The 72,089-nt window shown below is 46.7% G+C and overlaps 2 protein-coding genes and 1 long non-coding RNA gene across 3 annotated transcripts in view; 1 reads left to right on the top strand and 2 right to left on the bottom strand.

The window, feature by feature from the left end:
- Window positions 1-16,249, top strand: part of LOC139550099 (vesicle-associated membrane protein-associated protein A-like) — a 24,638-nt gene extending 8,389 nt beyond the window's left edge. The window contains exons 2-6 of the mRNA XM_071360733.1: window positions 7,185-7,337; window positions 12,015-12,118; window positions 12,915-12,995; window positions 13,454-13,648; window positions 15,190-16,249. Coding sequence (XP_071216834.1) covers window positions 7,185-7,337; window positions 12,015-12,118; window positions 12,915-12,995; window positions 13,454-13,648; window positions 15,190-15,357 — 701 coding nt within the window. The 3' untranslated portion in view covers window positions 15,358-16,249. The remainder of the gene's footprint in view (window positions 1-7,184; window positions 7,338-12,014; window positions 12,119-12,914; window positions 12,996-13,453; window positions 13,649-15,189) is intronic.
- Window positions 15,193-16,862, bottom strand: LOC139550105 (uncharacterized). Its single transcript, XR_011669977.1, has 2 exons — window positions 16,770-16,862; window positions 15,193-16,461 (listed from the first exon to the last, which is right to left on the bottom strand). It is a non-coding gene; the product is annotated as an uncharacterized lncRNA (long non-coding RNA).
- A 5,948-nt stretch (window positions 16,863-22,810) lies between these two features.
- LOC139550106 (protein APCDD1-like) lies at window positions 22,811-59,127 on the bottom strand. The gene is made up of 7 exons (XM_071360738.1): window positions 58,828-59,127; window positions 38,776-38,962; window positions 37,131-37,341; window positions 36,330-36,503; window positions 35,917-36,060; window positions 24,999-25,320; window positions 22,811-24,680 (listed from the first exon to the last, which is right to left on the bottom strand). The coding sequence occupies exons 1-7, from the start codon at window positions 58,865-58,867 to the stop codon at window positions 24,220-24,222; spliced, it is 1,539 nt and encodes a 512-aa protein (XP_071216839.1). The 5' UTR covers window positions 58,868-59,127; the 3' UTR covers window positions 22,811-24,219.
- Window positions 59,128-72,089: the final 12,962 nt, after the last annotated feature.

Below are 72,089 nucleotides of genomic sequence, written 5' to 3' on the forward strand. Positions count from 1 at the left end.
AGCACCGGGGGCCCCCTCAGGGGTGTGTACTTAGTCCCCTCCTGTACTCCCTGTTCACCCACGATTGCGTAGCCAAGCACAGCTCCATCACCATCAAGTTTGCCGACGACACAACAGTGGTAGGCCTGATCACCGACAACGATGAGAGATTCTCCATTAGTCCTGAGCTAGGCTTAATCTGTGTCTGGGAAACTGCCCCTCGCTGACTGGAACAGATTGCTGGGCAAGAAGTTCAAACGCAAAATAAAATAACATTTTTAGGATGTTTAGTCCCCTCTACCCATGCTGCTGTTAAAAACGAATGGTTCTGTGACGTTCCTGTCCTTAACCCATTGGTCCCGTGGTGGGCTAACCCAGTGCCCGTGGTCCCGTGGTGGGCTAACCCAGTACCCGTGGTCCCGTGGTGGGCTAACCCAGCACGTCCAGGCCTAATCTCACTTCGCTGTGGTGATCAGTGTATTGAGTAGGTCATAGTAATCTAGAAAAACGTTGGTTATTGATTAATGTTAGAGGGTTGATGAATGGTCATTGATCCTGAAGCAAAAAAAAAACAGAATCCTATTTGCAATTCCTCAGCTTGTCTCTAAGCAAGAGGATGTGATCATAGGTTGAATTGGGTCTACCTGTGTTGTCATATAGGCCCCATCAGTATCAAACTAAACCCAAGCTTTCCGTGGGAGTATAACCAAACGCATGACTGAAATGCTGTTCCATGTTCCTCAGATCTTGTTGTTGATGTTGTTGTTTCTGATTTTGATGGAATAATTTCCTCCCTAGGTGTGGATGGAACAGCAGTGACGACTGTGAGGAGCGTAGTGGCACTAGAGGTGGAAAACGAGCGTAGAACCATAGTAGGTTACTTGAGTGAGTCAGAATGCTGTTTGGTGCAATGACAGACATAGACCCTGTCTTTCAGTATATCATCTGATCTGAAACAGTGTTATGGTCAAGCCAGGTCATGGCAAAACATGCCCTAATGAACCTATCAGCTGGGAAAATGGATACACAACAACCTCCATTCAGCTCTGCAGGGCTAACTAATCACAAATTCATCTGAGATTGGTGTAATTTGACTTGGCATCCAGCTGTGTTGACAACATGATGGAACATCACCCCATCAAGGACTGTGTTGGCACGATACTGGCTGGTTAAAGCTGGACCGTGTTGGCACCATGCTGGCTGGTTAAAGCTGGACCGTGTTGGCACCATGCTGGCTGGTTAAAGCTGGACCGTGTTGGCACCGTGCTGGCTGGTTAAAGCTGGACCGTGTTGGCACCGTGCTGGCTGGTTAAAGCTGGACCGTGTTGGCACCGTGCTGGCTGGTTAAAGCTGGACCGTGTTGGCACCGTGCTGGCTGGTTAAAGCTGGACCGTGTTGGCACCATGCTGGCTGGTTAAAGCTGGACCGTGTTGGCACCTTGCTGGCTGGTTAAAGCTGGACCGTGTTGGCACCGTGCTGGCTGGTTAAAGCTGGACCGTGTTGGCACCGTGCTGGCTGGTTAAAGCTGGACCGTGTTGGCACCGTGCTGGCTGGTTAAAGCTGGACCGTGTTGGCACCATACTGGCTGGTTAAAGCTGGACCATGTTGGCACCATGCTGGCTGGTTAAAGCTGGACCGTGTTGGCACCATGCTGGCTGGTTAAAGCTGGACCGTGTTGGCACCATGCTGGCTGGTTAAAGCTGGACCGTGTTGGCACCATGCTGGCTGGTTAAAGCTGGACCGTGTTGGTACCGTGCTGGCTGGTTAAAGCTGGACCGTGTTGGCACCGTGCTGGCTGGTTAAAGCTGGACCGTGTTGGCACCATGCTGGCTGGTTAAAGCTGGACCGTGTTGGCACCGTGCTGGCTGGTTAAAGCTGGACCGTGTTGGCACCATGCTGGCTGGTTAAAGCTGGACCGTGTTGGCACCATGCTGGCTGGTTAAAGCTGGACCGTGTTGGCACCATGCTGGCTGGTTAAAGCTGGACCGTGTTGGCACCATGCTGGCTGGTTAAAGCTGGACCGTGTTGGTACCGTGCTGGCTGGTTAAAGCTGGACCGTGTTGGCACCGTGCTGGCTGGTTAAAGCTGGACCGTGTTGGCACCATGCTGGCTGGTTAAAGCTGGACCGTGTTGGCACGTGCTGGCTGGTTAAAGCTGGACCGTGTTGGCACCATGCTGGCTGGTTAAAGCTGGACCGTGTTGGCACCATGCTGGCTGGTTAAAGCTGGACCGTGTTGGCACCATGCTGGCTGGTTAAAGCTGGACCGTGTTGGCACCGTGCTGGCTGGTTAAAGCTGGACCGTGTTGGCACCGTGCTGGCTGGTTAAAGCTGGACCGTGTTGGCACCGTGCTGGCTGGTTAAAGCTGGACCGTGTTGGCACCGTGCTGGCTGGTTAAAGCTGGACCGTGTTGGCACCGTGCTGGCTGGTTAAAGCTGGACCGTGTTGGCACCGTGCTGGCTGGTTAAAGCTGGACCGTGTTGGCACCGTGCTGGCTGGTTAAAGCTGGACCGTGTTGGCACCGTGCTGGCTGGTTAAAGCTGGACCGTGTTGGCACCGTGCTGGCTGGTTAAAGCTGGACCGTGTTGGCACCGTGCTGGCTGGTTAAAGCTGGACCGTGTTGGCACCATGCTGGCTGGTTAAAGCTGGACCGTGTTGGCACCATGCTGGCTGGTTAAAGCTGGACCGTGTTGGCACCATGCTGGCTGGTTAAAGCTGGACCGTGTTGGTACCGTGCTGGCTGGTTAAAGCTGGACCGTGTTGGCACCGTGCTGGCTGGTTAAAGCTGGACCGTGTTGGCACCATGCTGGCTGGTTAAAGCTGGACCGTGTTGGCACCGTGCTGGCTGGTTAAAGCTGGACCGTGTTGGCACCATGCTGGCTGGTTAAAGCTGGACCGTGTTGGCACCATGCTGGCTGGTTAAAGCTGGACCGTGTTGGCACCGTGCTGGTTGGTTAAAGCTGGATCATGCTGGCTGTTAATGTCCTTATAGGAAACAGCAGACCAGCTGTCACAAGATGGACAGAGAGCAGCAGTGGCCTAATGATGGTAGCTAATGTCTCCCCGTGGATTTTACTCTAGTCAGTCAACCTGAGTCAACAAATCAGGTCACAAAGGCTGCATTTACACAGGAAACCCAATTATTCGGCAAAAGATCTGATCTGATTGATCAAAAGACAAATTAGTGTCAAAAGTTCATAATTCAGTTGACTGTGTCCAACGCAACCATAGTTCTTCCATCTCCAATATGGAGAGCATGGGATCTCCTCTCCATATGATATTACCTGAGCTAAGGGAACCTTAAATTGGTTTAATCGATTAGGATTTGGCTCATAGCCTCGGAAAGCGTTACGTAGTGCAATGGCCTGTTTATGTACTGTTGGTGTATCGAATGACTCTGACAAGTCTTGATCCTAGGTGTTGCATCCATTTACACCTTTTTAAAGGGGCAATCCGCAGTTGAAACAATAACAAAGTGTTATTTTCCCCCTCCCAACACCAACAAATGGGCTATAAATACTAGAGGTCGACCTCTAATAAATACACAGCGTTACCACTTTGTTTGCCTTGGCCAGAGGGACAGTGTGTAGTAGACTGTATACAACGGTTGTTACTATTAGTAGCCTACAGTTGATCAGACTGTGAAAAAATGGTCTTGTTTTCATCCCGTAAAAGCATGTCAAATCGCTAATGTTTTGCTGTAGGCTTCAACAACGTTTATGTAAAGACTTTTTGCTTGTCGGAGAGTGTCTTATCACCAGGGTTGGGTAGGTTACTTTAATTTCTAAATGTAATCTGTTACTAGTTACTTGTCCAAAATTGTAATCGACAACGTAACGTTTGGATTATCTAAACTCAGTAACTTAATCTGATTACTTTCCCCTTAAGAGACATTGGAAGACAGAAAATGTTCCTTCAAACACATTTGGAGTCATAGTGGTCTCTGACTGCTGGTCAGACTCGCTCGGCTGAACAAACTTAAAATTGCGCCTTTTTTTCAATGCTGAATTAACTGTAATTTGAGAAAACAAAGGTGTCGGTGTAAACTCGGCAAAAAAAGAAATATCCCTTTTTCAGGACCCTGTCTTTCAAAGATAATTTGTAAAAATCCAAATAACTTCACAGATCGTAAAGGTTTAAACACTGTTTCCCATGCTTGTTCAATGACCCATAAACAATTAATGAACATGCACCTGTGGAACGATCGTTAAGACACTAACAGCTTACAGACGGTAGGCAATTAAGGTCACAGTTATGAAAACTTAGGACACTAAAGGGGCCTTTCTACTGACTCTGGAAAAACTCCAAAAGAAAGATGCCTAGTATCTGTAGTATTTCTTATTAAACTAAATCAAAAGTGGTGAGGTGCTGCCACACCTAATTGGAAAAGGCGGGGGGGATACCCAGTCAGTTGTACTTGAACTGAAATGTGTCTTCCGCATTTAACCCAACCCCTCTGAATCAGAGAGGTGCAGGGAGCTGCCTTAACCCCACTGTTCCCCGGGGCGCTGAAGACGTGGACGTCGGGGAACAGTGGGGTTAACTTCCTTGTTCAGGGGAAGAACAACAGATTTTTTTTACCTTGTCAGCTCGGGGATTCGATCCAGCAACCTTTCGGTTACTGGCCCAATGTTCTAACCACTAGGCTACCTGCTGCCCCAAAAGTGCTGAGGTAAATGCCAGACGTTTTCTGGGCGGCCATGCTGACGATCCAGGATCTCAATAGGATCATTTTAACCACGTTTTCAGGCTTTATAGTGTTTGTTTACATTTACTTTGTTTAGAGACGTTGGATTAAATAGCTAATATTTGGTTTGTGATTGGGTATAACAGAACTAAGCTAATGAGGCATTAAAGTGGACGTGTACCTATTAACCAAAATCTAAATTTTAGAAACGTTTTACGTATACAGTCCTATTAGGAAACTTACTATTAAGGAACTTACACAACTGTCCATAACTTAAATCTGCAATATGTGCCTTTTTTGAGCGACCTGGCAAAATTCACACAGAAATGCAAGTTATAGATCTGTCATTCTCATTGAAAGCAAGTCTAAGAAGCAGTAGATCTATTCTATGTGCACTATTTCTATGTTTTCTTTGCCCTAGCATTAAACAGCTGGTTGAGTTTGTGAAACACTGCTCTAGGCTATAGTTGCTTTGTTTTGTCACATGAACTGACATTAGGCCAATTTATTTGAATTTTAGCAACCAGGAAATGGCGGTGTGATTTCTGCATAGTGCATGTTAAATAATCAAACATCTGATTTGGTTTAGAATTAAAACGGGTATGGATACAACGACATGAACCGATTTGAAACAACAAACAAAAAAATAGCAGAAATCTTTTGTTTATTTGAATACAAAGTTTGAATTTGGCTAAATAGATACACTTACCCTATTCTTCAAGAATCAATAGGTGTGTATATATATGATTAATTTATAAGCCCAAAAATGGATGTAACAAATCCAGAAAAAAAAAGTGATAAATTACAACCTCGTATTATACAGTGAGCTGTCTTGTTAACCCAGAGTAATTGTAGCAGAAGCACAGGTAGTGTGAGCCCTATTCCCTTCCCTAAGCAATATGAATGGCCCTGTTAGGACAGTTCCAAGGCTAATGGGTGCCTTTCACAGTTATATCGTTACTCATTGAGGCTATTCATAGCTGCATGAGTTGCGTGACAGCGTTTAACCTTTGTTACGTTGCTTCTCACTGCTTCAAAGTAGTTTACTGAACAAACATATAAGCGTAGCATGTTAAGTGTTGGTCCCGTGTTTCATGAGCTGAAATAAAATATTCCAGAAATGTTCCGTACACACACAAAAAGCTTATTCCTCTCAAATGTTGTGAACAAATTAGTTTACTTCCTTGTTAGTGAACATTTCTCCCTTTGCCAAGGTAATCCATCCACCTGACAGGTGTTTCATATCAAGAAGCTGATTTAAACAGCATGATCATTACACAGGTGCACCTTGTGCTGGGGACAATAAAAGGCCATTCTAAAAATGTGCAGTTTTGTCAAACAACACAATGCCACATGTCAATTGCACTCTCCCTCAAAACTTGAGACATTGGCATGCTGAACTGTTGCCAGAGAATTGATTGCTAATTTCTCTGCCTAAGCAGCTTCCAATGTCGTTTTACAGAATTTGGCAGTAAGTCCAACTGGCCTCACAATCACATGGCGTCGTGTGGGCGAGTGGTTTGCTGATGTCAACGTTGGGAACAGAGTGCCCCTTTGGATTATGGTATGGGCAGGCATAAACTCCAAACAATGGATGGCAATTTGAATGCGCAAATATACTGTGACGAGATCCTGAGGTCCATTATCGTGCCATTCATCCGCCGCCATCACATGTTTTCAGCGTGATAATGCACAGCCCCCGTGTCACAAGGATCTGGACACAATTCCTGGAAGCTGAAAATGTCCCAGTTCTTCCATGAAACCTCACCCGTTGGACGACAGCGTGTTCCAGGTCCCGCCAATATCCAGCGACTTCACACAGCCATTGAAGAGGAGTGGGACAACGTTCCACAGGCCACAATCAACAGCCTGATCAACTCTATGTGAAGGAGATGTGTTGTGCTGCATGAGGCAAATGGTGGTCAGATACTGACTGGTTTTCTGATCCACTTTTCTACCTTTTTTCTTAAGGTATCTGTTACCAACAGATGCATATCTGTATTCCCAGTTATGTGAAATCCAGAGATTAGGACCTTTTGAATGTATTTCAATTGACTGATTTCCTTCTATGAACTGTAACTCAGTTAAATGGTTTAAATGGTTGTATGTGTTCAGCTCCCCTCTGTGCTGCACTGGAATCACATGTTCTCTCATCTCTCTCTCTCTCCCCCCCCATCCCTCTCTCTCCCCCCCTCCCTCTCTCTCTCCCCCCCTCCCTCTCTCTCTCCCCCCCTCCCTCTCTCTCTCCCCCCTCCCTCTCTCTCCCCCCCTCCCTCTCTCCCCCCCTCCCTCTCTCTCCCCCCTCCCTCTCTCTCCCCCCTCCCTCTCTCTCCCCCCCTCCCTCTCTCTCCCCCCCTCCCTCTCTCTCCCCCCCTCCCTCTCTCTCTCCCCCTCCCTCTCTCTCTCCCCCCCTCCCTCTCTCTCCCCCCTCCCTCTCTCTCCCCCCTCCCTCTCTCTCCCCCTCCCTCTCTCTCCCCCCCTCCCTCTCTCCTCCCCCCCTCTCTCTCCCCCTCCGCCAGGTCCCTTCACTGACGTCGTCACCACCAACCTGAAGCTGAAGAACCCGTCTGATAGAAGAGTGTGTTTCAAAGTGAAGACCACGGCTCCCAAGAGGTACTGCGTACGGCCCAACAGCGGCATCATCGACGTAGGCGCTACCGTCACCATCTCTGGTAGGTCCAGTAACTAGGGGTGGGAACATTTTTTTTAAATTGGTATCCTTAACGTTTAGATAAATTCCTGACGGGAAAAACATATTATTATTATTATTATTATTATTATATTACATGTTTTACCCTCCACAAAATGTACATTTAAAATCCCAGTGCAGCTCACCTGTTCTTTTTCTTTGCTCATGAGTCAGTCTTCGGTCTGTTGCGTGTAGAATGTAAAAGCTTATTCATTACTGATTGGCCATACTTTACTGAAAAAATAGGCTATAGTAGTATACATTTGTTTTCACTAGGACTTGGTAGAATTACATTAAACACATATCAGTGACTATAAACAAATAACTGTTATATGTTTACATGGATATATTTCGTCAGGGGAGATCTTGACTGCATAGGAGTCACTTGTCAGTTAAGATATTTTGATAAATATATATTTCTTGGTAATTTTGTCAGAATTACATGGCCAGTATTGAATAGAGGAGAATCCAATGTAGAGACTGTTTTTAACTACAGGGATATGCAGGATTGATTCCATCACACTCGTATCAACCGCTTGTTGGCCGTTTGCGGTTAGACACGTGTCCAGTGGAACGTTTATTTTAAAACATCGGACATGATTTGTGACATTAATACATACTAATAGTTAACTAGAGAGAGAAGCAGCCCAAACGACACAATGGTTTTTAATTAGTCTTCTAGTTTGTCTGTATCATTGGATCGGCAGGGAGCCTAGTGGTTAGAGTGTAGAGGTGGCAGGTAGCCTAGTGGTTAGAGTGTAGGGGCGGCAGGTAGACTAGTGGTTAGAGTGTAGGGGCGGCAGGTAGACTAGTGGTTAGAGTGTAGGGGCGGCAGGTAGACTAGTGGTTAGAGTGTAGGGGCGGCAGGTAGCCTAGTGGTTAGAGTGTAGGGGCGGCAGGTAGACTAGTGGTTAGAGTGTAGGGGCGGCAGGTAGACTAGTGGTTAGAGTGTAGGGGCGGCAGGTAGACTAGTGGTTAGAGTGTAGGGGCGGCAGGTAGACTAGCGGTTAGAGTGTAGGGGCGGCAGGTAGCCTAGCGGTTAGAGTGTAGGGGCGGCAGGTAGCCTAGCGGTTAGAGTGTAGGGGCGGCAGGTAGCCTAGCGGTTAGAGTGTAGGGGCGGCAGGTAGCCTAGCGGTTAGAGTGTAGGGGCGGCAGGTAGCCTAGCGGTTAGAGTGTAGGGGCGGCAGGTAGCCTAGCGGTTAGAGTGTAGGGGCGGCAGGTAGCCTAGCGGTTAGAGTGTAGGGGCGGCAGGTAGCCTAGCGGTTAGAGTGTAGGGGCGGCAGGTAGCCTAGCGGTTAGAGTGTAGGGGCGGCAGGTAGCCTAGCGGTTAGAGTGTAGGGGCGGCAGGTAGCCTAGCGGTTAGAGTGTAGGGGCGGCAGGTAGCCTAGCGGTTAGAGTGTAGGGGCGGCAGGTAGCCTAGCGGTTAGAGTGTAGGGGCGGCAGGTAGCCTAGCGGTTAGAGTGTAGGGGCGGCAGGTAGCCTAGCGGTTAGAGTGTAGGGGCGGCAGGTAGCCTAGCGGTTAGAGTGTAGGGGCGGCAGGTAGCCTAGGGGTTAGAGTGTAGGGGCGGCAGGTAGTCTAGTGGTTAGAGTGTAGGGGCGGCAGGTAGCCTACTGGTTAGAGTGTAGGGGCGGCAGGTAGCCTACTGGTTAGAGTGTAGGGGCGGCAGGTAGCCTACTGGTTAGAGTGTAGGGGGGGGCAGGTAGCCCAGTGGTTGGAGTGTAGGGGGGGGCAGGTAGCCCAGTGGTTGGAGTGTAGGGGGGGGCAGGTAGCCCAGTGGTTGGAGTGTAGGGGGGGGGCAGGTAGCCCAGTGGTTGGAGTGTAGGGGGGGGCAGGTAGCCCAGTGGTTGGAGTGTAGGGGGGGGGCAGGTAGCCCAGTGGTTGGAGTGTAGGGGGGGGGCAGGTAGCCCAGTGGTTGGAGGGGAGGGGGGGGGCAGGTAGCCCAGTGGTTGGAGTGTAGGGGGGGGCAGGTAGCCCAGTGGTTGGAGGGGAGGGGGGGGCAGGTAGCCTAGTGGTTAGAGGGGCGGCAGGTAGCCCAGTGGTTAGAGGGGCGGCGGCAGGTAGCCCAGTGGTTAGAGGGGCGGCGGCAGGTAGCCCAGTGGTTAGAGGGGCGGCGGCAGGTAGCCCAGTGGTTAGAGGGGCGGCGGCAGGTAGCCCAGTGGTTAGAGGGGCGGCGGCAGGTAGCCCAGTGGTTAGAGGGGCGGCGGCAGGTAGCCCAGTGGTTAGAGGGGAGGGGCGGCGGCAGGTAGCCCAGTGGTTAGAGGGTTGGGCCAGTAACTGAAAGGTTGCTGGATCGAATCCCCGAGCTGACAAGATAAAAATATGTCGTTCTGCCCCTGAACAAGACAGATAAACAGCTGTTCCCCGGTATTTGTAAATAATAATTTGTTCTTAACTGACTTGCATAGTTGAAAAACAAAAAAATATACTGTTATTAGTGGCCCTAAATTGGTGATTTTAAAAAACAATTTTGAAAAATTATCCACCTCGAACTTGCAATTCAGACTGTTTCAAAAATACTTGCTATTTCCTCAGAGGAACAGGCACAGACACACATGTTCATGTGGATGTTGTATAACTGCTTCCTTGGCAGGAACTAATGGGGATCCATAATAAACCCCAGGAAGAGTAGCTGCTGCCTTGGCAGGAACTAATGGGGATCCATAATAAACACCAGGAAGAGTAGCTGCTGCCTCGGCAGGAACTAATGGGGATCCATAATAAACCCCAGGAAGAGTAGCTGCTGCCTTGGCAGGAACTAATGGAGATCCATAATAAACCCCAGGTAGAGTAGCTGCTGCCTTGGCAGGAACTAATGGGGATCCATAATAAACCCCAGGTAGAGTAGCTGCTGCCTTGGCAGGAACTACTGGGGATCCATAATAAACACCAGGAAGAGTAGCTGCTGCCTTGGCAGGAACTAATGGGGATCCATAATAAACCCCAGGTAGAGTAGCTGCTGCTTTGGCAGGAACTAATGGAGATCCATAATAAACCCCAGGAAGAGTAGCTGCTGCCTTGGCAGGAACTAATGGAGATCCATAATAAACCCCAGGAAGAGTAGCTGCTGCCTTGGCAGGAACTAATGGGGATCCATAATAAACCCCAGGAAGAGTAGCTGCTGCCTTGGCAGGAACTAACGGAGATCCATAATAAACACCAGGAAGAGTAGCTGCTGCCTCGGCAGGAACTAATGGGGATCCATAATAAACCCCAGGAAGAGTAGCTGCTGCCTTGGCAGGAACTAATGGGGATCCATAATAAACCCCAGGAAGAGTAGCTGCTGCTTTGGCAGGAACTAATGGTGATCCATTATATCCCCCAGGAAGAGTAGCTGCTGCCTTGGCAGGAACTAATGGGGATCCATAATAAACACCAGGAAGAGTAGCTGCTGCCTTGGCAGGAACTAATGGGGATCCATAATAAACCCCAGGAAGAGTAGCTGTTGCCTCGGCAGGAACTAATGGGGATCCATAATAAACCCCAGGAAGAGTAGCTGCTGCCTTGGCAGGAACTAATGGGGATCCATAATAAACCCCAGGAAGAGTAGCTGCTGCTTTGGCAGGAACTAATGGAGATCCATAATAAACCCCAGGAAGAGTAGCTACTGCCTTGGCAGGAACTAATGGGGATCCATAATAAACCCCAGGAAGAGTAGCTGCTGCCTTGACAGGAACTAATGGGGATCTATTATATCCCCCAGGAAGAGTAGCTGCTGCCTTGGCAGGAACTAATGGGGATCCATAATAAACACCAGGAAGAGTAGCTGCTGCCTTGGCAGGAACTAATGGGGATCCATAATAAATTCCAGGAAGAGTAGCTGCTGTCTTGGCAGGAACTAATGGGGATCCATAATAAACCCCAGGAAGAGTAGCTGCTGCCTTGACAGGAACTAATGGGGATCCATTATATCCCCCAGGAAGAGTAGCTGCTGCCTTGGCAGGAACTAATGGGAATCCATAATAAACACCAGGAAGAGTAGCTGCTGCCTTGGCAGGAACTAATGGGGATCCATAATAAACACCAGGAAGAGTAGCTGCTGCCTTGGTAGGAACTAATGGGGATCCATAATAAACCCCAGGAAGAGTAGCTGCTGCTTTGGCAGGAACTAATGGGGATCCATAATAAACCCCAGGAAGAGTAGCTGCTGCTTTGGCAGGAACTAGGGGGGGTCCATAATAAACCCCAGGAAGAGTAGCTGCTGCCTTGGCAGGAACTAATGGGGATCCATAATAAACCCCAGGAAGAGTAGCTGCTGCCTTGGCAGGAACTAATGGGGATTCATAATAAACCCCAGGAAGAGTAGCTGCTGCCTTGGCAGGAACTAATGGGGATCCATAATAAACCCCAGGAAGAGTAGCTGCTGCCTTGGCAGGAACTAATGGGGATACATAATAAACCCCATGAAGAGTAGCCGCTGCCTTGGCAGGAACTAATGGGGATCCATAATAAAGACAAATACAGATCGTAGTAGCCTTTGTTTTATAATTTTTTTACTTGTCCATTCGGACAACTTCAGTCTATAGCTTTTATGTCGATCCCTGTTACAGTTGTTGGAAAAAAAAAAAAAAACTAAATGTAAGACTTATTGCGTAAATCAAGAACTCTTTTGATTTGTTTTTGCTGACACGTTTGTGACAGTTTGTTCTGAATCTATTCCAGTAATGCTCCAGCCCTTTGACTACGACCCCAATGAGAAAAGTAAACACAAATTCATGGTCCAGAGTATCTTTGCTACACCTGATGTGGCTGAGATGGATGCAATGGTGAGTAATTCTACCTTACTGTCATGATCTGTTATATCTACATCTACGTGTGACCCTACGAGGTCTGGTCTACTGCTGCTTTCCTGGTGGTCTAAATCTGTCCCTGATTACAAGGGAAGAAGGAAAAATAGAAGAAGGTATTGGAACTGGTTTTGATGTCGCACCCCGTTGTATTATCTGTGACTTAACCCAGTCATGGTAGTTTTCCCCTCTAGTCCAGTAGAGGGCAGCAGCAGAGTCATGATAGTTTTCCCCTCTAGTCCAGTAGAGGGCAGCAGCAGTCATGGTAGTTTTCCCCTCTAGTCCAGTAGAGGGCAGCAACAGTCATGGTAGTTTTCCCCTCTAGTCCAGTAGAGGGCAGCAACAGTCATGATAGTTTTCCCCTCTAGTCCAGTAGAGGGCAGCAACAGTCATGATAGTTTTCCCCTCTAGTCCAGTAGAGGGCAGCAACAGTCATGGTAGTTTTCCCCTCTAGTCCAGTAGAGGGCAGCAACAGAGTCATGGTAGTTTTCCCCCCTGTCAAAACCAAGCCCATTCTCTGAATCTCTCTACTACTACAGTTAGAGCTGCAGTTGATCTCCTCACAGAACATCACAGGGACAACAAGTACAGGGAAGATATGTACAGAGCTTTAGAGTTTGGCTAAAAGCTGAATAGTTGAATAATGATGTGATAGTTGGTTGCCAGATTTCTCCTCCACCCACTGTGGTATGTGTCTGTGTGTGAGTGTATATGGAGTCCAGCTGCTAGTAGTTTAGTCTGATGAATAACATGCTGATGTATTCCTCTCTTCCAGTGGAAAGATGTGAAACCTCATGATCTCATGGACTCCAAGCTGAGATGTGTATTCGACCTGCCTTCTGAAAACGATCAAGTGGTAAGTCCTGCTGATGCTCCTCCAACTTATGCGGGGAGGGGGAGTGGCCCGCGGGGAGGGGGACCGGTCCGCGGGAGGGTGAGTGGCCTGCGGGGAGGGGGAGGGTGAGTGGCCCGCGGGGAGGGGGAGCGGTCCGCGGAGAGAGGGAGGGTGAGTGGCCCGCGGGGAGGGGAGCGGGCGCGGCTTGTGGGGAGGGGAGGGTGAACCCTACTCTCTAAGCATCAGATAAACACGTCCTGTTTGAACCCTGGACAGTCTGCTAACCTCCAGCCCCAAACTGATCTGGGCTAAGGACACACTCCTGCTGGGGTTTCTGTTAGGTGCTTTTTCTTAAACGTCTGCAAATGACACCCTATTCCCAATAATAGTGCACTACTTGTGACTAGAGCTCTTTGAAGTCCTGGTCAGTAGTGCACTTAATATATAAAGGTGCCATTTTTGATATTCCTTTCCTCCAGATTGACGTGGATTTGAACAGCAAAGCGACGGCTCCTGTGCAGAACTCGTCCAAGGTGGCGGACGGTCCCGTGCTAACAACGGCGAAGACCGTCAGCGCCTCGATGAACGACTCTGAGATGAAGAAACTAACAGAAGAGTGCAAGAGACTGCAGGCCGAGATGGATAAGCTGACTGGAGAGAACCGACAACTCAAGGTTAGTCCTCGAGGTTCTCTCTGCTGTAGAGACGGCTAGACGGTGTGCGGTTTCATGCACACAATAATACGATTATTAGTCAGATTGATGTATAGTAGTTCAATTAAAATAATGCTTTGTAAGAAGAAGAATTTCCCCAGTAATCCAGTTTACATGGACACATCTGAAATCAGGCTGCCTGATGGGACTTGAATAAAAGCAGAAAATCAACGTTGTCCCACAGCGACCATGTTATTTTTGCGTAGCCTATTTGATTTGGAGTTCGGACATACTTTTTCACGGCTCTGTGTGTATATATAGAGCCCTTTGATATATACTGAATATAATATACTGAATATAATCAGCTCTCCAACCAAGATCTAATATTAGATGAAGGGAACCTGAGTGAACAAATAACACATGTATACTTATTTGATTGAATTAACAAAGTTATGCAATACACAATTCCTCTGTGTGAAAAAGTAATTTGCCCCCTTACACTCAATAACTGTTTTTACCACCTGTAGCTGTACTGACTGCAACCAAACACTTCCTGTAGTTGTTGATCAGTCTCTCACGTCGCTGTGGAGGAATTTTGTCCCACTCATCCATGCAGAACTGTTTTAACTCAACAACATGTGTGGGTTTTTAAGCATGACCTGCTCGTTTCAAGTCCTGCCACAACATCTTAATTGGGATTAGGCCTGCACGTTGACTAGGCTCATCGCGCTCTAGCGACTCCTTGTGGCGTGCCTGGCGCCTTGACTCCGGTAATCAGTTGAACGGGTGCGGCTGGCGTCCAGGTTAAGTGGGCGGGTGTTAAGGAGAGTGGTTTGGTGGGGTCATGTTTCGGAGGACGCGTGACTTGACCGTCTCTGTTAGCAACGAAGGGTTAGTCAGATGAACAAGAGTATGAGAAGTGCCAACTACACAGGAGAACCAGCAGCTTAAGGTTTTCTGTAGAGAACTATATTGTTTGATTCGTTTTTTCTTGTTTTGTTTCCCTTTGATATGTGCACCCCTCTTTCTCTCTCCCCTCTCTCCTTTCTCTCCTCCTTTCTCTCTCCCCTCTCTCTCTCCCCTCTTTCCTTTCTCGCTTCCTTTCTCTCTCCCCTCTTTCCTTTCTCTCCCCTCTTTCCTTTCTCTCTCCCCTCTTTCCTTTCTCTCTCCCCTCTTTCCTTTCTCTCTCCCCTCTTTCCTTTCTCTCTCCCCTCTTTCCTTTCTCTCCCCTCTCTCCTTTCTCTCCCCTCTCCTCCTTTCTCTCCTCCTTTCTCTCCTCCTTTCTCTCCTCCTTTCTCTCCTCCTTTCTCTCCCCTCCTTTCTCTCCCCTCCTTTCTCTCCCCTCCTTTCTCTCCCCTCCTTTCTCTCCTCTCCCCTCCTTTCTCTCCTCTCCCCTCTCTCTCTCCTCTCCCCTCTCTCTCTCCTCTCCCCTCTCTCTCTCCTCTCCCCTCTCTCTCTCCTCTCCCCTCTCTCTCTCCTCTCCCCTCTCTCTCTCTCTCCCCCTCCTTTCTCTCTCCCCCCCCCTTTCTCTCTCTCCCTTCTCCTCTTCCTCTCCATCCAAGGACGACGGTGTTAGAATGAGAAGGGCTGCCCAGCGTTCTGACCACATGACATCGAACCAGACGGGCTCCTCCATGATGCAACAGACGACCGCCGCCTCCCTCCCCTCTCTCCTCGTTGTCATAGCAGCCATCTTCATCGGATTCTTCATCGGGAAGTTCATCTTGTAAACTGGAGCTGGCTCTGAAATGGCACCCTATTCCCTATTTTGTGCACTACTTTTGAGCAGAACCGATAGGGAGTCCCCATAGGGCTCTGGTTCAAAGTAGGGCACTACATAGGGAATAGGGTGCCATTTCGGACAGCGCGCCCTGGGAGACGAAAGACGCCTGCCGTATCCCACGACGACCCCTCGGCTCCGGAATCAAAAGGCCTGGATGGACCTGACTAACCAAGAAGAGAAGTCTTTCTGTTGACTTTGCCATATCAGAAGTAGTGCTCTGTCTGCTGTGGCCATGTTGTCTGTCTGTACAGTACGAGGGCCCCACTGCCTTTTTACAAGCGTTTACACATGGTTAGTGTACACACAGAGGAGAAAGGAAAGGAAGGAAGGAAGGATGAGAGTGAAAAAGATGGCTCCATTTTGTTTTTCTGCTTTTTTGATGGATGGACAGACAGCCTAAGTGCAGGTATGAGATGTACGTACAAAATATCACCTTAATCCCTGTATATTACACTACTACTAATGGTCCTGGTTAACAGTAGTGCACTATACAAGGAATAGGGTGCTTTTTTGGGACGCACAGGAAGTGGTACACTATCAATCAACATGGAGGACAGTTGAGACGTGCCTAGGCCCTGTTAGAATACTTTAACGCACCGTTCCTACCTTATTTGAGGAAAGCTCTACAAGTGGTTAGATCAGTGGAAAGCAAGCTTCCCCCCTCCCCTACCCTCTATTACTTTACCCAATTCAGATCTGGGATTCCTTCAAGGAAGATGGGTAGGAAGGGAACTATGCATGATGGGTAGGAAGGGAACTATGCATTTCTTAAGTATTGGAACAAGGTTCTAGTCACCATGGGGGCATGAAGCAGTTGAATAAACCAATCGTCTTCTCTCGCTCTCTCCCTCTGTTTTTTTTATTTATTTATTAAAGTAGGACTTGAATGAAATGTTAAGTGTAAATGTTATTTTAATCCTTTTCATTAAGCTAAAAAGGAGAGAACTACTTCTTCCGTTGTCCAACACTGACCACCTCACTGCTTAATGCAGGATCGCCTCTGATTCGACCACCTCGATACTTAATGCAGGATCGCCTCTGATTTGACCACCTCACTGCTTTAATGCAGGATCGCCTCTGATTTGACCACCTCGATACTTAATGCAGGATCGCCTCTGATTTGACCACCTCGATACTTAATGCAGGATCGCCTCTGATTTGACCACCTCGCTGCTTTAATGCAGGATCGCCTCTGATTTGACCACCTCGATACTTAATGCAGGATCGCCTCTGATTTGACCACCTCGATACTTAATGCAGGATCGCCTCTGATTTGACCACCTCGCTGCTTTAATGCAGGATTGCCTCTGATTTGACCACCTCGCTGCTTTAATGCAGGATCGCCTCTGATTTGACCACCTCGCTACTTAATGCAGGATCGCCTCTGATTTAGTCTGTACAAAATGGTACTCATCTTCCCTGTATAAGGTCCTGCTTTTGACCAGGGCCCGTAGGGCGATCTGGTGTAAAGTAGTGCACTATATGGCTGGATGGCTATATGGACGTACGTATAGATGGGGTGCCATTTGGGACGGAGACATCGACTACTTGATTTGTTCAGTTTAGTCATTTCTCTACTTTTTCTCTGGGAAATGTTTCTAGTCCATCTGGGACATAGGTCCTTCCCTACTTCCTGTCCAATCCTGTCCCTACTTCCTGTCCAATCCTGTCCCTACTTCCTGTCCAATCCTGTCCCTACTTCCTGTCCAATCCTGTCCCTACTTCCTGTCCAATCCTGTCCCTACTTCCTGTCCAATCCTGTCCCTACTTCCTGTCCAATCCTGTCCCTACTTCCTGTCCAATCCTGTCCCTACTTCCTGTCCAATCCTGTCCCTACTTCCTGTCCAATCCTGTCCCTACGTTCTGTCCAATCCTGTCCCTACGTTCTGTCCAATCCTGTCCCTACTTTTTGTCCAATCCTGTCCCTACTTTCTGTCCAATCCTGTCCCTACTTTCTGTCCAATCCTGTCCAATCCTATCCCTACTTTGTCTAATCCTATCCCTACTTCCTGTCCAATCCTGTCCCTGCTTCCTGTCCAATCCTGTCCCTACTTCCTGTCCCTACTTCCTGTCCAATCCTGTCCCTAGCGATACGAATGCAGACTTTATTATTATTGTTGTTTTTCTCTCAAACCATATTATACCCCTCCTTACCTTCCGAGGCAAATGTTCTTAACCCCGTCCCTCCCATGGTATTAAACATTGGAGAAATGAAACTGAAAACAATGTGGGTTTTTGATGGCCATCTTCTTGCGGAGTCTCTTCAAATGTACAAATCATCACAATGTGGCAGACATCTTTGTTTGCTGACGACATATCTAGATAAATATTGTTAATTGTTTGCTAATACAAACATCTATTCACTGGACCTAGCTCGGCCTTGTCCCCCCAGGCTAATTCACCGGACCTAGCTCGGCCTTGTCCCCCCAGGCTAATTCACCGGACCTAGCTCGGCCTTGTCCCCCAGGCTAATTCACCGGACCTAGCTCGGCCTTGTCCCCAGGCTAATTCACCGGACCTAGCTCGGCCTTATCCCCAGGCTAATTCACCGGACCTAGCTCGGCCTTGTCCCCCAGGCTAATTCACTAGACCTAGCTCGGCCTTGTCCCCCAGGCTAATTCACCGGACCTAGCTCGGCCTTGTCCCCAGGCTAATTCACCGGACCTAGCTCGGCCTTGTCCCCCAGGCTAATTCACCGGACCTAGCTCGGCCTTGTCCCCCAGGCTAATTCACCGGACCTAGCTCGGCCTTGTCCCCCAGGCTAATTCACCGGACCTAGCTCGGCCTTGTCCCCAGGCTAATTCACCGGACCTAGCTCGGCCTTGTCCCCCAGGCTAATTCACCGGACCTAGCTCGGCCTTGTCCCCCAGGCTAATTCACCAGACCTAGCTCGGCCTTGTCCCCCAGGCTAATTCACTAGACCTAGCTCGGCCTTGTCCCCAGGCTAATTCACCGGACCTAGCTCGGCCTTGTCCCCAGGCTAATTCACCGGACCTAGCTCGGCCTTGTCCCCCAGGCTAATTCACCGGACCTAGCTCGGCCTTGTCCCCAGGCTAATTCACCGGACCTAGCTCGGCCTTGTCCCCCAGGCTAATTCACCGGACCTAGCTCGGCCTTGTCCCCAGGCTAATTCACCGGACCTAGCTCGGCCTTGTCCCCAGGCTAATTCACCGGACCTAGCTCGGCCTTGTCCCCAGGCTAATTCACCGGACCTAGCTCGGCCTTGTCCCCAGGCTAATTCACCAGACCTAGCTCGGCCTTGTCCCCATGGAAAGTTTTCAGACCTTTTGACTTTTTCCACATTTTTTTATGTTAAAGCCTTATTCTAAAATGTATATATTTTTTCATCAATCTACACACAATACCCCATCCTGATGTTTGGCTGGGGTAGGCCGTCATTTGTAAATGAGAATTTGTTCTTAACGGACTTGCCTAGTTAAATAAAATATAAAATAAAAGTTGAAATCCCACTGTGGATGTATTACTGTATAATTGCGTAGGGGCGTACTCCAACTTTAAGGACACCTCTTTCCATGACAGACTGACCAGGTGAATCCAGGTGAAAGCTATGATCACTTATTGATGTCACTTTCAAATCAGTGTAGATGAAGGGGAGGAGACAGGTAAAAGAAGGATGTTTAAGCCTTGAGACAACGATTGTGTATGTGTGTCATTCAGAGGGTGAATGAGCGAGACAAAATATTTAAGTGCCTTTGAACGAGGTATGGTAGTAGGTGCCAGGCGCACCGGTTTGTGTCAAGAACTGCAACGCTGCTGGGTTTTTCACCCTCAACAGTTTCCTGTGTGTATCAAGAATGGTCCACCAGCCAAAGGACATCCAGCCAACTGGACGCAACTGTGGGAAGCATTGGAGTCGACATGGACCAGCATCCCTGTGGAAACGCTTTCAACACCTTGTAGAGTCCATGACCTGATGAAGTGAGGCTGTTCTGAGTGCAAAAGGGGGGATTCATCTCAATGCTAGGAAGGTGTTCCTAATGTTTTGTCCACTCAGTGTATATACACAGTACAGCCTTACCCCATTTAACGGGTGTACACTCCATAGGTATCGGCCTTCTCCGTGACACCCACAGATTACAATTCCAAAAGAGTTTACTCATGAGTGTTTTAGCTATTAAAGCGGGACTCTGAAACCACTGAGCCACATTCTATTAAGGTTTCCAGGTTACCAGGTAACTTATTCTGTGGAAGCCCGTTCATCAATCGAGGATCACCATTTTTATCAACCAAATATCTTGTTGGTTTTCAGGTCCGTTGTTAGGGTGAGATCAGGGCCTGTGTTCATAAAATGTCTGGGTAGGAGTACTGATCTAGGACCAGTTTGGTCTTTTACATCTTAACACAAGCTGGGCCTAATACATTACATGGCATGGGGCAGTGGTGGGGGAAAAGTACTCAATTGTCATACTTGAGTAAAATTAAAGATACCTTTTAATAGAAAATGACTCGTAAAATACTACTTGAGTAAAAGTCTAAAAGTATTTAGGTTTTAAATAGGCACGTGCTCGAGCAGGTATATTTCACTGGTCACCATAGCAACACCCACCCGTAGCACGCGCTCCAGCAGGTATATTTCACTGGTCATCCCCCAAAGCCAACACTTTCTTTGGCCGCCTTTCCTTCCAGTTCTCTGCTGCCAATGACAGGAACTAATTGCAAAAATCACTGAAGCTGGAGTCTTATATCTCCCTCTCTATCTTTAAGCATCAGCTGTCAGAGCAGCTTAATGATCACTGTACCTGTACACAGCCCATCTGTAAATAGCACACCCGACTACCTCATCCCCATATTGGTATTTACCCTCTTGCTCCTTTGCACCCCAGTATCTCTACTTGCACATCATCATCTGCACATCTACCACTCCAGTGTTTAATTGCTAAATTGTAATTATTTTGACTCTATGGCCTATTTATTGCCTTACCTCCCTAATCTTCCACATTTGCACACACTGTACATAGATTTTTGTATTGTGTTATTGACTGTATGTTTGTTTATATGTAACATACATATTGGAGTTAAAACCTACAGGAGGGTATCTCTCCAGGAACAGGGTTGGAGTTAAAACCTACAGGAGGGTCTCTCTCCAGGAACAGGGTTGGAGTTAAAACCTACAGGAGGGTATCTCTCCAGGAACAGGATTGGAGTTAAAACCTACAGGAGGGTATCTCCAGGAACAGGGTTGGAGTTAAAACCTACAGGAGGGTCTCTCTCCAGGAACAGGGTTGGAGTTAACCTCCAGGACAATTTCTCTCCAGGAACAAAATCCTTCTATGGTATCACTTTTCTTTTTTGTCGTATAAATAAAAACTGTTATTTGAGTAGACATTTTAACCCCCGTCCGTACATGTCTTGGAAAAAACACACATTCCGTTCTCGTTTTTACTTGTTTTACTCAACTCTCCGCGCTTCAAAAAATCTCTTCAGAAAATCTCTTCAGCTAGTAGATCTTAAAACACACAATCATAACAAGAAAAACATTCTCAAAAGGTCCGCCCCACCCCAGGATTACATGACCCCCCCTCCACCCCAGTATGACATGACCCCCCCCAGGATTACATGACCCCCCTTCACCCCAGGACTACATGACCCCCCTCCACCCCAGGACTACATGACCCCCCCCCCCAGGATTACATGACCCCCCTTCACCCCAGGACTACATGACCCCCCTCCACCCCAGGATTACATGACCCCCCCTCCACCCCAGGATGACATGACCCCCCCCCAGGATTACATGACCCCCCCTCCACCCCAGGATTACATGACCCCTCCACCCCATAATTACATGACCCCCCCCCAGGATTACATGACCTCCCTCCACCCCAGGACTACATGACCCCCCTCCAACCCAGGATTACATGACTCCACCCCAGGATTACATGACCTCCCTCCACCCCAGAATTACATGACCCCCCCCAGGATTACATGACCCCCCCCCCCCCCCCCTCCACCCCAGGATTACATGACCCCCCTCCACCCCAGGATTACATGACCCCCACCCCAAAGGGGCTTTGAGGTTATAAGTAAACACTTTACACATGAAATTATATTTACCTCTGTGAAAGTGTTTTAAAACATTATGGAGAAAAAAAACTAAATTAATAATTCGAATTGTATGAAATTGTCTTTATTCTACAACAGAAGGCCAGGTACTATAAAAGGTTGTTACAATATATCCTTGGATATCCAGCAATACTTTGCTGTTGACTGTTTTATTTATTCTTTATGGGAATTCACTACAAAGTACTGGCCACAGCGTTATAAAATACTCCCTTCAATTTAAAAGCAATTCAAGCACTTATTCATGTTTCTTCATTACCGCTGTTCTATTGACAAGTCACTTCATTATCTCTGTTCTATTGACAAGTCACTTCATTATCTCTGTTCTATTGACGCGTCACTTCATTATCTCTGTTCTATTGACACGTCACTTCATTATCTCTGTTCTATTGACAGGCCCTCTCATTATCTCTGTTCTGTTGACACATCATTTCATTATCTCTGTTCTATTGTCACGTCATTATCTCTGTTCTGTTGTCACGTCATTATCTCTGTTCTGTTGACACGTCACTTCATTATCTCTGTTCTGTTGACAAGTCACTTCATTATCTCTGTTCTATTGACACGTCACTTCATTATCTCTGTTCTATTGACACGTCACCTCATTATCTCTGTTCTATTGACACGTCACCTCATTATCTCTGTTCTATTGACACGTCACCTCATTATCTCTGTTCTATTGACACGCCCTCTCATTATCTCTGTTCTGTTGACACATCATTTCATTATCTCTGTTCTATTGTCACGTCATTATCTCTGTTCTGTTGACACGTCGCTTCATTATCTCTGTTCTGTTGACAAGTCACTTCATTATCTCTGTTCTGTTGACAAGTCACTTCATTATCTCTGTTCTATTGACACGTCACCTCATTATCTCTGTTCTATTGACACGTCACTTCTTTCCAACTCTTTTCTCCTGGGTTTTGCATTAGATGTGCTTGAGTATAAACCAACAGCGGTTGAGAGCGTTGGGCCCGTAACAGAAATGTTGCTGGTTCGAATCCCCGAGCCGGCAAGGTGTGAAAATCTACAACCCTCAGCAACAACTTCTCCCCGGGCACTGATGATGTCGATAAAGGCCCCCCCCCCCCCCCCCCCTTATCACCTCTCTGATTCAGAGGGATTTGTGTTAAATGTGGAAGACACATTTCAGTTGAAGTACATTTCAGTTGAAGTACATTTCAGTTGAAGCACATTTCAGTTGAAGCACATTTCAGTTGGACAACTGACTAGGTATCTCCCTTCACCTCATTCCCTCACACCGTGTTTGCAACTAGTGCCGGTTTGGTCTTTACAAAATAAAGAGCCCATAATAACCAGGGTACAGTATCAAATCTTTAATTGTTATACAGATTGTTTCAGGGCACCTACATCCATTGCATATGAGATGGTTCTCGAGACTAGATCACAGCAGAGATCAAATGAGAGCACTGTACATCAAAGAAGATCACGGGTGGATTTATACATGTGCCACAACTCCTGACCTGTACAATGAAGTGTTTGGATGTTTTAGTTATGGGGTAGATTAGACAAAAGTGCCATTCAAATTTAGTTGGGTATCATATTAGTTGTGGTAATGTAGGTTATGTCATTTATCAGTAGTCCTATTGTATTTAAACCCTAAATCAGATTCTTTAGCATTTCTCCACCCAACACATTCTTTGCCATCTTTACATTTCATTGTAGAAAATAATGCTTTTAACATAATAATGTATCTTATTTAATCTACTTGTAGTACCAAGAAGAAACTTGATATTTGGTTATGGTATGGTGTATAAAAACAATCCCCTGTATTTGTGGATGCAGCCATAGATTAACATCTATAGTTCTATAGCCAAAGACTTCTATAGTTCTATAGCCAAAGACTTCTCTAGTTCTATAGCCAAAGACTTCTCTAGTTCTATAGCCAAAGACTTCTCTAGTTCTATAGCCAAAGACTTCTCTAGTTCTATAGCCAAAGACTTCTCTAGTTCTATAGCCAAAGACTTCTCTAGTTCTATAGCCAAAGACTTCTCTAGTTCTATAGCCAAAGACTTCTATAGTTCTATAGCCAAAGACTTCTCTAGTTCTCTAGCCAAAGACTTCTATAGTTCTATAGCCTAAGACTTCTATAGTTCTATAGCCTAAGACTTCTCTAGTTCTATAGCCAAAGACTTCTCTAGTTCTATAGCCAAAGACTTCTCTAGTTCTATAGCCAAAGACTTCTCTAGTTCTATAGCCAAAGACTTCTCTAGTTCTATAACCAAAGACTTTTCTAGTTCTCTAGCCAAAGACTTCTCTAGTTCTCTAGCCAAAGACTTCTCTAGTTCTCTAGCCAAAGACTTCTCTAGTTCTCTAGCCAAAGACTTCTCTAGTTCTCTAGCCAAAGACTTCTCTAGTTCTCCATTTCCACTCTAAAGTGCAGTTATTGTGATGCAGCGGTGTCACCTCTGGTAGGTGGAGTTCAAAGCAACAGCGGCATCAAAGGAACTAGTCTCCACTCGCTCTCCACTCTCTCCACTCGCTCTCCACCTTGCCTTTTAAACGCTTCCATCGCGTTTAAAGAGCCAAAAAGATATTTCAAAAGTTCAAGTGTGTCAAAGGCGAGTAGCAGTCTCCTTTCCCTCAGGGTAGACACTGAAGGAGAGTCAGATTAGAGTCCTCTCTCACGGTCCACAGTCCTACACACAGTCAGTGTCTCTATGTACAAAAACCAGTAGGTCTGTTCTATGAAAAACCAGACTGTCAGTTCTTAGCTGTAACACCGGAACAACAGAACCAGCGAGGTCAGAACCACAACAACATCCCTCCGGTTCTGGTTCCACGTCATTCTGGTTCCACCATTACTCAGCCTCAGGGGTCGGTCCTCGTCTTCCCCTCCCACGACCTCTGACCTCTGGCTGCTAGTTGAACACTGGACCAGGGGCATCTGGTACGAGGTTGCTCGTTTATCTGGCCGGTCGGGGCTGGACCCGTCTGAGGGTCTCTGTCCGTTGTAGAGGAGTAGGTGTCCGTCGGCGTTCTGCTCCATCCGGAACAGCTCGTACTCTGTGTGGGGCAGGCGGATCCCCAACGCCACGCAGCCATTGGTCAGGGTGACGTCCTGTTCAACTCCGACCTCCCAGGAACCATGGGTGCCGCATTCGTTACCTTTAAACACGTTGAGGAGGGACGTGGTGGCCAGGTCCATGGGCATCACACGAATGTGGTTCACTGGAGGGGGAAGGAGGGGTGCAGAGGATGAGAGAGGGACAGAGAAAGAGGGAGAGGGACAGAGAGAGGGAGAGGGACAGAGAGAGAGAGAGGGACAGAGAGGGAGAGGGACAGGCAGAGAGAGAGAGGGAGAGGGACAGGCAGAGAGAGAGAGGGAGAGGGACAGAGGGGATGAGAGAGGGAGAGAGAGTGATCAAGATCGATGATAGATGTAATCTGAAATACACAGATTTTATAACCCTCCCTCTCGTTCATCTCAACCACACAGCTCACAATTCAAATCTCAACAGAGTTGAAAATCAACCTTTGACCTTTTACCTTTGAAGACGAACTCCGTGCCTCCCATAACTCTGGTAGAGTGCGTTCCTCGGCTGTACCTCCCTCTAGCGTAGATACTGAAGGAGGGGTGTTTGCAGATGGGGTCAGAGTAGTGGTAGTAGTGGCCCTCCCAGGTCTGGTTGTTGTCATGGAAGATGAAGTGACGGGACAGGAAGAGGACCTCGGGGCGGACCTCACAACGCTGGCTCACCCATTGGCCGTACAGCCCAACTGTCATGTCCGCACGCGGCGCCAGGATGGGAGGATGGAACTCATCCGACCGATAGATGATACGACAAGCGATGCAGCCGTGGTCATGGTGCTGGCGGAGGAGAGAAATTAATAAAAGAGTTGGAAGACTACATTTTAAGGTATGAAAACATCTGATAAAACTTAGATCGTAGGGTGTAATGTCCCTTTGACATTTGAAATGATTCATTTTCAGTGTTAATCTGGACCGGAATGTATGCAAACCTCACAGAAGTTTATTTATTTATTTGTTAAAAGACAGAACGTGCAGGAAATGGCGTTCGTCAGGTAATCCAAAAACAACTACAGATTTTTAAAAATCACTTAATATGATTTGTTGAGTTTTTGTCTTGTCATTAAATGTCTCTGTAGGAACATCAAACATGATCAATGAGATATATTCCCTATCTATTGTATTCTCTCTCTTAGACGGGATTACTAGACATGTCGAGCACATCTATTATGTGCCTTACTGTAATGTCAAATAACAAAATATAATCGTTTAAGTACTGTAATTTAACAACTCTTGCTGTACTTTGGAATATACAGGAAAACTAGTTTTCTTCAGAAAGAATCAATCCGTTACGGAATCCAAGTTGCAGTGTTTTCTCCGGCTGATCACATCATATACTGGAACAGACACGGACGGACAGAAGGAAAAAACTACTGCAGAAATACAGCCCAGTCCTCCAGCTGGGTTTACTGCAGAAATACAGCCCAGTCCTCCAGCAGGGTCTACTACAGAAATACAGCCCAGTCCTCCAGCTGGGTTTACTACAGAAATACATCCCAGTCCTCCAGCTGGATATACTGCAGAAATACAGCCCAGTCCTCCAGCAGGGTCTACTACAGAAATACAGCCCAGTCCTCCAGCTGGGTTTACTGCAGAAATACAGCCCAGTCCTCCAGCAGGGTCTACTACAGAAATACCTCTCAGTCCTCCAGCTGGATTTACTGCAGAAATACAGCCCAGTCCTCCAGCAGGGTCTACTGCAGAAATACAGCCCAGTCCTCCAGCTGGGTTTACTGCAGAAATACAGCCCAGTCCTCCAGCAGGGTCTACTACAGAAATACAGCCCAGTCCTCCAGCTGGGTTTACTGCAGAAATACAGCCCAGTCCTCCAGCAGGGTCTACTACAGAAATACAGCCCAGTCCTCCAGCAGGGTCTACTGCAGAAATACAGCCCAGTCCTCCAGCAGGGTCTACTGCAGAAATACAGCCCAGTCCTCCAGCTGGGTTTACTGCAGAAATACAGCCCAGTCCTCCAGCTGGATTTACTGCAGAAATACAGCCCAGTCCTCCAGCTGGATTTACTACAGAAATACAGCCCAGTCCTCCAGCAGGGTCTACTACAGAAATACAGCCCAGTCCTCCAGCTGGGTTTTATTGCAGAAATACAGCCCAGTCCTCCAGCTGGATTTACTGCAGAAATACAGCCCAGTCCTCCAGCTGGGTTTACTGCAGAAATACAGCCCAGTCCTCCAGCTGGATTTACTGCAGAAATACAGCCCAGTCCTCCAGCTGGGTTTTACTGCAGAAATACAGCCCAGTCCTCCAGCTGGATTTACTGCAGAAATACAGCCCAGTCCTCCAGCTGGGTTTACTGCAGAAATACAGCCCAGTCCTCCAGCTGGATTTACTGCAGAAATATAGCCCAGTCCTCCAGCTGGATTTACTGCAGAAATACAGCCCAGTCCTCCAGCTGGGTTTACTGCAGAAATACAGCCCAGTCCTCCAGCTGGGTTTACTGCAGAAATACTGCCCAGTCCTCCAGCTGGGACTACTGCAGAAATGCATGCCAGTCCTCCAGCTGGGTCTACTGCAGAAATACAGCCCAGTCCTCCAGCAGGGTTTACTGCAGAAATACAGCCCAGTCCTCCAGCTGGATTTACTGCAGAAATACAGCCCAGTCCTCCAGCTGGGTCTACTGCAGAAATACAGCCCAGTCCTCCAGCAGGGTCTACTGCAGAAATACAGCCCAGTCCTCCAGCAGGGTCTACTGCAGAAATACAGCCCAGTTCTCCAGCTGGGTTTACTGCAGAAATACAGCCCAGTCCTCCAGCTGGATTTACTGCAGAAAGATAGCCCAGTCTTCCAGCTGGGTCTACTGCAGAAATACAGCCCAGTCCTCCAGCAGGGTCTACTGCAGAAATACAGCCCAGTCCTCCAGCAGGGTCTACTGCAGAAATACAGCCCAGTCCTCCAGCTGGATTTACTGCAGAAAGATAGCCCAGTCCTCCAGCTGGGTCTACTGCAGAAATACAGCCCAGTCCTCCAGCTGGATTTACTGCAGAAAGATAGCCCAGTCCTCCAGCTGGGTCTACTGCAGAAATACAGCCCAGTCCTCCAGCTGGATTTACTGCAGAAAGATAGCCCAGTCCTCCAGCTGGGTCTACTGCAGAAATACAGCCCAGTCCTCCAGCAGGGTCTACTGCAGAAATACAGCCCAGTCCTCCAGCTGGATTTACTGCAGAAAGATAGCCCAGTCCTCCAGCTGGGTTTATGCTCCTCATATTGAGAAAAGCTCTAAAGGGATTTAGTTTCATTAGGCTTCAGATTCATAAAGGTATTGTCGAAGGTATACAAGGTCCTCTATCAATCTTTATTACATGCCATGTCTCGTTCGCTTAGCCAAGTGCCTAAAACGACACAGGATGATATTCTCTTCAATTCTGTAATCTCTTGACCAGACAGCAGAACACATTAGATTTATGGAGCCTCATGGATTAAGCCTAGAATAAATCTGTACCACGGAAGATCCACGCTATAGCTCGCTTGACATTTTAAAAAGGTCATTTTCCGATTGAGCCGACATGCAGCGTTTACCGGGAATGCAGTCTCCGCTGACACGGGAACATTGTGATGCATAGCCCGAAAAATGGGACATCGAAACCCGGCCTAACAGTGTTGATTAGATTCACATTCTGTTATTTATGATCTTTCTATTCTGTAGAGGAAACCCTAAAGGGGTAGGGAATAGAATTTCTGTTCAAGTATTTCAATTTAGGAGCTGTCTGAAATGTTTCTGTAAATCAGTATTATGATAGTGTGAGGTTTAAGAGGACATGTATACAACACAATGACCAGTTAAGAGAGAGGGGTTACAGACAGAGAAGACAATGAGACAGAGAGAGAAGACCAAGGAGAGAGAGCGAGCTTCCCTCTCTCCCCGTCAGCCAACAGCCTCCCTCTCTCCCCCACAGCCTCCCTCTCTCCCCCACAGCCTCCCTCTCTCCCCGTCAGCCAACAGCCTCCCTCTCTCCCTCACAGCCTCCCTCTCTCTCAAACAGAACCTTCCAACCCATAAAACACAGACAGACCTGCTGACTGTCCTAAAACACAACTCCTCATCCCGGGGCCTGTGCCAACCCCATGTCCCCTGTTTGTTGTACATAGTCCCTATATATATATATATATATACTGGAGGACCAGGGCGTTGGGGGGTAATGGAGGACCAGGGTGTTGGGGGGTAATGGAGGACCAGTGTGTTGGGAGGTAATGGAGGTAATGGAGGACCAGGGTGTTGGGGGGTACTGGAGGACCAGGGTGATGGGGGTAATGGAGGACTAGGGTGTTGGGGGGTAATGGAGGACCAGGGTGTTGGGGGTACTGGAGGACCAGGGCGTTGGGGGGTAATGGAGGACCAGGGTGATGGGGGTAATGGAGGACTAGGGTGTTGGGGGTACTGGAGGGACAGGGTGGTGGGGGGGTAATGGAGGACCAGGGCGTTGGGGGGTAATGGAGGACCAGGGCGTTGGGGGTTAATGGATGACCAGGGCGTTGGGGGGTAATGGAGGACTAGGGCGTTGGGGGGTAATGGAGGACCAGGGCGTTGGGGGGGTAATGGAGGACCAGGGCGTTGGGGGGTAATGGAGGACCAGGGCGTTGGGGGGTAATGGAGGACCAGGGCGTTGGGGGGTAATGGAGGACCAGGGTGTTGGGGGGGTAATGGAGGACCAGGGTGTTGGGGGGTAATGGAGGACCAGGGTGTTGGGGGGTAATGGAGGACCAGGGTGTTGGGGGGGTAATGGAGGACCAGGGTGTTGGGGGGTAATGGAGGACTAGGGCGTTGGGGGGTAATGGAGGACCAGGGTGTTGGGGGTACTGGAGGACCAGGGTGTTGGGGGGTAATGGAGGACCAGGGTGTTGGGGGTACAGGAGGACCAGGGAGTTGGGGGGTAATGGAGGACCAGGGAGTTGGGGGGTAATGGAGGACCAGGGTGTTGGGGGGTAATGGAGGACCAGGGCGTTGGGGGGGTAATGGAGGACCAGGGCGTTGGGGGGTACTGGAGGACCAGGGTGTTGGGGGGTAATGGAGGACCAGGGTGTTGGGGGGTAATGGAGGACCAGGGTGTTGGGGGGTAATGGAGGACCAGGGTGTTGGGGGGTAATGGAGGACCAGGGTGTTGGGGGGTAATGGAGGACCAGGGTGTTGGGGGGTAATGGAGGACCAGGGTGTTGGGGGGTAATGGAGGACCAGGGTGTTGGGGGGTAATGGAGGACCAGGGTGTTGGGGGGTAATGGAGGACCAGGGTGTTGGGGGGTAATGGAGGACCAGGGTGTTGGGGGGTAATGGAGGACTAGGGTGTTGGGGGTAATGGAGGACCAGGGCGTTGGGGGGTAATGGAGGACCAGGGCGTTGGGGGGTACTGGAGGACCAGGGCGTTGGGGGGTAATGGAGGACCAGGGTGTTGGGGGGTAATGGAGGACAAGGGTGTTGGGGGGTAATGGAGGACCATGGCGTCGGGGGGTAATGGAGGACCAGGGTGTTGGGGGGTAATGGAGGACCAGGGTGTTGGGGGGTAATGGAGGACCAGGACGTTGGGGGGGTAATGGAGGACCAGGACGTTGGGGGGTAATGGAGGACCAGGACGTTGGGGGGGTAATGGAGGACCAGGACGTTGGGGGGGTAATGGAGGACCAGGACGTTGGGGGGTAATGGAGGACCAGGACGTTGGGGGGGTAATGGAGGACCAGGACGTTGGGGGGGTAATGGAGGACCAGGACGTTGGGGGGTAATGGAGGACCAGAACGTTGGGGGGTAATGGAGGACCAGGACGTTGGGGGGTAATGGAGGACCAGGACGTTGGGGGGTAATGGAGGACCAGGGCGTTGGGGGGTAATGGAGGACCAGGGCGTTGGGGGGTAATGGAGGACCAGGGCATGTTGAAACTCTGCTTTACACTATGGTGTTTAATATAGTTTAATCACTATTGAGCGCCACAACTCCACATATGGATCAGAATAAAAGCAGCAAAGCCTTCATACTCAACTTTATCTGGACAGCATTGAGAAAGTAGAGAACGAATGGACAATAAATAAACGGGTTATAAAACTGTCTGCTGGCTCTTATTGCGTCACTGAGATCCACACAATAACCACAGACTAACAGGCTGGCAGTGACAACCCTCCGGACTGTTACCAGCCCCAACTATACCCACTGAACATTAAGGGATCGGATTGTCACCATGGCAATAAAACATCCTGAAGAAGAAACCATTATGACCTCACTGGATGGGCTGGCTAGTGAGCTGATGATTGTAACTGGTGTTTTATAAAAAAATAAAAGATTATTGATGATTGTAAAAGTTAACTGGTGGGACTGAGCTTGAGGGCATGTCTAAAGCTATTTCACGTCCAATATATTATCCGGGCTTCAGCTCAGCTGGCTAACAAAGCCTTGTGGCATGTAAAAGATCCAGGTTTCACTTCAACATATTATCATGTACAAAGAGAGAAGGAAGGCCTGCGTGTGTAGAGCTGGTTCACCTATAGATACTATCCACTAGCTATCGTATGTTTTGTATTTTATTATGGATCCCCATTAGTTCCTGCCAAGGCAGCAGCTACTCTTCCTGGGGTTTATTATGGATCCCCATTAGTTCCTGCCAAGGCAGCAGCCTATGTGGATCATTCTACATACTATCCTATGTTGATCATTCTAGATGCTATCCTATGTTGATCATTCTACATACTATCCTATGTTGATTATATATAAACGTATCACTTGTCTACTGGACACATCTAACAGGTGTGAATGTTCTCTCGTGTTCTCAGACTTTATTTCAGGTCATTTCGGAAATAGAATTCCTGAATAGCTGGCAAACTATTGAACAAGGGAAATGTTTTTGATTAGAGCCCATGGAAAATGCAAATGCTGCTAGTGTGCTTTGATTACGGTAGATAAGATATACTGGACCTACTGCACGGTCAAAAGAGAGAGAGAGAGAGACCCAGAACAAGAGAGACAGGGGGACAGAGAGAGAGAGAGACCCAGAACAAGAGAGACAGGGGGACACAGAGAGAGAGAGACCCAGAACAAGAGAGACAGGGGGACAGAGAGAGAGAGAGAGACCCAGAACAAGAGAGACAGGGGGACAGAGAGAGAGATAGAAAGACAGAGAGAAACATACAGGGGTGGAAAGAGACAGACGAGAGTTCTTCTGATGTAATAGGTGATGTAGTGGGTGATGTAATGGGTGATGTAGTGGGTGATGTAAAAGGTATGCATGAAATCAGAACCGGAATGTTCGGTCCGGAATTATTCATAAAGCTGCATGATTCCAAATTCTAGGAATGCCGCATGTTGATCACGATAGAATGTTTCACATTCCAAATGAAACCCTATTACCCCATAGGCTTTTGGCCAAAAGTAGTGCACTATGTAGGCAATAGGGTGTCATTTGGGACGTAGCCAGGTTTCATGTTTCCCCCCCCCCCCCCCCCTCCCCTCCGTTTCTCTTCTCAACCGGCCCTGAGGAGCTTCACTCTGCAGCACCGGTCGTTAGAGCAACACAACGTAGCTAGTCTTGTCTCCTCACCCTAACCACTCTAATGTGTCCCAAATGGCACCCTATTCCCTATTTATAGTGCACTACTTTAGACCAGAGCCCTATGGCACCCTATTCCCTATTTATAGTGCACTACTTTAGACCAGAGCCCTGTGGCACCCTATTCCCTATATAGTGCACTACTTTAGACCAGAGCCCTATGGCACCCTATTCCCTACATAGTGCACTACTTTAGACCAGAGCCCTATGGCACCCTATTCCCTATATAGTGCACTACTTTAGACCAGAGCCCTATGGCACCCTATTCCCTATATAGTGCACTACTTTAGACCAGAGCCCTATGGCACCCTATTCCCTATATAGTGCACTACTTTAGACCAGAGCCCTATGACACCCTATTCCCTACATAGTGCACAGTCGCTGTTTGCATTACCAATCCAGCGATAAGGAGCAGCGTGGTGCAGATGTCATGTTTATTTAGACAGGCACCTCCAGAATATCTCAGGGTAATCCATCTTGAAGGGGCTGGTTTCACAGCATGACTATAAGGTTACATGGAACAGGACAACTGCTGTTCAACTATAAACAGTTCAAATCACCACCTCATCAAGAGCATGATCAGGAATTAAAATTACTTAGGCCTTGATATTAAAAGAAGTGGAAAACAACTGTACATGGTATCAGTATGTCATGGTATCAGTATGGTATCAGTATGTCATGGTATCAGTATGTCATGGTATCAGTATGGTATCAGTATGGTATCAGTATGTCATGGTATCAGTATGGTATCAGTATGTCATGGTATCAGTATGGTATCAGTATGTCATGGTATCAGTGTGTCATGGTATCAGTGTGTCATGGTATCAGTATGTCATAGTATCGTCATGGTATCAGTATGTCATGGTATCAGTATGTCATGGTATCAGTATGTCATGGTATCATTATGTCATGGTATCAGTGTGTCATGGTATCACTATGTCATGGTATCAGTATGGTATCAGTATGTCATGGTATCAGTATGTCATGGTATCAGTGTGTCATGGTATCAGTGTGTCATGGTATCAGTGTGTCATGGTATCACTATGTCATAGTATCGTCATGGTATCAGTATGTCATGGTATCAGTATGGTATCAGTATGTCATGGTATCACTATGGTATCAGTATGTCATGGTATCACTATGGTATCAGTATGTCATGGTATCAGTATGTCATGGTATCAATATGTCATGGTATCAGTATGACATGGTATCAGTATGTCATAGTATCGTCATGGTATCAGTATGTCATGGTATCAGTATGGTATCAGTATGTCATGGTATCAGTATGTCATGGTATCAGTATGTCATGGTATCAGTATGGTATCAGTATGGTATCAGTATGTCATGGTATCAGTATGGTATCAGTATGTCATGGTATCAGTATGTCATGGTATCAGTATGTCATGGTATCAGTGTGTCATGGTATCAGTGTGTCATGGTATCAGTGTGTCATGGTATCACTATGTCATGGTATCAGTATGGTATCAGTATGTCATGGTATCAGTATGTCATGGTATCAGTATGGTATCAGTATGTCATGGTATCACTATGGTATCAGTATGTCATGGTATCACTGTCATGGTATCAGTATGTCATGGTATCAATATGTCATGGTATCAGTATGTCATGGTATCAGTATGTCATGGTATCAGTGTGTCATGGTATCAGTGTGTCATGGTATCACTATGTCATAGTATCGTCATGGTATCAGTATGTCATGGTATCAGTATGGTATCAGTATGTCATGGTATCACTATGGTATCAGTATGTCATGGTATCACTATGGTATCAGTATGTCATGGTATCACTATGGTATCAGTATGTCATGGTATCACTATGGTATCAGTATATCATGGTATCAGTATGTCATGGTATCAATATGTCATGGTATCAGTATTTAATGGTATCAGTATGTCATGGTATCAGTATGTCATGGTATCAATATGTCATGGTATCAGTATGACATGGTATCAGTATGTCATAGTATCGTCATGGTATCAGTATGTCATGGTATCAGTATGTCATGGTATCAATATGTCATGGTATCAGTATTTCATGTTATCAGTATGTCATGGTATCAGTATGTCATGGTATCAATATGTCATGGTATCAGTATGACATGGTATCAGTATGTATCAGTATGTCATGGTATCAGTATGTCATGGTATCACTATGGTATCAGTATGTCATGGTATCAGTATGTCATGGTATCAGTATGGTATCAGTATGGTATCAGTATGGTATCAGTATGTCATGGTATCAGTATGGTATCAGTATGTCATGGTATCAGTATGTCATGGTATCAGTATGTCATGGTATCAGTGTGTCATGGTATCAGTGTGTCATGGTATCAGTATGTCATGGTATCAGTGTGTCATGGTATCACTATGTCATGGTATCAATATGGTATCATTATGTCATGGTATCAGTGTGTCATGGTATCAGTGTGTCATGGTATCAGTGTGTCATGGTATCAGTGTGTCATGGTATCACTATGTCATAGTATCGTCATGGTATCAGTATGTCATGGTATCAGTATGTCATGGTATCAATATGTCATGGTATCAATATGACATGGTATCAGTATGTCATAGTATCGTCATGGTATCAGTATGTCATGGTATCAGTATGTCATGGTATCATTATGTCATGGTATCACTATGTCATAGTATCGTCATGGTATCAGTATGTCATGGTATCAGTATGTCATGGTATCAGTATGTCATGGTATCACTATGGTATCAGTATGTCATGGTATCACTATGTCATAGTATCGTCATGGTATCAGTATGTCATGGTATCAGTATGGTATCAGTATGTCATGGTATCAGTATGGTATCAGTATGTCATGGTATCAATATGTCATGGTATCAGTATGTCATGGTATCAGTATGTCATGGTATCAGTATGGTATCAGTATGTCATGGTATCAGTATGTCATGGTATCAGTATGGCATGGTATCAGTATGTCATGGTATCACTATGGTATCAGTATGTCATGGTATCACTATGTCATAGTATCGTCATGGTATCAGTATGTCATGGTATCAGTATGGTATCAGTATGTCATGGTATCACTATGGTATCAGTATGTCATGGTATCAATATGTCATGGTATCAGTATGTCATGGTATCAGTATGTCATGGTATCAGTATGGTATCAGTATGTCATGGTATCAGTATGTCATGGTATCAGTATGGTATCAGTATGTCATGGTATCAGTATGGTATCAGTATGTCATGGTATTAGTATGTCATGGTATTAGTATGTCATGGTATCAGTATGGTATCAGTATGTCATGGTATCAGTATGTCATGGTATCTGTATGGTATCAGTATGTCATGGTATCAGTATGTCATGGTATCAGTATGTCATAGTATCAGTATGTCATGGTATCAGTATGGTATCAGTATGTCATGGTATCAGTATGGTATCAGTATGTCATGGTATCAGTATGTCATGGTATCAGTATGTCATAGTATCAGTATGTCATGGTATCAATATGGTATCAGTATGTCATGGTATCAGTATGGTATCAGTATGTCATGGTATCAGTATGGTATCAGCATGTCATGGTATCAGTATGTCATGGTATCTGTATGGTATCAGTATGTCATGGTATCAGTATGTCATGGTAACAGTATGGTTTCAGTATGGTATCCGTATGTCATGGTATCAGTATGTCACGGTATCAGTATGTCATGGTATCGTCATGGTATCAGTATGTCATGTTCTGGGAGGTAGTAAGTACACAGACAACACCAGAACAGTCTTCAACCTAATGTCTTAAATCTGTACAACCTTCAGCCCCACTAGCATACAGAGCAACACACTGACCTTGGCACTCTGTAGCGCGGCCTGATAACTAGAGGGTCTGTAGTACATCCTCTGGGCTACCTCCGTGTGGATGTCTCCCAGGAACAGCTCTTCAACCATGTGGTCCAAGTTATGATGAGGGTACTGTTTCTCCACACGCAGCAGCTGCAGGAGAAGAAGAAGAAGAAGAATGATTCATAGACATATCATTCAAAAAAAAATGTTCTGTGGTCCGATGTACACACATGTCTAACAGAAAGCCACAGTGCAACCGCCCCATGATCAGTTTCTAGAGGTTAAGTGACTTGTTCAAAGGGTTACTGGTGGATATTGATGCCAGCAACCCTCTGGTTGCCAGTCCCATTGCATATTTCTTCCTGTCGGGCGTGGGATTCGAACCGTCGACCCTCTGGTTACTAGTCCTCCTCACTAACCTGTAGCTCGTGTATGGAGAAGTTGATCTGTCTGGAACAGTCACAGCCCTCCTCGTTCCACAGTTCATAGCTGATGTTGGGTTCCCAGGGTGCTTTGATCCTCACGGTACCGCGACAGCTCGGATTTAACCTCTGGCTCAGGTCCTTGGCCACGTCCGCACTGTGACACACCACCTGGGTAGTGGGATGAACACACACTGACTGACCAGGGCTTTAACACACTGACTGACCAGGGCTTTAACACACTGAATGACCAGGGCTTTAACACACTGAATGACCAGGGCTTTAACACACTGAATGACCAGGGCTTTAACACACTGACTGACCAGGGCTTTAACACACTGACTGACCAGGGCTTTAACACACTGAATGACCTGGGCTTTAACACACTGACTGACCTGGGCTTTAACACACTGACTGACCTGGGCTTTAACACACTGACTGACCTGGGCTTTAACACACTGACTGACCAGGGCTTTAACACACTGACTGACCAGGGCTTTAACACACTGACTGCCCAGGGCTTTAAGACATTAGTAAATTCATCTAGTTGAGTAAGGAGTTTTACTGTTGTCTTCTATATTTAGTTTTGTATGAACCCAGGAATATTATCTCTAATGGATTAATTATTATTAAAAATAAAAGTAAACCAAACCTGTGTGTAGCTGGAAGTCTGCTTCTACACACACACACACACACACACACACACACACACACACACACACACACACACACACACACACACACACACACACACACACACACACACACACACACACACACACACACACTAACCCCTACCTGTGTGCGGTGGAGCTGGTAGTCAGCCTCTGTTCCTCCTCTGATTATCCAGGAGGCCTGTCTGAGCCTCAGCCGTCCCCGGGCCACCAGGGTGTAGGTGGGGGTGGTGCAGTGGTTGTCCCTGTAGTAGAACTGGTTGGCTTGGAACGTGTTGTTGGGGAAGAACCGGTACGACCGCGTCAGAAACTCTGGGCCAGGACGCACCTCACAGCTGGCAGACAGAGAGAGAGGTGGATGGAGAGAGGGGTTAGAAAGAGGTGGATGGAGAGAGGAGGATAGAGAGAGGTGGATGGAGAGAGGACATGGAGAGAGGACATGGAGAGAGGTGGATGGAGAGAAGACATGGAGAGAGGTGGATGGAGAGAGGAGGATAGAGAGAGGTGGATGGAGAGAGTACTTGGAGAGAGGAGGATAGAGAAAGGTGGATGGAGAGAGGAGTTTGAGAGAGGAGGATGGGGAGAGAAGTTAGAGAGAGGTGGGTGGGGAGAGGACATAGAGAGAGGTGGATGGGGGAGAGGACTTAGAGAGAGGTGGATGGGGAGAGGACTTAGAGAGAGGTGGATGGGGAGAGGACTTAGAGAGAGGTGGATGGGGAGAGGACTTAGAGAGAGGTGGATGGGGAGAGGACTTAGAGAGAGGTGGATGGGGAGAGGAGTTTGAGTTGGGTGGTTTCCATAGTAAACATCATACTGGGGCTCCCGAGTAGCACAGCGGTCTAAGGCACTGCATCTCAGTGCTAGAGGCGTCACTACAGACACCCTGGTTTGAATCCAGGCTGTATCACAACCGGCCGTGATTGGGAGTCCCGTAGGGCGGCGCACAATTGGCCCCAGCGTCGTCCGGGTTTGGCCGGGGGTAGGGCGTCATTGTAAACAAGTATTTGTTCTTAACTGACTTGCCAAGTTAAATAAATGTTAAATAAAAAAGTACTGTGTATGTGAGTGTCTCCCCCCAGCCAGAAAGTGTATCTGGTGGAGACTGGGATTCATTTCAAGGCGTGTTGCAGCACTGAGTACTGCACTTACAGACAGGCAATTTCCCCGACATTTGCGGAGATCGTGTTTACGGTAAACGCTACAACGTCGGCTCAACCATAAATGACCTATAATTTTTAAAAAGTAAAGAAGAATGTGCTTGTCTACAACGTGCCTATGATTGAATCCCGGCGGTTAGGATTGGAGCTAGGGTTAGTGGTACCTGGTGGAGAACCAGTGTCCCTCTGTTGCGTTGAGGTTAGGATTGGACCTAGGGTTAGTGGTACCTGGTGGAGAACCAGTGTCCCTCTGTTGCGTTGAGGTTAGGATTGGAGCCTGGTTTAGTGGTACCTGGTGGAGAACCAGTGTCCCTCTGTTGTGTTGAGGTTAGGATTGGACCTAGGGTTAGTCGTACCTGGTGGAGAACCAGTGTCCCTCTGTTGCGTTGAGGTTAGGATTGGAGCCTGGTTTAGTGGTACCTGGTGGAGAACCAGTGTCCCTCTGTTGTGTTGAGGTTAGCATTGGACCTAGGGTTAGTCGTACCTGGTGGAGAACCAGTGTCCCTCTGTTGCGTTGAGGTTAGGATTGGAGCCTGGTTTAGTGGTACCTGGTGGAGAACCAGTGTCCCTCTGTTGTGTTGAGGTTAGGATTGGACCTAGGGTTAGTCGTACCTGGTGGAGACCCAGTGTCCCTCTATGTTGGGGGGCATCTGGACGGTGATGCGGGCCCCGTGGTGAAGATGCTTCAACATGTGGTGACACTGGGAGTGTTTAGCAGGACGACCAAACATCTCCTTCAGGGACAGCAGGCGATTGGAGCGGCCCTCTGAGTAGTGGTGGGACGACCCCTCACCCAAACCTAAGAGAGGCAACAGAGACAACAGTTAAAGTAATTGTCCAATGAAAATCTCACTTTTTATAGTTCATATTCAGTTAACTTAAACCCAAATAATCTTGTGACCAAAGCATATCATTGAGAATAAAGAGAAAAAAAAACACTTTAAAACTCCACCTCAAACTTGTATCTCAAACAGACTGTTATATAAAAATGCTTGCTATTTCCTCATAGAACATGATGTCATGTTGGCTCACTGAGCTGGCCAATCAGCCGTTACTTGTCATTAATATAATCGATGACCCGTATACGTCCATGTAACTAACAAGGGTTGAATTTCATGTATGATTCCCCAGAATCTGAATAGTTCCATGCCTGATATTAGTGTACATTCCTTTTTGTTGTTGTCAGAGCCCTTTTTAATGTCGCACAACCTCCTTCTGCATTCCCCCTCATAAACATCCTGTCCCCCCCTTTACCTCTTCCCAGTCTACTGGACCAACGTGGAAGAGTTAGGTTAGTGAAAATAATCATCAATCCTATGTGTTAAAACACTGATATTCAGTTTATACGGTCACTTACATTATGCTATAATGATCTCCCACCAACATATTGTGACATTTTATGAACTTGTGATTTGTGAACGCTGTACATGCTAGCTAGTTACCGTACCTTTGTCTGTACATGCTAGCTAGTTACCGTACCTTTGTCTGTACATGCTAGCTAGTTACCGTACCTTTGTCTGTACATGCTAGCTAGTTACCGTACCTTTGTCTGTACATGCTAGCTAGTTACCGTACCTTTGTCTGTACATGCTAGCTAGTTACCGTACCTTTGTCTGTACATGCTAGCTAGTTACCGTACCTTTGTCTGTACATGCTAGCTAGTTACCGTACCTTTGTCTGTACATGCTAGCTAGTTACCGTACCTTTGTCTGTACATGCTAGCTAGTTACCGTACCTTTGTCTGTACATGCTAGCTAGTTACCGTACCTTTGTCTGTACATGCTAGCTAGTTACCGTACCTTTGTCTGTACATGCTAGCTAGTTACCGTACCTTTGTCTGTACATGCTAGCTAGTTACCGTACCTTTGTCTGTACATGCTAGCTAGTTACCGTACCTTTGTCTGTACATGTCGTCATTGGCCTAGCATGCCTTTTCATGTCCTCGTTGTTCATTTTTACTTTACAGAGGAGTTTCTTACAGTCTGTCTACTGTAGTCATGTGTTACAGTCTGTCTACTGTAGTCATGTGTTACAGTCTGTCTACTGTAGTCATGTGTTACAGTCTGTCTACTGTAGTCATGTCTTACAGTCTGTCTACTGTAGTCATGTGTTACAGTCTGTCTACTGTAGTCATGTGTTACAGTCTGTCTACTGTAGTCATGTGTTACAGTCTGTCTACTGTAGTCATGTGTTACAGTCTGTCTACTGTAGTCATGTGTTACAGTCTGTCTACTGTAGTCATGTGTTACAGTCTGTCTACTGTAGTCATGTGTTACAGTCTGTCTACTGTAGTCATGTGTTACAGTCTGTCTACTGTAGTCATGTGTTACAGTCTGTCTACTGTAGTCATGTGTTACAGTCTGTCTACTGTAGTCATGTGTTATAGTCTGTCTACTGTAGTCATGTGTTAGTTTTATAGTCTGTCTACTGTAGTCATGTGTTACAGTCTGTCTACTGTAGTCATGTGAAAGACAGGACTACAGTCTTTAAATCCTATTTTGCCAATAGGATTTAATGCATAGAAATAGAAGGAATAGAACAGACAAATCATTGACTTGAATGGGGACATTTAAATCTGACAGCCGAAATCCGGATAGATAACGTGTGATAAAACGGGGCCCTGGTCATCTGTTTCCCGATCACACAACACAGAGGAAATCTACACTGGTCACTCCCACACTATTCTGTTGTTGGGGTACGCCCACACCATTCTGTTGTTGGGGTACGTCCACACTATTCTGTTGTTGGGGTACGCCCACACCATTCTGTTGTTGGGGTACGTCCACACCATTCTGTTGTTGGGGTACGCCCACACCATTCTGTTGTTGGGGTACGCCCACACCATTCTGTTGTTGGGGTACGTCCACACTATTCTGTTGTTGGGGTATGACCACACCATTCTGTTGTTGGGGTACGTCCACACCATTCTGTTGTTGGGGTACGACCACACCATTCTGTTGTTGGGGTACGACCACACCATTCTGTTGTTGGGGTACGACCCCACCATTCTGTTGTTGGGGTACGACCACACCATTCTGTTGTTGGGGTACGACCCCACGATTCTGTTGTTGGGGTACGACCACACCATTCTGTTGTTGGGGTACGACCACACCATTCTGTTGTTGGGGTACGACCCCACCATTCTGTTGTTGGGGTACGACCACACCATTCTGTTGTTGGGGTACGCCCACACCATTCTGTTGTTGGGGTACGACCACACCATTCTGTTGTTGGGGTACGCCCACACCATTCTGTTGTTGGGGTACGACCACACCATTCTGTTGTTGGGGTACGACCACACCATTCTGTTGTTGGGGTACGACCACACCATTCTGTTGTTGGGGTACGACCACACTATTCTGTTGTTGGGGTACGACCACACCATTCTGTTGTTGGGGTACGCCCACACCATTCTGTTGTTGGGGTACGACCACACCATTCTGTTGTTGGGGTACGCCCACACCATTCTGTTGTTGGGGTACGACCACACCATTCTGTTGTTGGGGTACGCCCACACCATTCTGTTGTTGGGGTACGCCCACACTATTCTGTTGTTGGGGTACGACCACACCATTCTGTTGTTGGGGTACGACCACACTATTCTGTTGTTGGGGTACGACCACACCATTCTGTTGTTGGGGTACGACCACAACATTCAAACAAAGAAAAAGCTGCTTTGAACATATTTAACTACCATTTTCATTCAACTGAATCGCTTTTGAAGTGATACAAAGTTTAATGTAGTTAATTTAACCCTTGTCATCATCAGGGATTAAACATCTAGTCAATTTAACCCATGTCATCATCAGGGATTAAACATCTAGTCAATTTAACCCATGTCATCAGGGATTAAACATCTAGTCAATTTAACCCATGTCATCATCAGGGATTAAACATCTAGTCAATTTAACCCTTGTCATCATCAGGGATTAAACATCTAGTCAATTTAACCCTTGTCATCACTACGGGATTAAACATCTAGTCAATTTAACCCTTGTCATCACTACGGGATTAACTCAAGTTATTAAAATGTCTGTCACACCTGGGAAAGGTTTCCTCACGGAGTAAAGGCCTATGTTCAATCCGTACGTGGAAGATACGCGCTACAGCGTGATTGAAATGTAAAGGCAGTGTTCTTTCTTTCACGGTAAACGCTGCACATGTCGGCTCAATGGGGGGGGAAACATTCCCGGATGGAGGAGAGGTCAACTATTGAGGCTGGAGAGGAAGAATATGTAAAGTATTCTCAGAGCAGGAGGGGAAGAATATCTAAGCATCAAGAGGAAATCCGTCAAAGCTCACATTCCAGAGGATTTATTACATGTAATGCTGTATTATCAGCCTTGAAATATGAAGACTTTACCTTAAATACTGTAATATCACAAGAACAGCCTTGAAATATGAAGACTTTACCGTAAATACTGTAATATCACAAGAACAGCCTTGAAATATGAAGACTTTACCTTAAATACTGTAATATCACAAGATCAGCCTTGAAATATGAGGACTTTGATTTAAATATGTTTTACCAGACATGACTTGCCTGGTAATATCCTTCTTTAAAACCCCTTGTAATTCAGCTGTGGTTATATCAAGCTGGTTTCCTATCTGGTTATACTCATGCACACAGTTCATTACAGTAACACTACTGTATTATTAAGGATAATTCATACACAATACACACGGAGCTAGCCTACTGGATAGTAATAGCGCTCACCATTGCCTCTGGACATTTTTTTAAAATACATCTCCAAACATCCTGGGGACCTGGACGAACGTTGAATTTTACCTTGGATCTGGAGTGGCTTGGTTGATAGACTACTGGTAGATATGAATACCGGAGCGGTGCTAAGCATTAGGAACGCTGTCAGTGTTTGCTCGCTGGTTACACACACACACACACACACACACACACACACACACACACACACACACACACACACACTGGGGCCGTGTCAAGGAGATCACTTTGCACTTCACAGATCTCCTCTCTCCGCCAGCGAATGTGTCTCTGTCTGTCTGGAAGGTTTGCACCTGCAGCCCATTCACGTCCCCCAAAGTTTTAATGTCACGTGTACAAATACAAATAAATACCTTTCTTGCAATCTCTAAACCCAACAATACATTAATCAATAACAATGTGGTACTAAAAATAACATAAAGGTAGAACAGAAACAGGATACATTAAAATAAGAGGAACCCAATAAGTGTGTGAGCGTGTATGCCCCAGCCAGCCTCCTCCTTCCAGAGGAAAAGCCCTGAACAGAATTGTTTTCGGACTCAGAATACCATAAAACACCCGGGGCGGGGGGTGGGGTGTGTGTGTGTGAGTTAGTCTGGGGAGACCTGGAGAGATGTGTTACAGTCATTTTGGAAAGTTTTCAGATCCCTTGACTTTTTCCACATATTTTACAACCGTATTCTAAAATGGATTTAATAGTTTTTTTCACTTCATCAATCTACACACAATACCCCATAATGACATCACAATACCCCATAATGACATCACAATACCCCATAATGACATCACAATACCCCATAATGACATCACAATACCCCATAATGACATCACAATACCCCATAATGACATCACAATACCCCATAATGACAAAGCAAAAACAGGTTTTTAGAATTTTGGGCTAATTTATTCATAATAAAAAAACAGATATCACATTTACATAAGTATTCAGACCCTTTACTCAGTACTTTGTTGAAGCACCTTTGGCAGCAATTACAGCCTCGAGTCTTCTTCGGTATGACGCTACAAGCTTGGCACACCTGTATTTGAGGAGTTTCTCCCATTCTTCTCTGCAGATCCTCTCAAGCTCTGTCAGGTTGTGTAAGGAGCATCGCTGCACAGATATTGTCAGGTATCTCTAGAGATGTTCGATCGGGTTCAAGTCCGGGCTCTGGCTGGGCCACTCAAGGACATTCAGAGACTTGTCCTGAAGCCACTCTTGCGTTGTCTTGGCTGTGTGCTTTGTGTCGTTGTCCTGTTGGAAGGTGAACCTTCACCCCAGTCTGAGGTCCTGAGCTCTCTGGAGCAGGTTTTCTTCAAGGATCTCTCTGTACTTTGCTCCATTCATCTTTGCCTCGATCCTGACTAGTCTCCCAGTCCCTGCCGCTGAAAAACATCCCCACAGCATGATGCTGCCACCACCATGCTTCACCGTAGGGATGGTGCCAGGTTTCCTCTAGACATGATGCTTGGCATTCAGGCCAAAGAGTTAAATCTTGGTTTCAACAGACCAGAGAGTCTTGTTTCTAATGGTCTGAGAGTCTTTAGGTGCCTTTTGGCAAACTCCAAGCGGGCTGTCATGTGCCTTTTACTGAGGAGTGGCTTCCATCTGTCCACTCTACCATAAAGGCCTTATTGGCGGAGTGCTGCAGAGATGGTTGTCCTTCTGGAAGATTCTCCCATCTCCACAGAGGAACTCTGGAGCTCTGTCAAAGTGACCATCGGGTTCTTGGTCACCTCCCTGACCAAGGCCCTTCTCCCCTGATTGCTCAGTTTGGCCGGGCGGCCACTGTGTTCTTGGGGACCTTCAATGCTGCAGAAATGTTTTGGTAACCTTCCTCAGATCTGTGCCTTGACACAATCCTGTCTCGGAGCTCTACGGACAATTCCTTCGACGTCATCGCTTGGTTTTTGCTCTGACATGCACTGTCAACTGTGGGACCTTTATATAGACAGGTCTGTGCCTTTCCAAATCATGTCCAATCAATAGAATTTACCACAGGTGGACTCCAATCAAGTTGTAGAAACATCTCAAGGATGATCAATGGAAACAGGATGCACCTGAGCTCAATTTCGAGTCTCATAGTAAAGAGTCTGAATACTTACGTAAATGGGATATTTCAGCGTTTTTATTTTAATAAATGTACAAACATTTCTAAAACCCTGTTTTCGCTTTGTCATTATTGGGGTATTGTGTGCATATTGCTGAGTAAAAAAGTCTAACGTAACAAAAAGTGGAGAAAGAAAAGGGGTCTGAATACTTTCCAAATGCTCTGTATGGTGTAAATACTTTCTTATCCAGAAATCCTTAAGTCAGAGAGGAATTACTGCATGTTGAATGAATGCGAGAGGAACTGTTAGGTCTACAGTACAAACGTCTGACACACAGACACACATATGTACGCACACGCCTCCATCAAGATTCAGTGAAGGTAAAGGTATTCAATGGGATTTCCTCTCAATGACAAGAGGAGGGAAACACAAGGCTCAGGAGACCATCAGATTCTGAGGTAAAACAGACATCCTTCTACTACAGCCAAAACTGGGAGGAACAACCTTATCGCACTTACGCACACACACACACACACACACACACACACACACACACACACACACACACACACACACACAGACACACGCTACAGCCAAACCTGGGAGTGACAACCTTATCGCACTTACGCACGCACACACACACACACACACACACACACACACACACACACACACACACACACACACACACACACACACACACACACACACACACACACACACACACACACACACACACACACACACACACACACACACACACACACACACACACGCTACAGCCAAACCTGGGAGGATGGAGTCCTATGAATCAGGTATGGTGGATTACAGATTACAGCACAGCTGATCTGGGAGGATGGAGTCCTATGAATCAGGTATGGTGGATTACAGATTACAGCACAGCTGATCTGGGAGGATGGAGTCCTATGAATCAGGTATGGTGGATTACAGATTACAGTACAGTTGATCTGGGAGGATGGAGTCCTATGGATCAGGTATGGTGGATTACAGATTACACCACAGCTGATCTGGGAGGATGGAGGAAACCGCTCTGGGAGGATGTTATAGACCTCGGCTGTTCGCGTCCTAAATGACACCCTATCTCCTACATCGTGCGCTACTTTCCCTATGGGCCTTGGTCAAAGGTAGTGCACTATGTAGGGAATAGGGTTCTATAGGGCCTTGGTCAAAGGTAGTGCACTATGTAGGGAATAGGGTTCTATAGGGCCTTGGCCAAAGGTAGTGCACTATGTAGGGAATAGGGTTCTATAGGGCCTTGGTCAAAGGTAGTGCACTATGTAGGGAATAGGGTTCTATAGGGCCTTGGTCAAAGGTAGTGCACAGGTTGCCATTTGGGGACACCGCCCTTATCTGGACCAGGAGGAATCTGCTGGGATGTTATACAAATACAGACTGAATCAGAGGGGGACTACTGTAGAATGGGGACTACTGTAGAATGGAGACCTACTGTAGAATGGGGACCTACTGTAGAATGGGGACCTACTGTAGAATGTGGACCTACTGTAGAATGTGGACTACTGTAGAATAGAACGTACCGTAGAATGGGGACTACTGTAGAATGGGGACTACTGTAGAATGTGGACCTACTGTAGAATGGGGACTACTGTAGAATGTGGACCTACTGTAGAATGTGGACCTACTGTAGAATGGGGACTACTGTAGAATGGGGACTACTGTAGAATAGAACGTACTGTAGAATGTGGACCTACTGTAGAATGGGGACTACTGTAGAATGTGGACCTACTGTAGAATGTGGACCTACTGTAGAATGTGGACCTACTGTAGAATGTGGACCTACTGTAGAATGGGGACTACCGTAGAATGGGGACTACCGTAGAATGGGGACTACCGTAGAATGTAAACTACTGTAGAATGGGGACTACTGTAGAATAGAACGTACCGTAGAATGGGGACTACTGTAGAATGGGGACTACTGTAGAATGGAACCTACTGTAGAATGGGGACTACTGTAGAATGGGGACTACTGTAGAATGGGGACTACCGTAGAATGGGGACTACCGTAGAATGGGGACTACCGTAGAATGGGGACTACCGTAGAATGGGGACTACCGTAGAATGGGGACCTACTGTAGAATGGGGACCTACTGTAGAATGGGGACCTACTGTAGAATGGGGACCTACCGTAGAATGGGGACTACCGTAGAATGGGGACTACCGTAGAATGGGGACTACCGTAGAATGAGATCTACTGTAGAATGGGGACCTACTGTAGAATGAGATCTACTGTAGAATGGGGACCTACTGTAGAATGGGGATCTGCTGTAGAATGAGATCTGCTGTAGAATGGGGACTCCTGTAGAATGAGATCTACTGTAGAATGGGGACTCCTGTAGAATGGGGACTACTGTAGAATGGGACCCAATCAAAGGATCAGAGAAGTAATCTAGTACTGAAAGCATAAGCTACAGCTAGCTAGCACCGCAGTGTATAAAATGTGGAGAATAGTTGACTCAAAGAGAGATAAAGACAATAGTTGAACAGTTTTGAACAAATTTATTTATTTAAAAAATGCAGGAGAAGCAAGAGAGAAGGAGAAAGAGATTTCATGTTTTTAACTTACTTAGCTAGTGAATGCAGCTAGCTAGTTTAACCTACTCAAACACCCGGCTCAAACAGAGAGGGTGTGAGGACAGACGCTGGGAGACGAGAAGCAAGTACAGGGAGGGAACATTTAATAAACAACGGACAAGAAACAAACAAGGACAGCGTCTGGACAGGGGAAACATAACGACAATAGTGCTGACACGGGGAACAAACTGAGGAGCAGACAGATATAGGAGGGGGCAATCTACAAAGTAATGGAGTCCAGGTGAGTCCAATATTGTGCAGATGCGTGTAATGATAGTGACAGGTGTGCGTAATAATGGGCCGCCTGGCGTCCTCGAGCGCCAGAGAGGGGGAGCGGGAGCAGCTGTGACAGAGGGGTGTTATGTTACCTAGCTGGCTATGGCTATCCAACACTGGAACTCTTCCAAGTCAAGGTAAACTTTTATTTTTTTTAATTTATTGCCACCGGGACCCGCCGGTGTAACTGCTAAACTGCTTGCTAACTGTACACTGTACTGCATGATTGTATCAGGTTTATTAACGCGTTAGTTTTAAGAGCTATGTTTACTTGACGTTAGCTAATATGGTGAAAATGACGTAGGCTGTGTGTAGCGGTTAGCGGTCATGATGTGAAGGTTTGGCTTGGAAAGGGTTTTTTCGCCTGGTCAAAGACAGCTGATGTGTTGCGCACTGAAGTCCACAAGCGAAGGGAAAAGGTGAGAGGAGGAGAGCGCGTAGATGCGTGAAGGAATTATCCAACGATCAAAGGGATCACGCTGTTAGTATGTGGCTGTTAGCGTGTGATCAGGGGTGTATTCATTCCGCCGATTCTGTTGAAAAACTTTTCTTAAACCTAAGCAAACGGAACAAAACTGGGATAAACACACCTGAATTTGTCCAATAGAAACTCTTGTTTGCAACTGTTGTACTAATGATTACACCCGAGATCAGCTAAATGAAGGCAAGAGGGTGCAAGGCGGTATTGAATGTGTCAATGTCTGCCACCTTGTTTACACAAATTTCTCTCGACCATTCGTTGGCTAGGTTGTAGCAACCTAACGATGGGTATGGGTAAAATTTGAGTATAATGTAGTAGCCTAAACCGATCGATGCTACATTGAACTGGGTGAATGGAATACAGCTCGGTTATAGACAGTCATCCAATACGCTGTAATAGAAATAAGACCATGCTCCTAAAAAACATAATCGCCCTCCTTCATCTTAAACGGCACCAACCACCATTGACTTTTATGTATATACACTGTATATAGGTTACCTTTAAAAGTATTACCCAGATAAGTGGACAACCTCTTTAGAATAGTCTTTCTAACCATAAATGACATCAGGCATGTACTGTTGAGTAAAGTATTTACTTGAAGGTCAGGTGTAACAGTTTAGCTCCCGTCCGTCTCGAGCCAGAGTGCAACGGAGTATAATTCTATTGAAGGGGGGTTAACCCACGAGTCTTTCGATCATCTGCAAGTGAATGCGATTTTCAGATTACTTCAGATCAGAGTGTGAACATTTGTTGATGTGCTTTGCTAAATTAGCAGCCCGGTTATAGATAAGTATCAATATAGATAAGTAGGTCAGAAATGCGGGAGTTACTGCTTCCTACAAGAGCACAAAACGTGTAGACTACTTTTCAAAGTGCCTTTTGAAAAGCCAGTTAGGTAAACAGCTCATGTCCTAATTAATAAAGGGGCAGTGTTGTATTTTGAGACAGGCTTCAACATGAAAATAAGTCAACATTGTCTAATTCTCTGTTAATCCATTTTATTTTGTAAAGTGGTTTATTGCATCATACACTTTCACACCAGGGGGGAAACACTTTGACACCAGGGGGGAAACACTTTGACACCAGGGGGGAAACACTTTGACACCAGGGGGGAAACACTTTCACACCAGGGGGGAAACACTTTGACACCAGGGGGAAAACACTTTGACACCAGGGGGAAAACACTTTGACACCAGGGGGAAAACACTTTGACACCAGGGGGAAAACACTTTGACACCAGGGGGGAAACACTTTGACACCAGGGGGGAAACACTTTCACACCAGGGGGGAAACACTTTCACACCAGGGGGGAAACACTTTCACACCAGGGGGGAAACACTTTCACACCAGGGGGGAAACACTTTCAAACCAGGGGGGAAACACTTTGACACCAGGGGGGAAACACTTTCACACCAGGGGGGAAACACTTTCACACCAGGGGGGAAACACTTTGACACCAGGGGGAAAACACTTTCAAACCAGAGGGAAAACACTTTCACACCAGGGGGGGAAACACTTTGACACCAGGGGGGAAACACTTTGACACCAGGGGGGAAACACTTTCAAACCAGGGGGGAAACACTTTCAAACCAGGGGGGAAACACTTTCACACCAGGGGGGAAACACTTTCACACCAGGGGGGGAAACACTTTCACACCAGGGGGGAAACACTTTGACACCAGGGGGGAAACACTTTCACACCAGGGGGGAAACACTTTGACACCAGGGGGGAAACACTTTCAAACCAGGGGGAAAACACTTTCACACCAGGGGGGAAACACTTTCACACCAGGGGGGGAAACACTTTCACACCAGGGGGGGAAACACTTTCACACCAGGGGGGGAAACACTTTGACACCAGGGGGGAAACACTTTCACACCAGGGGGGAAACACTTTGACACCAGGGGGAAAACACTTTGACACCAGGGGGGAAACACTTTGACACCAGGGGGGAAACACTTTCAAACCAGGGGGAAAACACTTTCACACCAGGGGGGAAACACTTTGACACCAGGGGGGAAACACTTTGACACCAGGGGGAAAACACTTTCAAACCAGGGGGGAAACACTTTCACACCAGGGGGGAAACACTTTCACACCAGGGGGGAAACACTTTGACACCAGGGGGAAACACTTTCAAACCAGGGGGGAAACACTTTGACACCAGGGGGGAAACACTTTCACACCAGGGGGGAAACACTTTCACACCAGGGGGGAAACACTTTGACACCAGGGGGAAAACACTTTGACACCAGGGGGGAAACACTTTGACACCAGGGGGAAAACACTTTCAAACCAGGGGGAAAACACTTTCACACCAGGGGGGGAAACACTTTCACACCAGGGGGGGAAACACTTTGACACCAGGGGGGAAACACTTTCACACCAGGGGGGAAACACTTTCAAACCAGGGGGGAAACACTTTCACACCAGGGGGGAAACACTTTGACACCAGGGGGGAAACACTTTGACACCAGGGGGGAAACACTTTCAAACCAGGGGGAAAACACTTTCACACCAGGGGGGGAAACACTTTCACACCAGGGGGGGAAACACTTTGACACCAGGGGGGAAACACTTTCACACCAGGGGGGAAACACTTTGACACCAGGGGGGAAACACTTTGACACCAGGGGGGAAACACTTTCAAACCAGGGGGAAAACACTTTCACACCAGGGGGGAAACACTTTCACACCAGGGGGGGAAACACTTTGACACCAGGGGGGAAACACTTTGACACCAGGGGGGAAACACTTTCAAACCAGGGGGGAAACACTTTCAAACCAGGGGGGAAACACTTTCAAACCAGGGGGGAAACACTTTCACACCAGGGGGGAAACACTTTCAAACCAGGGGGGAAACACTTTCACACCAGGGGGGAAACACTTTCAAACCAGGGGGGAAACACTTTCAAACCAGGGGGGAAACACTTTCAAACCAGGGGGGAAACACTTTCACACCAGGGGGGAAACACTTTCACACCAGGGGGGAAACACTTCCAAACCAGGGGGGAAACACTTCCAAACCAGGGGGGAAACACTTTGACACCAGGGGGAAAACACTTTGACACCAGGGGGAAAACACTTTGACACCAGGGGGAAAACGCTTTGACACCAGGGGGAAAACGCTTTGACACCAGGGGGAAAACGCTTTGACACCAGGGGGGAAACGCTTTGACACCAGGGGGAAACACTTTGACACCAGGGGGAAAACGCTTTGACACCAGGGGGAAAACGCTTTGACACCAGGGGGGAAACGCTTTGACACCAGGGGGGAAACGCTTTGACACCAGGGGGGAAACGCTTTGACACCAGGGGGAAACACTTTGACACCAGGGGGAAAACACTTTGACACCAGGGGGGAAACACTTTGACACCAGGGGGGAAACGCTTTGACACCAGGGGGGAAACACTTTGACACCAGGGGAGAAACACTTTGACACCAGGGGGAAACACTTTCACACCAGGGGGGGAAACACTTTCAAAGACTTTTATACAAAATATCTATTTTGATCATAACTACACATAATTACAGCAATCTCACCAATGTCCATATTTGTCCTCCTCAGAATGATGTTAGCGCTGTATCTGTGTGTGTGTGTGGGGGGGGGGGGGGTTCAAGGTTTATGTTTCTTTCATGTAGAAGTCCATAACCCTTCCTTCATTAGTCTTATATCTAAAGCCACTGCTATCCGAGGCCGCAAGGCAGGCTCTTTCCTCTTTTTCTCTTACTAGGCTTTTTCCTCCTCCTCTACCAATCATTTCCCATTGGTTTCTATCTAAATCAAAGAGAACCACAGCGCTCCTAGCAGAGATCCAAACCGCAGTGAACATTTCCAATTGGCCCATGTAGTTTGGCCCAGCACCACCATTGAGCTAACACAACTGGGACCCCTGCCTGCCTGGGCTGGAGCTGGAGGACTCCACATCTGTTGTGAACATTGGCTTTGAGAACTCCTCCGACATCATATATCAAAGACAACGTTGGTTCATAGTCTAACCAAATGGATAATAAAGTACCTTGGATTGCACCCTGCCTGGCAGGTCGCTCCTACCAGGTGGCGTGGAGAGGATCTGTGTCTGCACCTCGTACTCTCACTACTGGTGTCCCCCAGGGCTCCGTTCTAGGCCCTCTCCTCTTCTCTCTATATACCAAGTCACTCAGCTCTGTCATATCCTCAAATGGTCTCTCCTATCACTGCTATGAGAATGGCCCTCTCCTCTTCTCTCTATACACCAAGTCACTCAGCTCTGTCATATCCTCAAATGGTCTCTCCTATCACTGCTATGAGAATGGACCTCTCCTCTTCTCTCTATACACCAAGTCACTCAGCTCTGTCATATCCTCACATGGTCTCTCCTATTACTGCTGTGAGAATGACAATCAACTACTTTTCTCCCCCCCTCCCTTCTGATATCCAGGTGGCGACATGCATCTCTAAGTGGCTGGCAGATATCCCAGCTTGGATGTCGGCCCACCACCACAAGCTCAACCTTGACAAGACAGAGCTGCTCTTCCTCCCGGGGAAGGCCTGCCCCGCTTCAAGACCTCTCCATCATGGTTGACAACTCCAGTGTCTCCCTCCCAGAGAGCAAAGAACCTTAATGTGACCCTGGACAACACTCTGTCGTTCTCTGCAAACATCAAGGCAGTGACTCGCTCCCTACCTCAAACAGGAAGTGGCGCAGGATCTAATCCAGGGGCGCTTGTCATCTCCTGTCTGGACTACTGCAACTCTCTGTTGGCTGGGTTCCGCGCTTCTGCCATCAAACCACTTCAACTTATCCAGAACGCTGCAACCCGCCTGGTGTTCAACCGTCCCAAGTTCTCTCATGTCACCCCACTCCTCAGCACACTCCACTGGCTTCTAGTCAAAGCTCACATCCACTGCAAACAGTATCTTAAGTATCTTACAGCCGACACAGATCCAGTCTGACAGCCTGGTTCTACAGTTTACACTGATCCAGTCTGACAGCCTGGTTCTACAGTCTACACTGATCCAGTCTGACACCCTGGTTCTACAGTCTACACTGATCCAGTCTGACAGCCTGGTTCTACAGCTGACACTGATCCAGTCTGACAGCCTGGTTCTACAGTCTACACTGATCCAGTCTGACAGCCTGGTTCTACAGTCTACACTGATCCAGTCTGACAGCCTAGTTCTACAGTCTACACTGATCCAGTCTGACAGTCTGGTTCTACAGTCTACACTGATCCAGTCTGACAGCCTGGTTTTACAGCCTACACTGATCCAGTCTGACAGCCTGGTTTTACAGCTGACATTGATCCAGTCTGACAGCCTGGTTTTACAGGCTACACTGATCCAGTCTGACAGCCTGGTGTTACAGTCGACACTGATCCAGTCTGACAGCCTGGTGTTACAGCTGACACTGATCCAGTCTGACAGCCTGGTTTTACAGCCTACACTGATCCAGTCTGACAGCCTGGTGTTACAGCTGACACTGATCCAGTCTGACAGCCTGGTTTTACAGCCTACACTGATCCAGTCTGACAGCCTGGTTTTACAGTCTACACTGATCCAGTCTGACAGCCTGGTGTTACAGCTGACACTGATCCAGTCTGACAGCCTATTTCTACAGTCTACACTGATCCAGTCTGACAGCCTGGTGTTACAGCCTACACTGATCCAGTCTGACAGCCTGGTGTTACAGCTGACACTGATCCAGTCTGACAGCCTGGTGTTACAGCTGACACTGATCCAGTCTGACAGCCTGGTTTTACAGCCTACATTGATCCAGTCTGACAGCCTGGTGTTACAGCTGACACTGATCCAGTCTGACAGCCTGGTGTTACAGCTGACACTGATCCAGTCTGACAGCCTGGTTTTACAGCCTACATTGATCCAGTCTGACAGCCTGGTGTTACAGCTGACACTGATCCAGTCTGACAGCCTGGTTTTACAGCCTACACTGATCCAGTCTGACAGCCTGGTTTTACAGCCTACACTGATCCAGTCTGACAGCCTGGTGTTACAGCTGACACTGATCCAGTCTGACAGCCTGGTTTTACAGCCTACACTGATCCAGTCTGACAGCCTGGTTTTACAGCCTACACTGATCCAGTCTGACAGCCTGGTTTTACAGCCTACACTGATCCAGTCTGACAGCCTGGTGTTACAGCTGACACTGATCCAGTCTGACAGCCTGGTTTTACAGCCTACACTGATCCAGTCTGACAGCCTGGTTTTACAGCTGACACTGATCCAGTCTGACAGCCTGGTGTTACAGCCAACACTGATCCAGTCTGACAGCCTGGTGTTAAAGCTGACACTGATCCAGTCTGACAGCCTGGTTTTACAGCCTACACTGATCCAGTCTGACAGCCTGGTGTTACAGCTGACACTGATCCAGTCTGACAGCCTGGTGTTACAGTCTACACTGATCCAGTCTGACAGCCTGGTTTTACAGCTGTAGGGAAAGACTACAATAACGCCCCAGTTAATTGAATGTTAGTTTCACTTCAACACACTTAAGGATAAGTGGATTCTAAAATATATATTTTATCTCGCAGATCATTTGAAGTCCTGGCCAAGTCTTTGGCTTCATTGTCCGTACTGTCATAGCCAGCAGATGGAACGAGTCAGTTCTATTCCAGTAATCTAGTGTGTGTAGTCGTGTGTGTGTGTAGTGGTGTGTAGTGGTTTGTGTGTATAGTGATGTGTGTATAGTGGTGTGTGTGTGTAGTGGTGTGTGGGTGTGTGTGTGTATAGTGGTGTGTGTGTAGTGCTGTGTGTGTGTAGTGGTGTGTAGTGGTGTGTGTGTGTGTAGTGGTGTGTGTGGTCGTGTGGGTAGTGGTGTGTATAGTGGTGTGTGTGTAGTGGTGTGTGTGTAGTGGTGTGTGTAGGGGTGTGTGTGTGTGTGTAGTGTAGTGGTGTGTATAGTGGTGTGTGTATAGTAGTGGTGTGTGTGTGTAGTGGTGTGTGTGTGTAGTGATGTGTGTAGTGGTGTGTGTAGGGGTGTGTGTGTGTGTGTGTGTGTGTGTAGTGTAGGGGTGTGTGTAGTGGTGTGTGTATAGTAGTGGTGTGTGTAGTGGTGTGTGTAGGGGTGTGTGTGTGTGTAGTGTAGTGGTGTGTATAGTGGTGTGTGTATAGTAGTGGTGTGTGTGTGTATAGTGGTGTGTGTGTATAGTGGTGTGTGTATAGTGGTGTGTGTATAGTGGTGTGTGTATAGTGGTGTGTGTGTAGTGGTGTGTGTATAGTAGTGGTGTGTGTGTGTAGTGATATGTGTATAGTGGTGTGTGTGTAGTGGTGTGTGTAGTGGTGTGTGTATAGTGGTGTGTGTGTGTGTGTAGTGGTGTGTGTATAGTGGTGTGTGTGTGTGTGTGTGTAGTGGTATGTGTATAGTGGTGTGTGTGTGTAGTGGTGTGTGTGTGTGTGTGTGTGTAGTGGTGTGTGTATAGTGGTGTGTGTGTGTGTATAGTGGTGTGTGTATAGTGGTGTGTGTGTAGTGGTGTGTGTATAGTGGTGTGTGTATAGTGGTGTGTGGTGTGTGTGTGTGTGTGTGTGTGTGTGTGTGTGTGTGTGTGTGTGTGTGTGTGTGTGTGTGTGTGTGTGTGTGGTGGTGTGTGTATAGTAGTGGTGTGTGTGTGTGTAGTGGTGTGTGTAGTGGTGTGTGTGTAGTAGTGGTGTGTGTAGTGGTGTGTGTGTGTGTAGTGGTGTGTGTGTGTGTGTATGTATAGTAGTGGTGTGTGTAGTGGTGTGTATAGTGGTGTGTGTAGTGGTGTGTGTGTAGTGGTGTGTGTGTGTGTGTGTGTATAGTAGTGTGTGTGTGTGTGTGTGTGTGTGTGTGTGTGTGTGTGTGTGTGTGTGTGTGTGTGTGTGTGTGTGTGTGTGTGTGTGTGTGTGTGTGTAGTAGTGGTGTGTGTAGTGGTGTGTGTAGTGGTGTGTGTGTGTGTAGTGGTGTGTGTAGTGGTGTGTGTAGGGGTGTGTGTGTGTGTAGTGGTGTGTGTGTGTGTGTGTGTAGTGGTGTGTGTAGTGGTGTGTGTAGGGGTGTGTGTGTGTGTAGTGGTGTGTGTAGGGGTGTGTGTGTGTGTAGGGGTGTGTGTGTGTGTAGTGGTGTGTGTAGTGGTGTGTGTAGGGGTGTGTGTGTAGTGGTGGTGTGTGTAGTGGTGTGTGTAGGGGTGTGTGTGTAGTAGTGGTGTGTGTAGGGGTGTGTGTGTGTAGTGGTGTGTGTAGTGGTGTGTGTAGGGGTGTGTGTGTGTGTAGTGGTGTGTGTGTAGTGGTGTGTGTGTGTAGTGGTGTGTGTGTGTAGTGGTGTGTAGTGGTGTGTGTGTGTAGTGGTGTGTGTGTGTGTGTGTAGTGGTGTGTGTGGGGGTGTGTGTGTAGTGGTGGTGTGTGTAGTGGTGTGTGTAGGGGTGTGTGTGTAGTAGTGGTGTGTGTAGGGGTGTGTGTGTGTAGTGGTGTGTGTAGTGGTGTGTGTAGGGGTGTGTGTGTGTGTAGTGGTGTGTGTATAGTGGTGTGTGTGTAGTGGTGTGTGTATAGTAGTGGTGTGTGTGTGTAGTGATATGTGTATAGTGGTGTGTGTGTAGTGGTGTGTGTAGTGGTGTGTGTATAGTGGTGTGTGTGTGTGTGTAGTGGTGTGTGTATAGTGGTGTGTGTGTGTGTGTGTGTAGTGGTATGTGTATAGTGGTGTGTGTGTGTAGTGGTGTGTGTGTGTGTGTGTGTGTAGTGGTGTGTGTATAGTGGTGTGTGTGTGTGTATAGTGGTGTGTGTATAGTGGTGTGTGTGTAGTGGTGTGTGTATAGTGGTGTGTGTATAGTGGTGTGTGGTGTGTGTGTGTGTGTGTGTGTGTGTGTGTGTGTGTGTGTGTGTGTGTGTGTGTGTGTGTGTGTGTGTGGTGGTGTGTGTATAGTAGTGGTGTGTGTGTGTGTAGTGGTGTGTGTAGTGGTGTGTGTGTAGTAGTGGTGTGTGTAGTGGTGTGTGTGTGTGTAGTGGTGTGTGTGTGTGTGTATGTATAGTAGTGGTGTGTGTAGTGGTGTGTATAGTGGTGTGTGTAGTGGTGTGTGTGTAGTGGTGTGTGTGTGTGTGTGTGTATAGTAGTGGTGTGTGTGTGTGTGTGTGTGTGTGTGTGTGTGTGTGTGTGTGTGTGTGTGTGTGTGTGTGTGTGTGTGTAGTAGTGGTGTGTGTAGTGGTGTGTGTAGTGGTGTGTGTGTGTGTAGTGGTGTGTGTGTGTGTAGTGGTGTGTGTAGTGGTGTGTGTAGGGGTGTGTGTGTGTGTAGTGGTGTGTGTGTGTGTGTGTGTAGTGGTGTGTGTAGTGGTGTGTGTAGGGGTGTGTGTGTGTGTAGTGGTGTGTGTAGGGGTGTGTGTGTGTGTAGGGGTGTGTGTGTGTGTAGTGGTGTGTGTAGTGGTGTGTGTAGGGGTGTGTGTGTAGTGGTGGTGTGTGTAGTGGTGTGTGTAGGGGTGTGTGTGTAGTAGTGGTGTGTGTAGGGGTGTGTGTGTGTAGTGGTGTGTGTAGTGGTGTGTGTAGGGGTGTGTGTGTGTGTAGTGGTGTGTGTGTAGTGGTGTGTGTGTGTAGTGGTGTGTGTGTGTAGTGGTGTGTAGTGGTGTGTGTGTGTAGTGGTGTGTGTGTGTGTGTAGTGGTGTGTGTGTGTGTGTGTGTAGTGGTGTGTGTGTGTGTGTGTGTGTGTGTGTAGTGGTGTGTGTGTGTGTGTGTGTGTGTTTAGTGGTGTGTGTGTGTGTAGTGGTGTGTGTGTGTGTAGTGGTGTGAATGAGCCCCAGTAGGAATGTCTACAGTAATCAGGCCCTAAGTCTCCCGCTGTGTTCATCTGCCCTGTTGCCAATGGCTACGCTATATTGCATTCTCTGCCTCAAATATGCCCACCAATGTGGCCAAACATGTCACTACCAAATACTCTGCTCTCTGTGGGAAGTTCTGGTGACAACTTTTCCACTCATGGGTATTTGTATCATTATAATATGTCATATTAGGCCTATAGAGGAAAACACATGTTGAAAATAGTTGAACTATATGTACATAGTTTGGCCGTATATGGAGGGTCTAGAACCCTCAAACTCAACTCTGGACCTAGAACCCCCAGTTCCACTGCTTGTTGTCATTGTTCCCCTCTAATCAGGGACTGATTTAGACCTGGGACAACAGGTGGGTGGGTGGGTAGGTAGGTAGGTAGGTAGGTAGGTAGGTAGGTAGGTGGGTAGGTGGGTAGGTGGGTAGGTGGGTGGGTGGGTGGGTAGGTATAGATAACTATCAGAACAGAAAACCAGCAGGCGTCCCCGGGGAACGTGTAGGGTAAGAGTTGAATACCACTGGTCCATAACGTCTAGTAATTATAGTAGTGGGAAACCAGATGTATCAACTGATCATTTATCAACTGCACACACTTATATTCCTAAAGCGTATTTCATATTAACTCCAATTAAAATTAATATTACATTTAAAAATGATAAATTATAGTTACTTCAAAAGCATGATTAGATAAGGAACCACTGTAATAGTATTTCAGTAAACATATATTTTAAAATGTCTTACCGAAAACTGTCATAAGCAGTAATACTATGGGAGGCTCCATTCCTTCAGACTTTGTAAACAGCGACGAGGTTTTGTTTCTCTGAAGATTTGCTATTCCTTTATCGGCGGCGCGTCCTTAGTCAAATCCGTGACGGAATCCAACATTCTATCGCCATAGTTTCGGCTCAGTGATATCCGTCCAAAACATCAGACAAAATAGCGGTGTGTGTGTGGAAGATATCGATTTAAATGTATTCAAACTCAATTTTCGTCACCGCAAAGAATAATTGAATTACTTAGTTTGGTACGCTTCAAAGCAGCGAACGACTTTCCTCCCGAACCAATCCGAAGTTGAAGTGCGCCTCGTCTTCTATTCCAAGAGAAGAAATGTCGGCTTCAGAAGTTACCTACATGTTTTTCCTGTGTCTCTCCAAAACGACATAGGACAACCTGCGAATGAATAAAATAGTGTATTGATGAGCAAGCTCCTTCCTGTACTACACAAGAATCCAACCGTATTCCGTCAGAGTTAATTCATTGCGGTCTGAACCCCGTGTGTCCTCGAATGGAGAGTAAACTCCACTCCTCCTTCCGGATGAGTTTGTTTTGGGGGGGCGAGGAGTGTGTATCCATGTAGCCTGATCACTGAGGTACTGTAGATACTGTCTGAATGAGCCTAGTCTACATTCTCACATTAGACGCAAAACGGATTTTTTGTTGTTGTTGCAAAACATATACAACTGAAAAATAAATATATTTCATAAATAAATGGACTCTGTTTTTTTTGGATTATTGTTCTTACAAAGAAAAGAGAAAGTGAAGGCTAAAGTCAGACATGTTTGAAATCGAGTGATATTGAATCCTATTTGGGATCGGACCAAAAGTTACCCAACTAGCCAACGTAATAACAATGTTTATTGTGATGTTTATTTCCTCCGTTTTAGAGGGTATTGATGTATTACTGGCCTTCGGGAGTTCTGACTTATTATCCTATTGGCCTTCGGGAGTTCTGACTTATTATCCTATTGGCCTTCGGGAGTTCTGACTTATTATCCTATTGGCCTTCGGGAGTTCTGACTTATTATCCTATTGGCCTTCGGGAGTTCTGACTTATTATCCTATTGGCCTTCAGGAGTTCTGTCTTATTTTCCTATTGGCCTTCGGGAGGTCTGACTTATTATCCTATTGGCCTTCAGGAGTTCTGTCTTATTATCCTATTGGCCTTCGGGAGTTCTGTCCTTTTATCCTATTGGCCTTCGGGAGTTCTGTCCTTTTATCCTATTGGCCTTCGGGAGTTCTGTCCTTTTATCCTATTGGCCTTCAGGAGTTCTGTCTTATTATCCTATTGGCCTTCGGGAGTTCTGTCCTATTATCCTATTGGCCTTCGGGAGTTCTGTCCTTTTATCCTATTGGCCTTCGGGAGTTCTGTCCTTTTATCCTATTGGCCTTCGGGAGTTCTGTTCTATTATCCTATTGGCCTTCAGGAGTTCTGTCCTTTTATCCTATTGGCCTTCGGGAGTTCTGTTCTATTATCCTATTGGCCTTCAGGAGTTCTGTCTTATTATCCTATTGGCCATCAGGAGTTCTGTCCTATTATCCTATTGGCCTTCAGGAGTTCTGTCCTTTTATCCTATTGGCCTTCGGGAGTTCTGTCCTTTTATCCTATTGGCCTTCGGGAGTTCTGTCCTATTATCCTATTGGCCTCCGGGAGTTCTGTCTTATTATCCTATTGGCCTTCGGGAGTTCTGTCTTATTAGTCTATTGGCCTTTGGGAGTTCTGTCTTATTAGTCTATTGGCCTTCGGGAGTTCTGTCCTATTATCCTATTGTCCTGCAGGAGTTCTGCCCTATTATCCTATTGGCCTTCAGGAGTTCTGTCCTTTTATCCTATTGGCCTTCAGGAGTACTGCCCTATTATCCTATTGGCCTTCGGGAGTTCTGTCTTATTATCCTATTGGCCCTGAGGCAACACGTTGACCCCATGGTTAACTAGACATTGATCTAGTTAACCATGTGATCCAGATAAATAGCATTCCAACTTTGCTTTAATCCCTAACCTCTTTTAAACTCTATAATTATAATTTCACTATTTCAATGATTCATGAATGAACTGTTAATAAATAGATAATGCTCTGTAAGCATGATCGTTATCGTTCTGGAAAGCAGCTCAGTTGGATCCAGACAAACCAGGTCCCCGGAAGAGCGCAGAGAGGGATATTAACCAGGGGGTTCTATAGAGAGAGGGGGGATATTAACCAGGGGGTTCTATAGAGAGAGGAGGGATATTAACCAGGGGGTTCTATAGAGAGAGGAGGGATATTAACCTGGGGGTTCTATAGAGAGAGGAGGGATATTAACCAGGGGGTTCTATAGAGAGAGGAGGGATATTAACCTGGGGGTTCTATAGAGAGAGGAGGGATATTAACCAGGGGGTTCTATAGAGAGAGGAGGGGTATTAACCAGGGGGTTCTATAGAGAGAGGAGGGATATTAACCAGGGGGTTCTATAGAGAGAGGAGGGATATTAACCAGGGGGTTCTATAGAGAGAGGAGGGATATTAACCAGGGGATTCTATAGAGAGAGGAGGGATATTAACCAGGGGGTTCTATAGAGAGAGGAGGGATATTAACCAGGGGGTTCTATAGAGAGAGGAGGGATATTAACCAGGGGATTCTATAGAGAGAGGAGGGATATTACCCAGGGGGTTCTATAGAGAGAGGAGGGATATTAACCAGGGGATTCTATAGAGAGAGGAGGGATATTAACCAGGGGATTCTATAGAGAGAGGAGGGATATTAACCAGGGGGTTCTATAGAGAGAGGAGGGATATTAACCAGGGGATTCTATAGAGAGAGGAGGGATATTAACCAGGGGGTTCTATAGAGAGAGGAGGGATATTAACCAGGGGGTTCTATAGAGAGAGGAGGGATATTAACCAGGGGATTCTATAGAGAGAGGAGGGATATTAACCAGGGGATTCTATAGAGAGAGGAGGGATATTAACCTGGGGGTTCTATAGAGAGAGGAGGGATATTAACCAGGGGGTTCTATAGAGAGAGGAGGGATATTAACCTGGGGGTTCTATAGAGAGAGGAGGGATATTAACCAGGGGGTTCTATAGAGAGAGGAGGGATATTAACCAGGGGGTTCTATAGAGAGAGGAGGGATATTAACCAGGGGATTCTATAGAGAGAGGAGGGATATTAACCAGGGGATTCTATAGAGAGAGGAGGGATATTAACCAGGGGGTTCTATAGAGAGAGGAGGGATATTAACCAGGGGATTCTATAGAGAGAGGAGGGATATTAACCAGGGGATTCTATAGAGAGAGGAGGGATATTAACCAGGGGGTTCTATAGAGAGAGGAGGGATATTAACCAGGGGATTCTATAGAGAGAGGAGGGATATTAACCAGGGGATTCTATAGAGAGAGGAGGGATATTAACCAGGGGGTTCTATAGAGAGAGGAGGGATATTAACCAGGGGATTCTATAGAGAGAGGAGGGATATTAACCAGGGGGTTCTATAGAGAGAGGAGGGATATTAACCTGGGGATTCTATAGAGAGAGGAGGGATATTAACCTGGGGATTCTATAGAGAGAGGAGGGATATTAACCTGGGGATTCTATAGAGAGAGGAGGGATATTAACCAGGGGGTTCTATAGAGAGAGGAGGGATATTAACCTGGGGGTTCTATAGAGAGAGGAGGGATATTAACCAGGGGGTTCTATAGAGAGAGGAGGGATATTAACCAGGGGGTTCTATAGAGAGAGGAGGGATATTAACCAGGGGATTCTATAGAGAGAGGAGGGATATTAACAAGGGGGTTCTATAGAGAGAGGAGGGATATTAACCAGGGGGTTCTATAGAGAGAGGAGGGATATTAACCAGGGGATTCTATAGAGAGAGGAGGGATATTAACAAGGGGGTTCTATAGAGAGAGGAGGAGGAAAGGGAGGAGGAGAGGAGGGAGGAGAGGAGGAGGAGATGAGGGGGAAGAGGAGGAGATGAGGAAGGAGAGGAGGGAAGAGGGAGAGATGAGGAAGGGCAGAGAGGAGGGAAGAGGAGAGGGAGGAGGAGAGGAGGGGGGGAAGAGGAGGAGAATAGGGACATTAACCAGGGAAGGAGCTGTGACCTGTGAACAGGGGATGTGATCTGTGAATGGGGGGATGTGATCTGTGAACAGGGGATGTGATCTGTGAACAGGGGGGATGTGATCTGTGAACAGGGGGGATGTGATCTGTGAATGGGGGATGTGATCTGTGAACAGGGGGGGTGATCTGTGAACAGGGGGGGTGTGATCTGTGAACAGGGGGGATGTGATCTGTGAACAGGGGGGGTGTGATCTGTGAACAGGGGGGTGGGATCTGTGAACGGAGGGATGTGATCTGTGAACAGGGGGATGTGATCTGTGAACAGGAGGGATGTAATCTGTGAATGGGGGGATGTGATCTGTGAATGGGGGATGTGATCTGTGAATGGGGGGATGTGATCGGTGAATGGGGGGATGTGATCTGTGATGCTGGGCAGTTTTACTGTGTGGTTACAGGCTTTTGTTCCAGCCAAGTCGTTTTCCAAGACAGTGAGGTACAGTTGAAACCGGTGACCATTGAAAACCAGTGCTCCCAAAACTCATTACAGCACGAATATCTTCAATTTCATCATTTAATTATTTAGGGACTTTTAGATTATTGTGATTTGCCTTGGATCTGTGCACACATGTGTGATGATGAAATATAGCTCTCCCAAAGTGTTTAAACATTACAGAATGATTATACCATATTTTTCAGATTAATAATGTCATTATGTCCCTCACTCTCTCCCTCCCTCCCATGCATGTCAGTGGAGTCGGAGAGTGTTGGGGACATTTCAAAGTTTTTGTTTTTCCAGTTCTTCATTACAGACTTTTTCAGAATAATTGAATGCATGTGCTGTTTTGTGTTTGTGATTATTTTCATGGGTCCTACTAGACCAGGGCTGCCCAATCATAGGTCCTACTAGACCAGGGCTGCCCAATCATAGGTCCTACTAGACCAGGGCTGCCCAATCATAGGTCCTACTAGACCAGGACTGCCCAATCATAGGTCCTACTAGACCAGGGCTGCCCAATCATAGGTCCTACTAGACTAGGGCTGCTCAATCATAGGTCCTACTAGACCAGGGCTGCCCAATCATAGGTCCTTCTAGATCAGGGCTGTCCAATCATAGGTCCTACTAGATCAGGGCTAACCAATCATAGGTCCTACTAGATCAGGGCTAACCAATCATAGGTCCTACTAGATCAGGGCTGACCAATCATAGGTCCTGCTAGACCAGGGCTAACCAATCATAGGTCCTACTAGCCCAGGGCTGTCTAATCATAGGTCCTACTAGACCAGGGCTGTCCAATCATAGGTCCTACTAGACCAGGGCTGTCCAATCATAGGTCCTACTAGATCAGGGCTAACCAATCATAGGTCCTACTAGATCAGGGCTAACCAATCATAGGTCCTACTAGATCAGGGCTGACCAATCATAGGTCCTGCTAGACCAGGGCTAACCAATCATAGGTCCTACTAGCCCAGGGCTGTCTAATCATAGGTCCTACTAGACCAGGGCTGTACAATCATAGGTCCTACTAGACCAGGGCTGTCCAATCATAGGTCCTACTAGATCAGGGCTAACCAATCATAGGTCCTACTAGATCAGGGCTGACCAATCATAGGTCCTACTAGACCAGGGCTGTCCAATCATAGGTCCTACTAGATCAGGGCTAACCAATCATAGGTCCTACTAGACCAGGGCTGTACAATCATAGGTCCTACTAGACCAGGGCTGTCCAATCATAGGTCCTACTAGATCAGGCCTGTCCAATCATAGGCCCTACTAGATCAGGCCTGTCCAATCATAGGTCCTACTAGATCAGGGCTGCCCAATAGGTCCTACTAGATCAGGCCAGTCCAATCATAGGTCCTACTAGATCAGGGCTAACCAATCATGGTCCTGGAGGGCCCAAACACTTCTGGTTTTCATCATCTCCTACTAATCAGGGACTAATTCAGACCTGGAACACCATGTGGTTAACTACCATGTAGAAACAAATCTCCAGATCTCTTGTGGTGTAGACTGGTGGTCTCTGGTCCATACAGCCCTCTCCAGATCTCTTGTGGTGTAGACTGGTGGTCTCTGGTCCATACAACCCTCTCCAGATCTCTTGTGGTGTAGACTGGTGGTCTCTGGTCCATACAACCCTCTCCAGATCTCTTGTGGTGTAGACTGGTGGTCTCTGGTCCATACAGCCCTCTCCAGATCTCTTGTGGTGTAGACTGGTGGTCTCTGGTCCATACAACCCTCTCCAGATCTCTTGTGGTGTAGACTGGTGGTCTCTGGTCCATACAACCCTCTCCAGATCTCTTGTGGTGTAGACTGGTGGTCTCTGGTCCATACAACCCTCTCCAGATCTCTTGTGGTGTAGACTGGTGGTCTCTGGTCCATACAGCCCTCTCCAGATCTCTTGTGGTGTAGACTGGTGGTCTCTGGTCCATTAAACCTTCTCCAGATCTCTTGTGGTGTAGACTGGTGGTCTCTGGTCCATACAACCCTCTACAGATCTCTCCAAGAGGAGAGACAGTGGCTGTATACGACCAGCTACTATGTGAATTTATGGAGGGACTATGTTGTTAAGATTACTATTATTATTAAAATGGTATTAATCTAATCCAATATATTTGTACGGTTTTATTTTATAATCTGTATTGGTAGTAGCTACGGTATCCTATTATACCTATCCACGATCTACAAGTGTCTATAGTAGATGCTACAGACTAGGGGTTAGAGGTCCATGTAGAAACAAAATGGACGTAGAATCCTTTATTAGTCTGGTCTGGGATTCCCCTGGATTCCCTGGTCTGACAGTCTGTTTCAGGCCTAGACAGCACACGTACATACGCCAGGATCAAAGCCTCTAACGTTAGAGTGTTGAGAGACAGACAGTTAGCTGTGAAAAGCTCTGGAACGCTCCTGCACATTCTACACGCAGGTGTCGAAGAGGCCGAGCCGGAATCGAGTCTAACCAATCAGAGGATGAGTTAGAACCTGGTCCAACCAATCAGATTGACTTATCTCTGGTAGAACCAATGAGAGGGTTCTGATGTGACACTACAGTAAAATGGAGGAGGAGAACGTAGCATGGAGAACCCTTTCTAGCTCATTCAAACCCAAGCCATCTTGTTGTGGCTACTCATATTCACCAATCGAAAAGAAAGGAGAAAACTTGACACCTGATGCAAATGCTTGGTAAATCTGGCACCTGAAAAAAACCAATATCCTGAACCTAAGATTTATACTGTTGACGTTTAATACAGAGAAAAATAAGAGAATGTGGAATGTTGTTTACACAGCTTCCATATCTACTGTCCCACCCCCCACAAATGCGGAGACCTCACCTGGCATAACTGGTGCCTCCAGAGACACAACCGCTCTCATCGTTCTCAATGCCTAGGTTTACCTCCACTGTACTCACATCCTACCATACCCTTGTCTATACATATTGCCCTGAATCTATTCTACAATGCCCAGAATTCGGCTCCTTTTATTCTCTGTTCCCAACGCAATAGACGACCAGTTCTTATAACCTTTAGCCATACCCTGATCCTACTCCTCCTCTGTTCCTCTGGTGATGTAGAGGTTAACCCAGGCCCTGTAGCACCCAGCACCACACCTATTCCCCAGGCGCTCTCATTTGTTGACTTCTGTAACCGCCAACCCTGATGTCCTAGCCGTGTCTGAATCCTGGCTTAGGAAGGCCACCAAAAATTATGAAATCTCCATCCCGTCAGTGGAGGACGCCTGGCTGCTCTTTAAAAGTGCTTTCCTCACCATCTTAAATAAGCATGCCCCATTCAAAAAATGTAAAACTAAGAACAGATATAGCCCTTGGTTCACCCCAGACTTGACTGCCCTTGACCAGCACAAAAACATCCTGTGGCGTACTGCATTAGCATCGAATAGCCCCCGCGATATGCAACTTCTCAAGGAAGTCAGGAACCAATATACACAGTCAGTTAAGAAAGCTAAGGCTAGCTTTTTCAAACAGAAATTAGCATCCTGTAGCACTAATTCCAAAAGGTTTTGGGACACTGTAAAGTCCATGGAGAATAAGAGCACCTCCCAGCTGCCCACTGCTCTGAGGCTAGGAAACACTGTCACCACCGATAAATCTACGATAATCGATAAATTCAATAAGCATTTTTCTACAGCTGGCCATGCTTTCCACCTGGCTACCCCTACCCCGACCAACAGTTTCTGCACCACCCAGAAACTTGCCCTAGCCCCCTCTTCCTCTCCTTCACCCAAATCCAAACAGCTGATGTCCTGAAAGAGCTGCAAAATCTGGATCCCTACAAATCAGCTGGGCTAGACAATCTGGACCCTCTCTTCCTAAAATTATCTGACGAAATTGTTGCAATCCTTATTACTAGCCTATTCAAACTCTCTTTAGTATCGTCTGAGATCCCCAAAGATTGGAAAGCTGCCGCGGTCATCCCCCTCTTCAAAGGGGGAGACACTCTAGACCCAAACTGTTACAGACCTATATCTATCCTACCCTGCCTTTCTAAACTCTTCGAAAGCCAAGTGAACAAACAGATCACCGACCATTTTGAATCCCACCGTACCTTCTCCACTATGCAATCTGGTTTCCGAGCTGGTCATGGGTGCACCTCAGCCACGCTCAATGTCCTAAACAATATCATAACCACCATCTATAAAAGACAGTACAGTGCAACCCTATTCATCGACCTGGCCAAAGCGTTCGACTCTGTCAATCACAACATTCTTATCGGCAGACTCAACCGCCTTGGTTTCTCAGATGACTGCCCCGCCTGGTTCACCAACTACTTCTCAGACAGAGTTCAGTGTGTCAAATCGGAGAGCCTGTTGTCCAGACCTCTCGCAGTCTCTATGGGGGTACCACAGGGTTCAATTCTCGGGCCGACTCTTTTCTCTGTATACATCAATGATGTCGCTCTTGCTGCTGGTGACTCTCTGATCCACCTCTACGCAGACGACACCATTCTGTATACATCTGGCCCTTCTTTGGACACTGTGTTAATTAACCTCCAAACGAGCTTCAACGCCATACAACTCTCCTTCTGTGGCCTACAACTGCTTAAAAATGCTAGTAAAACTAAATGCATGATCTTCAACCGATTGCTGCCCGCACCCTTCTGCCCGACTAGCATCACTACTCTGGACGGTTCTGACTTAGAATAAGTGGACAACTACAAATACCTAGGTGTCTGGTTAGACTGTAAACTCTCCAGACTCACATCAAGCATCTCCAATCTAGAATCGGCTTCCTATTTCGCAACAAAGCCCTCCCTCACTCATGCTGCCAAACATACTCTCGTAACACTGACTATCCTACCGATCCTTGACTTCGGCGATGTCATTTACAAAATAGCCTCCAAAACTCTTCTCAGCAAATTGGATGTAGTCTATCACAGTGTCATCTGTTTTGTCACCAAAGCCCCATATACTACCCACCACTGCGACCTGTATGCTCTCGTTGGCTGGCCCTCGCTACATATTCTTTGTCAAACCCACTGGCTCCAGGTCATCTATAAGTCTTTGCTAGGTAAAGCCCCGCCTTATCTCAGCTCACTGGTCACCATAGCAACACCCACCCGTAGCACGCGCTCCAGTAGGTATATCTCACTGTTCATCCCCAAAGCCAACACCTTCTTTGGCCGCCTTTCCTTCCAGTTCTCTGCTGCCAATGACTGGAACGAATTGCAAAAATCACTGAAGCTCGAGTCTTATATCTCCCTCTCTAACTTTAAGCATCAGCTGTCAGAGCAGCTTACCTGTACACTGTACCTGCACACAGCCCATCTGTAAATAGCACACCCAACTACCTCATCCCCATATTGTTATTTTTTTCTTCTCTTTTGCATCCCAGTATCTCTACTTGCACATCATCATCTGCACATCTATCACTCCAGTGTTAATGCTAAATTGTAATTAATTCGCCTCTATGGCCTATTTATTGCCTTACCTCCCTACTCTTCTACATTTGCACACACTGTACATAGATTTTTCTATTGTGTTATTGACTGTATGTTTGTTTGTGTAACTCTGTGTTGTTGTTTTTGTCGCACTGCTTTGCTTTATCTTGGCCAGGTCACAGTTGTAAATGAAAACCTGTTCTCAACTGGCCAACCTGGTTAAATAAAGGTGAAATATAATAAACAAAATTAAACCCCACCACAGAGATCACAGGTACTTCTAGTGTGGGTTTTTCTCTGTATAAAACCAGGCTTTTCTCTCTTCAATCTCAGTGGTTGAGCAGGACTAGGCATGTTATCTCCTGTTTGTGTGTGTGTTTCAAGTTATATGTTTTAGTAGTCGTATGTAGAGGATACACATGGTGTACATCGTCCAAACTAAATACTGACTGCAGGTTCCTTCTCTACAATGCAACAATAATAAGAACTAATGAAAGATAATTGTGTGTGTGTGTGTGTGTGTGTGTGTGTGTGTGTGTGTGTGTGTGTGTGTGTGTGTGTGTGTGTGTGTGTGTGTGTGTGTGTGTGTGTGTGTGTGTGTGTGTGTGTGTGTGTGTGTGTGTGTGTGTGTGTGTGTGCTGACAGCTGGAACAACTGTTCAGATGGGCTTTAAACCATCACGGTTTAATATTGGGGGACGGTTTAATATTGGGGGACGGTTTAATATTGGGGGACGGTTTAATATTGGGGGACGGTTTAATATTGGGGGACGGTTTAATATTGGGGGACGGTGACGGTTTAATATTGGGGGACGGTTTAAAATTGGGGGACGGGGACGGTTTAATATTTTGGGGGACGGGGACGGTTTAATATTGGGGGACGGGGACGGTTTAATATTGGGGGACGGTTTAATATTGGGGGACGGGGACGGTTTAATATTTTGGGGGACGGGGACGGTTTAAAATTGGCGGACGGTGTAATATTTTGGGGGACGGGGACGGTTTAATATTGGGGGACGGGGACGGTTTAATATTGGGGGACGGTTTAATATTGGGGGACGGTTTAATATTGTATCATCATGCAGACACGTTTTATTTATTTAAACAGGAAGTCCCCGTTGAGACCAGGAAACGTTGTATATACAATTTCATGAGACAAATTAAAAACATCTAATCCAATATAAAACTAGTAAATTACAACACAAACAATTCAAGAAATAACATTACATTCCTTTAATAAGAAGGTCCCCAGTCAATATTTTAAACACCAGAACATCTCATTATAATGAAATTCTTTAAAAATAAAAGTGGATTTACAGTTGAAGTCTGAGGTTTACATACACCTTAGCCAAATACATTTCAACTCAGTTTTTCACAATTCCTGACATTTAATCCTCGTAAAAATTTCCTGTCTTAGGTCAGTTAGGATCACCACTTTATTTTAAGAATGTGAAATGTCAGAATAATAGTAGAGAGAATGATCTATTTCAGCTTTTATTTCTTTCATCACATTCTCAGTGGGTCAGAAGTTTACATACACTCAATTAGTATTTGGTAGCATTGCCTTTAAATTGTTTAACTTGGGTCAAACGTTTCGGGTAGCCTTCCACAAGCTTCCCACAATAAGTGGGGTGAATTTTGGCCCATTCCTCCTGACAGAACTGGTGTAACTGAGTCAGGTTTGTAGGCCTCCTTGCTTGCAAACGCTTTTTCAGTTCTGCCCACAAATTTTCTATAAAATTGAGGTCAGGGCTTTGTGATGGCCACTCCAATACGTTGACTTTGTTGTCCTTAAGCCATTTTGCCACAACTTTGGAAGTATGCTTGGGGTCATTGTCCATTTGGAAGACCCATTTGCGACCAAGCTTTAACTTCCTGACTGATGTCTTGAGATGTTGCTTCAATATATCCACATAATTTTCCTGCCTCATGATGCCATCTATTTTGTGAAGTGCACCAGTCCCTCCTGCAGCAAAGCACCCCCACAACATGATGTTGCCACCCCCGTGCTTCATGGTTGGGATGGTGTTCTTTGGCTTGCAAGTCTCACCAACATAACGATGGTCATTATGGCCAAACAGTTCTATTTTCGTTTCATCAGACCAGAGGACATTTCTCGAAAAGTACGATCTTTGTCCCCATGTGCAGTTGCAAACCGTAGTCTGGCTTTTTTATGTCGGTTTTATAGCAGTGGTTTCTTCCTTGCTGAGCGGCCTTTCAGGTTATGTCGATATAGGACTTGTTTTACTGTGGATATTGATACTTTTGTACCTGTTTCCTCCAGCATCTTCACAAGGTCCTTTGCTGTTGTTCTGGGATTCATTTGCACTTTTCGCACCAAAGTACGTTCATCTCTAGGAGACAGAACGCGTCTCTTTCCTGAGCGGTATGACGGCTGCGTGGTCCCATGGTGTTTATACTTGCATACTATTGTTTGTACAGATGAACGTGGTACCTTCAGGCGTTTGGAAATTGCTCCCACAGCATGAACCAGACTTGTGGAGGTCTACAATTTTTATTTCTGAGGTCTTGGCTGATTTCTTTTGATTTTCCCATGATGTCAAGCAAAGAGGCACTGAGTTTGAAGGTAGGCCTTGAAATACATCCACAGGTACACCTCCAATTGACTCAAATTATGTCAATTAGCCTATCAGAAGCTTCTAAAGCCATGACATAATTTTCTGGAATTTTCCAAGCTGTTTAAAGGCACAGTCAACTTATTGTATGTAAACTTCTGACCCACTGGAATTGTGATACAGTGAATTATACGTGAAATAATCTGTCTGTAAACAATTGTTGGAAAAATGACTTGTGTCATGCACAAAGTAGATGTCCTAACCGACTTGCCAAAACTATAGTTTGTTGAGAAGAAATTTGTGAAGTGTTTGAAAAACAAGTTTGAATGACTCCAACCTAAGTGTATGTAAACTTCCGACTTCAACTGTACATAGTCTAGTGGAAACGTGAGGAAGCTCCAGTTAACCAACCCTGTGAAAGGGGTTGGAGACCTGAGGAAGCTCCAGTTAACCAACCCTGCTAAAGGGGTTTGGAGACATGAGGAAGCTCCAGTTAACCAACCCTGTGAAAGGGGTTGGAGACCTGAGGAAGCTCCAGTTAACCAACCCTGTGAAAGGGGTTGGAGACATGGGGAAGACTAGACTATAGGTTTGTGTTTAGACTATAGACTATAGGTTTGTGTATAGACTATCCCTATTTTAGTTATGGCATCAACAAAACAAACGGGTGGTTTATTTTTTACATTCCTGCATCTTTTACCAATCAACCAATCTTGGATTGCG

The sequence above is a fragment of the Salvelinus alpinus genome, chromosome 23, assembly GCF_045679555.1.
Source record: "Salvelinus alpinus chromosome 23, SLU_Salpinus.1, whole genome shotgun sequence".
Taxonomy (NCBI): domain Eukaryota; kingdom Metazoa; phylum Chordata; class Actinopteri; order Salmoniformes; family Salmonidae; genus Salvelinus; species Salvelinus alpinus.

Excerpts from the sequence above, each read along its gene's own strand:
- LOC139550106 (XM_071360738.1), bottom strand. The coding sequence starts at position 58,867 with ATGGAGCCTCCCATAGTATTACTGCTTATGACAGTTTTCG. Across the intron at positions 37,342-38,775 it reads GGACACTGGGTCTCCACCAG|CTGTGAGGTGCGTCCTGGCC; the intron begins GTACGACTAACC and ends TCTGTCTGCCAG. Across the intron at positions 24,681-24,998 it reads CACGGAGTTCGTCTTCAAAG|TGAACCACATTCGTGTGATG; the intron begins GTAAAAGGTCAA and ends TTCCCCCTCCAG.